Source organism: Daphnia magna, unplaced genomic scaffold, assembly GCF_020631705.1.
Source record: "Daphnia magna isolate NIES unplaced genomic scaffold, ASM2063170v1.1 Dm_contigs137, whole genome shotgun sequence".
Classification (NCBI taxonomy): Eukaryota; Metazoa; Arthropoda; class Branchiopoda; order Diplostraca; family Daphniidae; genus Daphnia; species Daphnia magna.
The window spans coordinates 35,663-107,751 of record NW_025533137.1 but is presented as its reverse complement, the minus strand read 5'-3'; the positions used below and the strand labels follow the sequence as shown (position 1 = coordinate 107,751).

The following is a 72,089-nucleotide window of genomic DNA, read 5'->3' as shown; positions in this document are numbered from 1 at the left end:
TGTGCCACCAGTAGCCACTAAGCTATTACAAACACCACCTATTGAAAATGTATAGCATGTCATGTTATATGTAGCCTGCTGTCCAGAATTAGCAGCGTAGGAGCTTATGTAAAAAAAAAGGGAGAATACAATCATGAATTAGATGAAGATTTTCCATCAAACAAGGTAAAAAAAAAATCAACTTCCTTGTAAAGGCCATTTTAGGGAATCCAACCAAATAAATATTAGTAACGATTATATAAAATTAAGACTTATTAAGCGACTTAAAATTTTTTCCAAATATACGCAAAAAAACAAAAAATTTAAAATATAATTCTTACATCCTCTGCGAGTTTTAAACCACCGATCTTTTGGTTGGCAGCGCAGCACCTTTCCGCTAAGGTATTACAGATATCTGATGCCTGAAAGAAAAAGCATTCTATTTTATGTCGTCTGCTGCTGTTTGCTGTCCGGAATTAGCAACACGGGAGATTATGTAAAAAAAAAGAGAATATACAATGAAAAATTTGATGAAGATTTTTCATCAAACATAGTAAAGCATTCAGTTTTCTTGTAAAGGACATTCCAGAGAATCTAATGATATGGACATTAGTTAGAGTAATATAAGTTTAACACATAAAAAGCGACTTAATAATGTATTCAGAAATTCGCTAAAAAACCATAAATTGCAAAAAGATTAATGTCCTTGTTGAGTTTAAGACCATAGACCTTATTGTTGGTAGCCCAACACCTTTCCATTGGGCTATATGAGAGATATTTCAATTAAAAATAAAAAGCATCTAATTTTGTGTTTTCTGTAGCAGTCTACTGTCCGGAATGAGGAACACGGTAGCTTATGTAAAAAAAGGAAAATGCAATCATGAATTAGATCAACATTATTCATCAAACATATACAGCAAATTGAACTGTCTTGTGAAGGCAGTTACAGGTAATATACCCTATAAATTTTAGTTAGCATAATTTAAGTTTAAGACAGATTGAGCAACTTAAAAATTTAACAAAAAATACGAATAAAAAGGAAAAAAAAACAAAATTATTTTTGCATCTCAAAGAGTATCGAACAATTAAACTTATTGTCATGAGCCCAACACCGTACTGCTGAGCTATCACATAGATTTACAAATAGTAATATAAGCATGTCATTTTGTGTCATCTGCTGTAGTCAACTGTCCGGAATTAGCAATACGGGAGCTTATGAAAAAAAAAATGGAATGCAATAACGAATTAGATGAATTTTATGCAACAAATGTACCACCGAATGGAATAGTTTTATAAAAGACACTTCAGGTAATGTAACCGTATCAATATTGGCTAGGGTAATTTAAGTTTAAGACGTATTGAGCGACTTTAGAATTTAACAAAAAATAAGCATAAAAAAAAATGATAATTTTTGCGTCTCAATGCGAATTGAACCAATGTAGTTAGTGTTATAAGCCCAGCACCGTACCGCTGGGTAATGACAGATATCTGTCAACAACAATAAAAGCATGTCATTTTGTGACATCTGCTGTAGGCTACTGTCCAGAATTAGCAACATGGGAGCTTATGTAAAAAAATGAAAATGCAATAACGAATTAGATGAATTTTATGCAACAAATGTACTACAGAAGGGAATAGTTTTATAAAAGACACTTCTGAGAATCTAACCATATCAATATTGGGTAGGATAATGTAAGTTATAGACATATAAAGCGACTTTAAAAATTTAAAAAAAATTTAAAACGAAATACAATGAAATTTGAAGAATTTTTTTTTAATTCCGCAGGGGTATTGAACCATTTTTTTTTTATTGTAAAATTTTCTTTTATTTTCTGTTAATTTTCAATTTTACATGGTATCGAAACACGTCCCCCCCCCATAAAAAAACAAAAGAAAACAAAAACAAACAAATAATTTCGCCCCTCGGATGCAGACGTTATTAGGACAGAGAAAAAAAAATTGGCAGTGGTGGTCTTAGTGCAAAACAGAAACAAAAACAAGCAAATGCAAGGGATCATAGGTTGTGCTAAACAAAAACAAACAAAAGTAAACAATAGCAGATGACATTGGGGTAGGATATTACAATAAACAAAAATAAACAAAGATTTTACATATGTAGGTATGAAATAAAACACAAACAAACTAAATTAACAAAATGAAAGTAAAATATGGGATAAGATAAAAAAAAAAGATCGTGGATTTTACTATGGGGGTAAAGTGTTTTCCATAAGCTCTCTATTTCTTCTTGATTTGGAGTACGTTGATATGGCACAGGAAAAAAGAACGGTAAAAGAGGTGTGTGTTGACCATTCCCAGTCCCCCTTGTTTGACAGTACGGTATATTACAGTTTTTCTCGGCCTTCCTACTTTTCCCATCCATAGGAACTTCATGACAGTCTTTGAAACCTGGTCAGCTATATTTGGATTACAAGGTAATACCTGTGCAATATACACAGTTCCGGAGAGAGCCTTCACCTTGAGGAAAATCACCCTTTGGTAAATATTAAAACGTCGACAGGCATTCTCTCGCAGAATACCATTTAGAGAGCCGAATGCATCATTCCAAACCCTACCAACTGTCTCGACTATGGAGTGAGAGAATTTAATTCCTAACAGCGACAATGTTGGTGCTGACACAAACCACTCAAGAGGCCAAATTAATCTAGAGCTCCAAGTTCCGAATCCCAGGGCTTTTGTTTTCTCCTTATTCATCCTTGCCTTTGTCCACTGACAGAACAAGTCAAGGACTTGTCCTGCCCTGTTAAAATCTTCGTCACATGAAACGAAAATGGTGACGTCATCAACAAAGGCTCTGACAGTGAGTTTTTCATTAAACAATGATATACCCTTGAGAACTCGAGATAAACGCACAAGTAATGGCTCAATGTATAGAACGAAGGGGGGGCATCACTGACGAATTGACTGAACATCATAAATCACCCCAGCCACCTCTGATCCGTAAAGGATTGACATTCCGGTTACAGAATACATAGTCTGTAACCATCGGACAGAATCCTCCAGAGGACTTCCCTGTTAACCAGGCCGTAGGTCTTTTCAAAGTAAACTCCAACAATGGCAGCACCCATACCCCGAATCGAAGAGTTGGAAGAGTCATGACATCCCCGGTCATCAACGAATTGAATGACATCTCTATAAAGATTTAAATTATCAAAAATCAATCTACCAGGTACCCCACCTTTTTGATGAGGCCCTATGGTAGATGACAGTGTCTGCCTCAATCGTCTCGCTAAGACAGATGCCATGACTTTGTAGTCACAATTCAAAAGAGAAATTGGCCGAAAATTAGAAATTCCACAAAGTCCTGAAGACTTGGGAATTAGCCTGGCCGCCGCTTGGCCCTGCGAAGACGTCAGAAATTCCCTTTCTGGGATATGATTAAACATATCCAAGAAGGGTGCGATCACGTCCCAAAATTCTACGTACAACTCGTAAGGAATGCCATCGGTTCCAGGAGACTTGTTTGACTTCATTGCTATTAGAGCAGCTCTAATCTCAAGAAGGGAAATAGGTGTTGTTAGGTTTCGGGATGGCTTAAAGCAATCTCTCACTCCCTCAAGGAAATCAGTCCCTGCCAGTGTGTCAGGAAAAGGTTGAGTTTTAAAAATCTTTTTGAAATGGTCAACAATTTCTGCTGAAATATCCTCTTTGGCTGACAAGCATGTGCCATTGGTGGGCAATGATCTTATCAATGCGACACTTACGGTTCTTATTTCTGGCTCTATTTACGTGAAAAATATTTGTTTCCCGCTGCTTCGATGGGCCAGAGGTTGATCTGGCCCATCGAAGCAGCGGGAACGAATCCCATATCCTTTAAGTGTGCTCTCCTCCCAAGACTTTGAGAATTTCCTCAACTGGTGAAAGGCAACCCAATCAAAGGTATCTGCTTCGGCCATCTCCTGAATACAAGACTGATAGAAAAACTTGGTTTCTCTTATAAGTCTTGCTCTTTGCCTAGAATAATCGACCGAAATGCGCTTGATACCCGGTTTCAGGACACTCTCCCACCAATTTGCTACATTACTTTCCCTAAGAGGATGACTAACAGATTCCTGAATGAAATTTGTTACGTATTTATGATAACCTTCTTCTAACAATATTTAAGTATTTAGTTTCCACAACCCGGCAGGGGATCTGCTACAATTTTGGAAATCAAGATTGCAAGTAAGTGTTGACTGTACTGACTGATGATCACTAATCGATAAAGACTGCAAAGAAATGTTTAAAAATTTATCTGCAAAAGATCGACTAGCATATATCCTATCAAGCCTAGAAGAACCGGAATGGTAATGGAAAGTATGACCCGGTTCACCATGATTTAGCTTTTTCCAGATGTCTACCAGATCGAGACCAGTAACCACTTCTTTTAAAGCATAGCTAACAACACCACATGGGACAGGGAGGGATGGGATATTTGCCCTATATTGGATGTCGCCAACACAGTTAAAATCGCCCCTCAACACGAAAGGCAGTCGAGTGGTAACTGAGTACGCAGGAATGGTTTGACGAAGGAAATTGTTTCTCTCGTTCTTAGCCTGCTTACCTGACGGGGCATAGATATTAATAAACGTAAAACATTTTACGTCTATAGAGATAAGCCTTCCGTCAGGTTCAAGAAGCAATCAGGAATATTCTAGACCATGTATAATGAGAATGGCTGGGACCGACATTTGCTAGCAAGTGGTAACAGCTTTCAATAATTGGACAAGAATGAAGGCTACCTCTTGAAGTCTCACTATATCTAGATTACCGTCCCTGCAGAAATTTTAAAGAATTTGACGTCGCTCGACTGACCTAATACCTCCAATGTTGATCCAAAGCGATTTTTAGTCTTGAAGTAATTTGTTAGGTTTTATGAGTTGGGGAATGCCTGAGGTAGGTTTAGAATTCTGGGCCGTCAAAGTAGGTTTGAAGCGTTTATTTCGTGGTACCGTGGGAATTCTCAGGGGGTTCTTTGTTTTCTCAGGTTCCATGGACTCAATTTCCCCCAGGTCGGGTTCCATCGATTCCATGATAATTGTCATTGGTTCTTGGTCTGGTGTCTCTGTGTCAGGGGCTGTCATTTGGGATTTCTTAATTGGTTTCGAAGGGTTGTCTTTAGAAGGTACAGTCAAGGAACTGGTAAGAGTGTCACATTCCATGGTTTCAGTTTCCAAATTTTTAGTCCCTCCTGAGGGTGAATCTTGCAATTCACCCTCCAGATGTACCTTGGAAACCATGGAATGTTTAGCTAAGGGAATTACTACGGGATTCTGTTTAATCGTCTCTGTCTTTTTAGTCATTTTGGAAACAGGTTTTTGGACAATGGTGGGTTCTTGGTTTCGTTTTAATGTCGGACAGTTGTAGCTAAAGTGGGTCTCATCGTCACAAAGTCTGCAAGTAGGCTTTTGTCCGTCATACTTTACCATGGTACGATAACTGCCAATTGTAATGTATGAGGGAATGTTTTTCGTCACCGTCATTCGTACGATCATCCAAGTGGCAAGGACAGGGTATAAAACTTCATCCTCTGCCACCCGATAGCGTTCCCACCGAGCTTCAATTACATTCCCAAATTCCTTTAGACATGTCTGAACTACTCCCAAGTCTAGATTCTGTGGAATCCCTGCAATACGAACAAATTTCTCTTGGACATTGCTATCCCTTGTGACTACGCCAACTTCTTTCCCCTCCAATTCGGTCCTGACGATACCACTGTGTTGGGACAAAAAACTTGAGGTGTATGCCTCTGATGTAAACGTAGTTCTAGCGACCTGGTTTTTCGTAGCTACCACAGTACGCATACTCAATCTCGGGAATTGAACCCCAAAATCAATATCTACACTAATGAGCCACTTGGCAGCCATTGTCTCCTAGACAATATAAACAAACTGCCAAAAGGGGGGAAGTCCCCACACACGTAAACAAACAAACAAATAAAACAATTTGGGGCAAAACACAACAAAAACAGCTAAACTATACAAAATAAACACCCAAGAACACGAATATAACAACAGAAAGTAATAAAAATTAAAAGAAAACTCACAAAATGATGGGAAACGGGGAGAACACAAAAAAACGTCTGCATTCGGGAGCTGACGAGACCAGTTTTTGTTGCCAGCGAAACACCTTACCACTAAGCTGCTGTATTCATCTGCTAGTATGAATAGCAGTGTAATTTTACGTCGTCTGCCTCAGTGTACTGTCCGGAATTAGCAACACGGGAGCTTATGTAAAGAAAATAAGAATGCAATCGCGAATTGGATGAACATTTTCCATCCAAAATGGAATAATAATTAATATGTCTTGTAAAGGATACTTCAGGTAATCTAATTATACAAATATCAGTAAGGTTAATGTAAGTTTAAGAGATATTACGTGATTAAAAAAATGTTCCAATATTACACAAAAAACGAAAATTTGAAAAAAAAGTTTTAAAATATACTACACGAGTATTGAACAACCAAATGTTTCAAATTGCAGCCAAATACCTTACCACTAAGCTAGCATGGATATATTAGTTCTCAAATGAAAAGCAGGCGTTGCTGTGCCTTCTTCTGCAGTGTTCTGTCCGGAATTAGCCACACGAGAGCTTATGTAAAAAAATTGAGAATACAATCGCGAATTAGATGAACATTAAACATTGACAACAAATCAAACTGTTTTGTAAGGGCAATTTCAGGGAACCTAACCATATGAATATTAGTAAGGTTAACGTAAGTTTAATACATATTTAGTGATTTCAAAGATTCCCCAAAGTACACAAAATATAAGGAAATAAAAAAGAAAATTATCTGTCCCCCGTCAGTATTGAACCAACTAACCCATTCTTGGAAGCGATATACTCTATCGCTGAGCTATTATTGTATACTTAATTTTAAAATAAAAAACATGTCATTTTGTGTCATCTTCTGAAGTCTGCTGTCCGGAATTAGCAACACGGTGGCTTAGGTGAAAAAGGAGAAACGCAATCACTCATTTTATAAATATACCAAGACTTTAAACATTACAATTTTCACAGTTTAACGAAGGCCATCCCTAACAATGTAGTGATATCAAAAATGGTCGATGAAATGTCAATTTAGGAGACATTTTAAGGATTTGTAATATCGGACATTAAGCCAAACTTGCCGTATTTGTATTCAATGTGAATACACTGTAATACGATGAGTTTTCCCTTCTATATGTATATAGGATAAAATATACCTGTGTAAAAAGTGAATACACTGTGAATTTATACTGCTACATGTTAACAGGATCAAATATTGTATTCAATGTGAAAAATCTGTGATATTATGAGTTTATACTTCTACATGTAATCAGAATCAAATATACTTGAATTCAATGTGAATACACTGTGATACCATGAGTTTTTACTTCTATATGTCAACAGAATCAAATATGCTTGTATTCAATGTGAATACATTGTTATACCATGAGTTTTTATTTCTATGTGTAAACAGAATCAAACATACCTGTTTTCAATGTGAATACACTGTGATATTATGGGTTTATACTTCAACATGTAAACAGAATCAAATATTCTTGTATTCTATGTCAATGCACTGTGATACCACGAGTTTATACTTCTAACATGCAAACAGAATAATATATACTTGTATTCCATGTGAATACACTGTGATACCATGAGTTTTAACTTCTATATGTAAACAGAATCAAATATACCTGTTTTCAATGTGAATACCTCTTGATATTATGAGTTTACACTTTACATGTAAACAAAATCAAATATACTTGTATTCAATGTGAATACACTGTGATACCATGAGTTTATACTTCTACATGTGAACAGCATAAAAAATACTTGTATTCAAAGTGAACACACTGTGATACCATGAGTTTTTACTTCTATATGGAAACAGCATCAAATATACTTGTATTCAATGTGAATACACTGTGATATTATTACTTTATACTTCTACATGTAAACAGCATCAAATGTACTTGTGTTCAATGTGAATACACTGTAATATTATGAGTTTATACTTCTACATGTAAACAGCATCAAATATACTTGTATTCAATGTGATTACACTGTTATACCATGAGTTTTTACTTCTATATGTAAACAGCATCAAATATACTTGTATTCAATGTGAATACTCTGTGATACAATGAGTATTTACTTCTATATGTAAACAGGATCCAATATACTTGTATTCAATGTAAATGCACTGTGATATTATGAGTTTATACTTCTACATGTAAACAGAATCAAATATACTTGTATTCAATGTGAATACACTGTGATATTATGAGTTTCAACTTCTACATGTAAACAGAATCAAATATAATTATATTCAATGTGAATACACTGTGATACCATGAGTTTATATTTCTATATGTAAACAGGATCAAATATACTTATATTCAATGTGAATACACTGTAATATTATGAGTTTAAACTTCTGCATGTAAATATAATCAAATATCCTTGTATTCAATGTGAATACACAGTGATATTATGAGATTACACTTCTACATGAAAACAGAATCAAATATACCTGTTTTGAATGTGAATACACTTTGATATGATGAGTTTATACTTCTACTTGTAAACAGAAACAAATATACTTGAATTCAATGTGAATACACTGTGATACCATAAGTTTTTATTGCTTTATGTAAACAGAATTAAATATACCATTTTTCAATGTGAATACACTTTGTTACAATAAATTTTTATTTGTATATGCAAACAGGATCAAATATCCCCGTTGTCAATGTAAATACACTGTCATATTATGAATTTATTCTTCTACATTCAAATAAAATCAAATATACTTGTATTCAATTTGAATGCATTGTGATATTATGAGATTACACTTCTACATGTAAACAGAATCAAATATACTAGAATTGATTGTGAATACACTGTGATGCAATGAGTCTTTACTTCTATAATTAAACAGGATCAAGTATAACTGTTTTCAATGTGAATACAATGTGATATTATGAGTTTATACTTCTAAATATAAACAGAATTAAATATACTTGTATTCAATGTGAAAACACTGCGATACGATAAGTTTTTTTTTCTACATGTAACACAATCAAATATACCTGTTTCCAATGTGAATACGCTGTGATACCATGAGTTTTTACTTCTATATGTAAACAGGATCAAATGTACCTGTTTTCAATATGAATATACTGTTATATTATGAGTTTATACTTCTACATGTAAACAGAATCAAATATACCTGTTTTCAATGTGAATATACTGTGGTAACATGAGTTTTAACTTCTACATGAAAACATAATTAAATATACTTGCATTCAATGTGAATACACTGTGATACCACCAGTTTTTATTTCTACATGTAAACAGGATCAAATATACTTGAATTAAATGTGAATACACTGTGACACCATTAGTTTTTATTTCTATATGTAAACAGCATCAAATACACCTGTTTTCAATGGCAATACACTGTGATATTATGAGTTAATACTTCTACATGAAAACATAATTAAATATACTTGCATTTAATGTGAATACACTGTTATTCCATGAGTTTTGACTTCTACATGTAAACAGGATCAAATACACCTGTATTCAATGTGAATACACTGTGATATTATGATTTTATACTTCTATATGTTATCATAATCAGATATACTGGTATTCAATGTAAATATACTGTGATATTATGATATTACACTTCTACATGTAAACAGAATCCGATATACTAGTATTCAATTTGAATACACTGTGATACCATGAGTTTTTACTTGGATATGTAAACAGAATCAAATTTACTTGTACTCAATGTGAATTCACTGTGAAATTAGGAGTTTATACTTCTAAATGTATTCATGATGAAATATACTTCTATTCAATGTTAATACAATATGATACTGTGAGTTTTTACTTCTATTTGTAAACAGGATCAAATATACCTGTTTTCAATGTGAATACAGTGTGGTTTTATACTTCTACATGTAAATAGGATCAAATATACTTGTATTTAATGTGAATACACTGTCATATTAGGAGTTTATAGTCCTAAATGTAAACAAAACCAAATTTACTTGAATTCAATGTGAATACACTGTGATACCATGAGTTTTTACTTCTATCTGTAAACAGGATCAAACATACCTGTTTTCAATGTTATTAAACTGTGATATTACTTAAAACAAAAATCCTAATATATTTTACTCCTAATAAAAATAACGGGACATGACACACTTGATTCTAGAACGTCACTGATAAAAATGGGCGTCTGCCGGGCGTTATCTGGCGTTGTATCCACTCCAGCGTTGCCAAACTTATTTTTTTCTCATAATTAACTGAATTACTTAAATACCCGCGAAACCTTTATATTACGAAACCCTTCCTATTCAACATCATAAATTAATTTCTAAATGTATTACTCCATTCATAAATCAATAAGGAAGATGTCTAAGACTAGTGAAGAACAACCACCAGAGCAAATTAAAAGGCCGACAACCCTTTTACAGGTAGATATTGAAATTAAAATTTATTTTAAATATATATATTAATATATTTATATTGTGTATTCAGGGTGACTTCATTATACCATGTCTCCCAATAGAGAATTCTACTCCAATGGATACAAGACCCAATGAAACCGATGAAAAAAGTGATTCCAGTCCATCATCAGACGTTACTGAATTCAGCTGGTCTGATGTTAGCCCCCCAACCGGGTGGGATAACACAGACCAGGAAATGAAAACAATCGAAATCAGCTCGACAGTTGATGTAAGTTCAACCATAGAACTGGATTAGTTTGATATTCTTTGAAATATATAATACATACTTTGAAACACATACAACTGAGATTAAAATTCTTACAGAACATTCATCAATTTTTCATTAAATGAGCAATATAAATCACTTTATATACAATGCATTAATGCAAGAAAATAAAAAATCGGAGTTAAAACAAAATTTTTTTAGCTGTTTCAATGTATGCATAAACGCCAACGCTGTTCTGTCGGCTGAAAACTATATAACCCGTGCCCATACGAAGACGGGGTAGGACCTACGGAGGGGAGAAATAGGACCCATCTAGCGGAGAAATAGGACCCTAAAAAGAAAGTTTGAAAAAGGGTTCCTATTTCACCGGGGCCTATTTCTCCATGGCTTTTTTTTGGGTCGTTTATCTCCGGGTCCTATTTGTCGGGGTCCTATTTCTCCGGCTAACTTCTGCATGTAAACAGAATCAAATATACTTGTATTCAATGTGAATACAATATGATACTATGAGTTTTTACTTCTACATGTTAACAGGATCAAATATACCTGATTTCAATGTGAATACACTGTGATTTTATACTTCTACATGAAAACAGGATCAAATATACTTGTATTCAATGTGCATACACTGTTATGCGATGAGTTTTCACTTCTACATGTAAACAGAATCAAATATACTTTTATTCAATGTAAATGTGATGCCATGAATTTTTACTTCTATATGTAAACAGGATCAAATAAACCTGTTTTCAATTTGAATACACTGTGATATTATGAGTTTATACTTCTACATGTAAACAGGATCAAATATACTTGAATTCAATGTGAATACAGTGTTACGCGTTGAGTTTTCACTTCTACATGTAAACAGAATCAAATATACTTGCATTCAACATTGACGAGTTTTAGCTGACTTGGCCCCGTCACCGCCAGCAGATCCGTCGGAATCACTGCGTCTCTCCCATACACCATCATGAAAGTTGTATGGTTGGTACTTTCTTGTCGCTCAATGTTGTAGGCAAATGTCACGAACCCAAGGTATTCGTCCCAATCCTCGTGACTTTCGTCCACGTACATCGCGAGCATTGTTGCTAGCGTCTTGTTTTGCCTTTCCACAAGCCCGTTCGCTTGCTGATGGTAGGGCACCGTCATGCGATGTGACAGTCGCAGCAGTGCCAACACTTCACGGGTTACTTCGGTGGTGAAACACTTCCCCTGGTCCGAGGTCAGTTACCGGGGAAATCCGTGTCGAAGCACAACATCTTCGACGAAGAAGTTCGCTATTTTCCGGGCCGTGGCATCCGGCAACGCCATGGCCTCCACCCATTTTGTAAGGTAGTCAACCACCACCACAATGTTTGTATTACCACTACGGGATCGTTGGAACGGGCCAAGGACATCAATGCCAATCCGCTCGAATGGTCCTCCCACCTATGTGATCTCCATCAGCCCTTCGGTTTTCCTTGATCCGGCTTCCGCGTCTGGCAACTTTTGCCGCTTTGGACATAACGGGTAACCGCTATGTCCATTTTGGGCCAATAAAATCTTTGTCTTGCTTTCTCCAGGGTCTTTCCTTGCCCCAGATGTCTTGCCGTGGGTTCATCATGAACCCATGACAACGCTTCCTTCCACCGCTCCTGGTGGCACACATAAGCGATCAAATTCTTGACCGAACCTGATTGTCCTCAGGTACAGTAAGCCCTCCTTCATCATGAAATTCCCGTACTGCGTGGTGCCGTTCTTGCCCATCACCTGCTTGATCCATCGCCACTGCTTCACCCGGTCTTGACCCTCAACCCAAGACCGCGTATCCAGGCCTATGGCAGCGACTGGGACGGCCACCGCTTGTGCCCCCTCACCCCCTTCTTGTATAGGGTAACGCGATAGGGCATCTGCGTCTTCCTGTAAACTTCCTTTCTTGTAGCAGATGGCAATGTCGTACTCTTGCAACGACAAACTCCTCCTCTCCAATCGCCCACTTAGCTCTTGCTTGGTCATCAGCCAACATATGGCATGGTGATCGGTTTTCACCACGATTTTTGTACCCCAAATGTACGGCCGAAACTTCTTTACAGCCCATACAATGGCAAGGCACTCTTTTTCCGTTATGATGTAATTTCTCTCCGACTTGTTCAACACTCTACTGACGAAACAAGTCAGCATGGGGTTCCCGTTTCTTTCCTGCATCAGCACCGCCCCTATACCGTAATCATAGGCGTCAGGATGCACTTCGAAATTCTTGGAATAGTCCGGATGAGCAAGCTTTGCTGCCTTCACCAGTGCAGCTTTCAACCCGGCGAAACTGTTCCGTTCCGGCTCCCTCCAACGAAAAACACCCTTCCCCTCCATTGCCGTGAGCGGGTACGCCTAATGGGCGAAATTTGGAACAAAGTTGTGGTAAAATGAGCAAAGTCCTACAAAGCTCTTCACCCACTTCCTCTTTGCCTTTTCATTGGCATTAAGGTTCAGCCCAGGAAACATCTCGATAGCCTTACAGTGATCCGGATCAGGCTCTTTTCCGGCTTTGCTTACCACGTGTCCCAACATCCTCACACGCTCGTTTCCAAAGGCACATTTTTCCATCTTCAGCAGCAAATTAACCTTCCGGAAGCACGACAAGACTTTTCCCAGTCTTTCCAAATGCTCTTCCGCATCCCTCCCAAAGATGACTACATCATCCATGTAGACAAGGCAATCGGTCCACTTCAATCCTGCCAATACCATGTCCATCAGCCGCTGGAATGTGCTCGGAGATGAGCCTAATCCAAACGGCATCATGCGGAACTGGTAAACCCATCCGGTGTGATAAAAGCTGTCTTTGGCCTATCCGCTTCCGCAACTGGCACCTGCCAGTATCCACTCTGAAGGTGTACAACACTAAACAGAGCGTTCCCTCCAGCTTAGATAGTGCATCGTATATGGGCTGGTTTGGGTAAACATCTTTTGTTGTCACCTCGTTCAGCCGTATGTAGTCAATGCAGAACCGCCACTTCCCGTCCTTTTTTTTCACCAGGACAATGGGCGATTACCATGGGCTTTGAGCAGGCTCTATAACTCCCTGCTTAAGCATTTTGTTGACTTCATCCTTAATCAGTTCCCGCTCCTTCCAAGCACTAATCGGTGCTGCCGTACGAGTTAGGATAGCATGTTCAAGAACATTGCACTGTCCCAAACAATCCCCATTGTCCGTAAACACATCTTGTATTTAATGTGAATACACTGTCATATTATGAATTTATACTTCTGCATGTAAAGAGAATCAAATATACTTATATTCAATGTGAATAAATGGTGATACCACGAGTTTTTAATTATATATGTGAACAGGATCAAATATACTTTTTTAACAGTGTGAATATACTGTGATATTATAGTTTATTCTACATGTAAGCAGGATCAAAAATACTGGTATTTAATGTGGATACACTGTAATATTATGAGTTATACTTCTACATGTAAACAGAATCAAATATAATCTTGTTTAATGTGAATACACTGTGATACGATGAGTTATCACTTCTACATGTAAACAAAATCAAATATACTTGTATTCAATCTGAATACACTGTTATACCATGCGTTTTTAATTATATATGTAAACATGATCAAATATACCTTTTTACAGTGTGAATATACTGTGATTATATGACTTTATACTTCTACATGTAAACAGGTTAAAATATACTTGTATTCAATATGAATACACTGTTATATTATGAGATTACCCTTCTACATGTAAATAGAAACATATATACTTGTATTCAATGTGAATAAACTGTTATACCATGTGTTTTTTCATCTATATGTAAACAGGATAAAATATGCCTGTTTTCAATGTGAATACACAGTGATACGATAAGTTTTCTCTTCTACATGTAAACAGAACCAAATTTACTTGTATTCAATGTGAATACACTCTTATACCATGAGTTTTTACTTTTATATGTAAACAAGATAAAATATACTTGTTTTCAATGTGAATGCACTGTGATATTATGAGTTTATACTTCTACATGTAAACAAAATCAATTATATTGGTATTCAATGTGAATACACTTTGATCCCATGAGTGTTTACTTATACATGTAAACAGGATCAAATATACCTGTTTTCAATGTAAATACACTGTGATACCATGAGTTTTTACTTCGAAATGTAAACAGGATACAATATACCTGTTTTCAATGTGAATACGCTGTGATATTTTGAGTTTTTACTTCTACATTTAAACAGATTCAAATATACTTGTATTCAATGTGAATACACTGTTATACCACGAGTTTTTGATTATATATTTAAATAGGATCAAATATATCTTTTTACAGTGTGAATATACTGTTATTATATGAGTTTTTACTTCTACATGTAAACAGGATAAAATATACTTGTATTCAATATGAATACAATGGTTTATTATGAGATTACACTTCTACATGTAAACAGAAACAAATATACTTGTATTCAATGCGAATACACTGTGATACAAAGAGTTTTTACTTCTATATGTAAACAAGATCAAATATATTTATATCCAATGTGAATACACTGTGATACCATGAGTTTATACTTCTACATGTAAACAGGATCAAATATACTTGTATTCAATGTGTAAACACTGTCATATTATGAGTTTATACTTCTACATGTAAACAGAATCAAATATAACTGTTTTCAAAGTGAATACACTGTGATACCATGAGTTTTTACTTCTATATGTAAGATAGGATCAAATATACCTGTTTTCAATGTAAATACACTATGATTTTATGAATTTATACTTATCCATGTCAACAGGATCAAATATACTTGTATGCAATGTAAATACACTGTGATATTATGAATTTATACTTCTACATGTAAACAGAATCAAATGTACCTTTTTTCAAGGTGAATACACTGTGATACCATGAGTTTTTTTTTAAATATGTAAACAGGATCAAAAAGACATGTTTTCATGTGAATACCATGTGATATTATGAGTTTATACTTGTACATGTAAACAGGATCAAATATACTTGTATTCAATGTGAATACAATGTGATATTATGAAATCATAATTCTACATGTAAACACAATCAAATATACTTGTATTCAATGTGAATACACTGTGATACCATGAGTTTTTACTACTATATGTAAACAGGATTAAATATACCTGTTTTTAATATAAATACATTGTGATTTTATATGTTTATACTTCTACATGTAAACAGGATCAAATATACTTGTATTCAATGTGAATACACTGTGATACCATGAGTTTTGACTTCTATATGTAAACAGGATCAAATATTCCTGTTTTCAATGTAAATACACTGTGATATTATGAGTTTATACTTCTACATGTAAACAAATTCAAATATACTTGTATTCAATTTGAATTCATTGTAATACCATGAGTTTTTACTTCAGCTAATGGCTCTTTCCTAGTTTCAACCTGAAAATTTATATTTTTAGGAAATGCTCAAATATTCGATCAAGATATATAATAACGCTACGAAAAGTATTTAAGTAACCATAAGTCTTTTTACAATTTCGGGAAAATGTTTTGATTTAATTATGTAACTGGAAGAACAGACAACGGCAGTATGTGCTGCACCCGTGAAAGGACGAGCACGTATCTTTCAACTCTTTTTAAATTAGTTTGTAAGCGCGGAAGAAAATCTAAAAACCACATTCTCTGAAGCGCAAATATACAGCGAACCTAATAATGTATTCAAATGGAAAATTGAAGCAGAAAAACGTTTTTGATTGATCACGATGCGAACCTTTGACATTGGTGATCGCCAGGACGGATATCATGTTTCAATTCACCGGATGCTATTGTTAGTTATTAATAAAATAATTATGTCTTATTGCTAATTTTACATTTTGCTTTTTTGTTGTTTTATTAAATTTTTCACATGTTGTTCATTTGGCAAAGTTGATATTCGTCCGTAGACTCGCACCCCAAGTTCAGGTTCCATGTACATAGCTTCTATCCATCTAAGCCTCATCTAGGGTCATTAATAATCAACAGACGCTATAACCCCTAGGCTATGAGCGCCCAACTTAATTTGATTTCGACAGACTTTTAAAGTTCCTTCCACAACGGTGTTAATGTTGCAAAACCTGTTTATACATTGTCAGATCCATTTCTTTGGGTCCCACGTGAGTTTTATTTGCCAGTTTGTAAAACCATTTGTTTTTTAATCATCTTAATCTTATTAACCATCTTGATCTTATTAATGTTGTGGATTTTAGACTTGGTGCTGGCAGCACATTCTTTCTGCTTATTGAACATTTTTCAGGATGATGGAAGTTCGAAAAATGCGGGGTTCTCGCGATTACCCCGAAAACCCGAAAACCCGAAAACCCGACCCGTTTGAAAAGCAAGTGTGTTTGCTGTTTTCACCCCAAAACAACGAGTTTTTTGCGCTGCCCCGTGGACCAAACTCGAAAATTACATTGCCCCGAGAGTAAAATAAAAAATAACAATAATAATTGGAAATAAAATGAAGTTATCATTATTCTGGGATTTATTGTAGCGCCAATGTACTTTGTCGCTTAGCACCGGATGATAAGAGATGCAAATGTGCGATGTCATTGGACTTTGCCATTCTGGCATACATACATCCCTTAAACCCAGTGAATCTGTTACATTATTATTAATTCCGCGAAAGTTTATTGATTTATTTATATAACTGACAGAACAGACAACGGCAGTATGTGTTCAGTAAGTTCATTCGTTGTTTACTTTCATAACAAGTTAGAGTCAGCTGCCTGAAGCCCCGACATTGCCAGAAACACAAACAACGAAAAAACTTTCTCTCATTTTTCAGATCAATGCGGGTTTCAGGTTCCATTAATTTTAATTCACATTACCTAACCTGTTACATTTCAATGAACATGAATTACCTCACCCTTCATTTCAAATTGAGATGTTGGAAAATTTCCTCCTTGAAATAGAATAAGCTTAAAGTATTCACGGTTGAGCGCCTTCGGGAACTGCCCCCGAGGCCCAGCCCCTGCTTTTTTTGGTCCGTAGACTGAGGTGGAAGTTAGTTCCTCATTGAATGGAATTATGGTACTTGTGTTTCACTTTTCTTTTTTTCCATTACCATACTTAGGAAGTCTCTCGTTCGGCTGGATCCTTATCCATTATCTTCTTGTAAGAGCAGATAGAGACTAAGCTACTCCTTCAGGGAGCCGTCCGCCCCCTTTAGATGGAAAAGCAGTCTTGAAGTTTCAATAATCATTGGTCAGTGCGCAATCTTGCCACCAGGTGGTATGGTGACCGTCATCGTTTCGTATAGATGGCAGGTATTAATTTTTTTTGTTTTATTCTTTTGGTTTACCTTGTTTTATTTTTAAATTACAGCAGTCATCTGGCTGCTATTCATGTTTTAGATCTTAAAAATGTTCACGGTTGAGCGCCGTAGGGAACTGCCCCCTAGGCCATGCCCGTGCTCCTTTTTGGCCCGTAGGCCGAGGCGGAAGTTAGTTCCTCAAGTGATCAAGTCACTTAGTATCCTACTACTTTATTTTTTATTATTATTTTATATTTAAAAACTTATTTTGTTATTTATTTATAATTTTTTATCTCCCTTTAATACTAGCATTGTCAGGACGGTGGTTCGCTGGGGTGAGAATCAAACGAGCCCGAAGTACAGTCACAGTATTGGAGGAGCGACCGTGTGCTTGGCTCGTGGTTTGGAATCAAAAGTCGTAGGTGGATGCTGACGTAATCTTATTACTTCAGGGTTTGTTGAGCGGTGCGTTAAAAGAGGTCTACCGCCAACCCCAGTGTTACTGAATTTTTTTTGTAACTGCACATGCACATGCTACCACTTTAACCACTGCACCAACCCGACAATGAGTTCTTACTCCTAATGCTTACCTAGCATTCGTCGACTGTACTCTCCTCGCAATGAAGCAGTTTTCATAAGGCGATCCAGTAGCGGCCATGGCGTGAGGGGTTTACTGATTTGTTTGTTGTTGTTGTTTTTTTTTAAACGTAGGCCACGTTACCTGATTCCGCATATTATGCGTACTGCCGTGCGTTTGGGGACTTACCACAGGCAGCTCGGGACCAATCAACGCATATGCTACGTCAGACATCTTACCTTACTTGGGTAAACGAAATGCTTATAGTTACCTTCAAACCTGTATCCCACTCGCCTGCTTCCTTTTCTGCTTTACAACAGTTCTTCTGTAGGAGGAGTATCACTATATTAAAGCAAGTGACGTCTTGAAGTTACAATAATAATTCCCACTTGGTTTACCAAGAGGGTCTAGACACCCTTTATTTCCCAACCTCCTCTTCCGTTTTTTCGTTTTTTTTAGTTGCAATTTACGTCTGAAATACTTGACATAAATTCACGCTCTAAACAGGGAAAGGTGGGCAATCCAATTCTTAAAAGGCCAATATTTTTTGCCATTTTCAAAATCCCTAAATAGCGTTCATGGTAGTAGTTTTTGTGGGAAAGGGGTTTGACCTTGGCGAGTCTTTTTTGAGTATTCGGGATGATGCCATCCAAACAGCTAAAAAAACCGTGACCGTGCAACCCCAGGTGATGACCGCCTATAAAATCTCTATCTAAATTATTTATCAAAATATTTTTTTGTCCCGGAAAGAATGCGCGTTTTGAAAAAAAGGCGAAAAAGAGGCGTGTTTCATGGGCGGTGAGCGGAAAGCGTCAATCGTCTTCATCGATACGATTTTTAACATCTGCCGCACATCAAGGTCTCTGAGACAGCGTCTTAACGAGCAGATGATAAATACGCCAATGCTAAAGGATAGGGCCTTCCAAAGAATCGATTCTTTTCCGGTCTTTTAACGATTCAATACTTCACCATCTAACCAACAAATACTTCACATTTAATCCGTAAACAGTTTACGTGTTACTACGTATTATTACTAGAAAATATATAACACGTATTATTCCTATATATTAAGTTCTATAAATTATATATATCCTTATATATTTACATCCTATTGTAACGAGCCAACTACATTATTTACGCTTTACAGAAGATGGCAAATCTGCACGGACATTGAGTGTACGCAAGGTGTACACCAAGGAAACGCCCACATGACCAAGTGACCACACGCCACCGCCATCTAAGCCACACCCAATGTGCCACTTGCAATTCTGTATAAAAGGCAATGTTATTCGCAACAATAGTTAGAGTAGTGTCATGCTTCTTGGTTTGATTGTATTTCTATTGTAGAAGTCAATAAATACACGCCTGGAAAATCTTACACTGCCATGATTATTATTATTTATAATAAATATTTTTTTCACCTGTTATTGCTGTACCGGGAAAGGAAAATTTTTTTCTTCCCTTGGAACGAGGAAACCCTAGTAGCTTTCTGCCGTCATATCTGCCGTACGATCTGGATACCCTAGTCGAAGTGTAATATACATCTAAAGGACATCCTAATGTCCAGTTTTTGGGACTTAATTGCGGATCATCCATTGGACATTCAATAGATTTCCTTTTCTAGACATCCAACGAAAAAAAAAAGGAAAGAATTCATCTTAGAGCGTACCTTAGCTTTCTAAAACATTGTAATGGGAATCTGACACTCTTACTACTCGGATGTGAAATAATAGTTGCATTCAGTCTAGTCCTTCAGTGCAATTTTAACTTAAAAAAAGGTCTCTGAGTGCGGGTGGATAATTATAGTGTTTTTTTAATTGATAGAGACAATAAAGTTATTGTACACGATGATTTTAAAGTCTACTTTTATCTATGAGTATACTTACTTTGATTTATATTATGCTATATTATGTTATATTATAAATAAGAGCAAGACTCATAGTATTTTATAATGTTTCCAATACTCTATTTTTATACAAGTGTAAAGGAGTACACGACCTTGTCATGGCTTGCAAGAGTTGCGGTAGAGGTCTCGGCGGGAGAGCGGCGGGGGCCTAAGTTGGCATACGGAACATGCAGAGCAGATCTGACTGTTCTTTGGGAGTTTGCGGTGGCTTTTTATATGTTAGTCATCATCCCGTGGGGGGCATACGGGACGATGTTAGGGTATAGGCGGATAAATTTGGGCGGTATCGGGCGATTTTGGACGTCACGAAGAGGTATAGACGGACAAATTCGTGCGGTATCGGACGAATTTGGACGATTGTAAAAAATAGGCCGGGCAGTTTCGGGCAATTCCCAAAAGACAAATATATATCAATTTTTAACGACGGTAGGTTAAGGCCGTTTTGGGCGGCTTTTGACAAATAGTAAAAGTGTCTATAGCGGGAGGGCCGAGACTTGTTCTCTCCGCTTGTTATATTTTCTAGAAAGTCAAAGAACTAGGTCAACTAGTGGGGTATAAAGTTAAAGAGAGTTTAAGGAATAAGGTCTTATTCTAATTAAGCAAAAAAGGGGCAAAAAGAGGCTTCGCTTGGCGTTTTGTTACACATGCCATTCTGTTTATTATCGTTTGTTAAAAGGAATACTTACACGTTTTTTTTCGTGATTGGCAAATGAAGTTTTACCCGACGTCCTATGGTTGTAAAAGCGATGTATCTCGCCCCTAAAGACCAATTTCCGTCCCCACGGAACAACACCTGTGGATATGCGTGATTGAAATTTCGAGAGAAGTAATTCTACGCCGACCCACTTGTTTTGTTGTTTCTGGGGACAGAAGGGTTACAATGAAGTCTATTCTTGGACTACACATACATGCGCGCGTTTTGGAATATTAACGTACCGACTAACAACATAATAATGAGGGACCTCAGACTGGTGTAAATAGTTCAGAGATTCCTAGACTTGACAAGTATATCAGATCAGCTAATAACTATCTGAATAGGTTGAGACTTTTCAGGTGACACAATCTACAATTACTGTCGGACCACGCTATGAGACAGTGATGAGGCAGACGACTTAAGGTGCGTTTTCACGTTAATCGTTTGTTGAACTTTTTTGTTCAACTTCAACTTGTAGCTTCACGAAAAAATGGTTTTCTATAAATTGTAAAACTAATTAGTTGAACTAGTAGTTGAAGTTGAACCTCAACCGATATTAACGCCAAAATGAAAGTACATAGATAGCGTTTTTCCCGCCAATACCCCTCTTAATTTCACAGACGAACTATTTTCATGATCTTGCTTTTTTCTGTGCCCTATTGTTGTGTCGCAAATAATAACATGACCGTCCGACCAAACTTTCAAACTATGTTCTCCAAAGTCTCAGTGAAGTTTAAACGTTGTAATTTTATTCATTGTTATTTTGTGAATATTTCGTGTAAATTTTTGTTATTTTAGGTGCAATGGCCACTAATGAAAGGATTATTTGCTTGTTTCTGTCCCAATATGCAATGGAAATGTTGGACTCAAGCACAGAAAGAGGTGATTCTGTTGATGAAGAAGAAAATGAGACATCTTTGGCTGTTATTACTTCAATTGAAATAGAAAGACACCCAAGGCAAGTTAGTTATCTGAATGATATCTCATTATATTCAAATAATGACTTCTTCAGGCGCTTCAGGATTACTCGTACAACATTCCTTTATGTGTTATCTCATTTACAAGATGAAAAAATTTGATCTGAAATTGCTTTTCATGGGGGATGTGATCCAATGACAATTGATGAGGTAATGTTTATAAATTTACAGTACTTGGGCAATCAAGGTGGCATACGATTGCTGGCAGATAAGTTCAATCAAACTGAATCTTCCATTTGGAAATCAATTGGTGAATTTTGTCATTACATGTATGAAAAACAAAGTGATTCTATTGAATGGCCAACAAGACAGGAAATTATGGCTATTTCCTGACAATTTCGCCAAAAAGCATTGTTTCCTGGTGTTGTGTGTGCTTTAGATGGTTCTCATATTCCATTTCCCCCCACCAATACCCTAAAAAGACACCTTATCTCAACTACAAAAAGTTTCACAGTTTTAATGTGATGGCACAGCTCTTCCAAACCGATCGTTTTGCTACGTATTTTGCGGTTTTCCTGGAAGCGTCCATGATTCGACAGTTTTCAAAAACTGTTCGCTATTCCAAAAATTAGGCATTCGATGTAATGATTTTTAAAATCCCAAAACCAATCATATTATAGCAGATTCTGCATTCACTTAAAAAAAAAGGCTAATAACATCATTTTAAAAATCAAGTAGTCAACCTCTCTCAAGCAAAAAAAATATTTAACACGAAATTGTCAAGCACTCGGATGGTAATTGAATTAATTTTTGGATACTTAAAAAACCGATTTAAGAGATGTACGGACGTAAACACTAGTGTTGAACGAGGAGTAGAGATTGTAAAAACGTTTTGCGTTATGCATAATATATGCATTCAACAAGGGGACTTGTTTTATGGGGGGAATAAAAATCCAAATGAACTTCATTGCAATGTTAATCCCAATTCCCAAAATGTTGTAAAAGATAACCAAGCTGCAGAAAGAAAACGCCAATTAATATGTGATTCCCTACAAACAAGAAGACCTGTTGTAGCATTTCACAGACGTCGTGTAGTGTATGACTTAAAAACATGCAATAGGTATTCATTATAAATAAACATGTATCAATTAAAAAATTGTTTAAAAAACTGTTTCTGTATTCAATAGTTAAAAAACGACTTTGCAACATTACAAACAGATATACATTTCCGAATGAAATGTATAAGTATTTCAGTACTTTATAAATTAACGAGTAAAACGAAAGTTCAATCATATGAAACAACAAACGTCACATTTCATCTTTAGCCCTTTGGATTAACCAAAAACCCTCGAATTACTACGAGAACTGGAGGTGTGAGGAGGAACGTTTATGAGTTGGTGAAGAGATCTTCGACTGTAATTAACCGATTTATTTGAATAGTTGGAATACGAATCTCTTGGGCTTGCACTATTGACACCTACTTTTGAAATATTCTGCGAGCTACCGGACGATGATCGTTTGTCATATTGGCGTCTCGGTGAACGGGAAGTGGACCTCGTTCTCGTTGATTAACATACTGATGTAATTGATTTTAGTGCGTCGATCAACTGTTGCGTTTTTTTTCATACGTTCAGTGTGTTTCTGTTCGATTTCTTTTTTCTCTTTTATATGTCTTACTTTTCATTCCTCTCTCATTTCTTTAAAAGCCTTAAGCACTTTGTTAGATTTCGTTGCTTTGCTTGGTTTTTTATTTTTTATTTTTGAAGAGACATTTTCTTCGTAACACTCATCGACATGAACATCATCATCATTGATTTCCCTTTTAAGGTTTCTTTTGCGACTTTTTTTAACATTTCTCTTTTTCCTGCTTAGAAATATCACTACCATCTTCCTGAGGAGTCTTCTTTCATAAACTGCTTCTTCTTTGGGAAATTCTAAATCTGTAGTAACACAATGAAATCAGTTAATCGTACGTAATCGTAGTTTAAAATTAAAAGGGGAAATTCAAATATCTTTTTCGAGACCTTCCTCATCACGTTTGCACTCTTTGTTATTGGCAGTGTCTTTGAATTTTGTTGGATTTAGTTTTTATTTAAAATATCACTAATGAATGGGGGACGATAGGAATGGTTCTTCTCCCCTAATAAAGTGATTGATGTAATTAGAAGAATACTTTAAATTAAATACATTTAGTAAAACACAAACCAAAAATTTCTTTTATCTGGTCAAACTATTTTGGCTTCTTATTAGTGTGAAGTTTGACTCTCCAGGTGAGAGTCGGCTTCCAGAATAAAACGAGATAGAGATGGGGATTTAGGTTAACTTACAGTGCTAGCATAGTGACGACTAGTGGCGGTAGACTTGAACGCGGTGGGTCGGGGTACCAAACAGTTTATTCAACACAAACACTTACACTTACAAAAATTAAAAAGGACTTGTCGAGTTGAGCACTAGAAAATGATTGAATTCGATAGGATTTTGGAGGGACATTTGATACGGGAAAACAAAGTCAGGTTAATTTAACATACGGGGAAAGGTAGAGAATATTTTAATGTAAATTTAACACTTAAGTGTGAAAAGGTAACGGGTGAGGGTTTTCGGGTTAGGGTTCTCCGTGGGAACCAAGGTCGTGCATCGGAGGTGTGAAATCGGTGGTGGAAAAAGGTTCGCTGCTTGCCGTTCCTTACATCATATCACTGGTCGTATCCCTAGTATCACTGGCACCACTACCAGTCTGGCTTAATTTTGAGATGTAACATCTGTTAAGTTTCAAAGACCATGTATTTGTGCCAGGTATAGTCTTCTCAGCACCCTGAGACGACTCCTAGACAACTCAAAATAAGATGTTACAATCATGCACTTATATACCGAAGATTGAAGGTTAAGAAGGTAGGGGTTAACAATAACTTTTGTTCTGCGATAAACAGTTAGCCTAAGGGAAGGTTGCATACGTGACGACCTTCTTGCTGGGTGGGGTTGCTGTTGCTGGGAGGGGTTACTGTTGTTTATTACACATCGATCATCTCTGCGAAGGTTTTCATATTTGGTTTTACAAGTGACACCTTTATCTTCACCTCGTACTAGAAATACCTCTTCATCAAGGCCAATAACAGTATCATCCCACACTTGATTTTATTTGTTTTACTATCGTTCAAGACAGACCACTTCTCTTTCACGAAATCAAAATAAACAAAAGTCATTTAGAATTATAATGAAAACTTGTAGAAAATTGAAAGTGATGTTCTAGACATACGCAGCAACAACTCCGTGGCTTCAAAATCAATTAATAATTGGGAAGCCTAGGCTGTTTCATTTTAAACTTTTTTTTGAATTTTGCGGGGGACATTTAATATATCTTGCGCCTAGGTAAAAAATACATTCCGTGAAAAAAATAAAAAAAAAATAGTTTTAGCACCCGCGCCGACGAAAAAACTGAAAAAACTGAACAAAATTTGCCTTTTTTTTACAAAATCTTGGGTTCAATCAAATATTTTCAACCCGACGCTTTATATGTGATTGATTATCATGTAATGAATAGAAGTATCAAATTTCGCTATAAAATAATCACATTAAAGACTTGCGCCATGAAAAATATGACATCTGGCACCTAAGCGCTATAGAACATATGAAAGTATTGTCAAAGCTGAGTTTGTTTTTTTACGTCAGTTGGTTATCATGGCTTCTTCATTAAGAAACAAGGATTGCCTCATTGGTTACAGTCATCGTAAAAGTTTAGCTACTGCTTCAAAGTTGCCTACAAAAGGCGTTGTTTTGGCTTGCTTCAAGGGTATTCAGGGCGAAAAAAAAGGTCAGCATATTGATATTTGTCGTGAAGTCTTTGCAGAACTTAAAGTTGTTTGGGAAAGAGTTTGTATCCCAATTAAGGCGGATAATACCTGTGTGAATGACATTAAAAATTTACACCACAGTTGGAAAGCAATTTTAAAGATACCAGTAGAAAACAAAAAAAAAGATTTCGCCCAAGATAAAATTGTTTCCTTTAAAACGAGTCTCAACGAATCATTGGATTTGTCTCCAAAAGATGTCGAACAAAAGTTAAAAGCTTCTCACAACCCAAACGCTGCAGTTGATTTCAAATTTTTACTCGCACAAAGAGAAGTTCCACAACGGGGATTCATGGACAGAGTAGACGAAGAATATATTGAAAGAGCTTCTAGAAAGCGAAAGAATTCTTCGACTCCAACCAATGTAGAGAGAGCCAATGAATCATCGTCTTTGAGTGAAGAATCTGAAATTGTAGAGTCCTCTTCATCAGGAGAAACATTTAGTGATCTATCTCGTACTCCACGACCTGATTCCGTTACTCTTGAACTTCCCGCAAAGTCACTGTTGAAAGCAACCGGTCAAGCAGCTGATGCTCGAAATCTAAGTGTTAGAGATCACGTCGCTATCGTCGCTTCAACTATTACAGCTGGAGGTGAAGATCTTCAACAAGTAACTCTATCTGTGGCAAGTGCGTCCCGCCAAAGAAGAGCAAACAGGCGTGAAATTTGTTCGCGGATAACTGAACAATTCGAAAAGCCTAAATTTGTCGTAGCACATTGGGATTCCAAATTAATCAAGTTCGTATAAAATTTTATGTATAAAAATTGTGCAGATGTAGCCTAACAATGCTCGTATGTTTTACTTTTGATTCAGGTATCTTAGTGGATTACTTGATGACAGAATTGCGATTTTGGTTAGCGGATTCCTGCAACTTGAAAGTCCTAAACTGCTTGGAGTTCCAAAAATAACCAATTCAACTGGTAGACAGCAGCACGATGCTGTAGTTAGATTGCTGGAGAAATGGGGTGTGTTAAAAGAAGTTGTTGCTCTCGTGTTTGACACTACCAGTAGTAATACTGGGCGCTTCCAAGGAGCTGCAACGTTCATTGAGAAAACTTTAGGTCATGCGGTGTTGTGGTTCGCTTGTCGCCATCATGTATTTGAAATTCATATACAACCCGTAGCAGAATCAATATGCGGAAAACGTAACATTCCGTCTGAATCTATCTTCAAGCGGTTTCAAAAGGATTTTCCTGAATTGAACCAAGATATACAGGTGAAGGAATTAAATAACCTCGTCTTCCCTATAACTTTCAATTAACACGCATTGCATTATCATCAGGACTTGATTCTTTTTGATTCGGAAGGCGACAGTGAAATGCAACAACTTGCCGATGAAGTGATTGAATAGGGCAGTAAATTAATAGAAAATGATACATTCCATCGATCAGATTACCTCGAGGTACTCCAGTTAACAGTTATTTTTCTCGGAGGTTCGGTATTCCCATTTAGCATACAAAAACCAGATACGAAAACCAGATACGAAAACAGATACGAGAACAACATAATAGGATTTGTAAAATAATGAAATAATCATCATTAGGTGCGCATCATCACGCAAGATTCATGGCGTATGCAATTTATTTTTTAAAAATCCAGCTGATGTCGGAACGTTTTGAAATGACATTAGAAGAAACCAGCAATGTCCATAAAATGGCGAATTTCATTGCACTTTTCCATACTCGTCCATTTATCCAATCAAGACTTGCATCGTTAGCTCCCGCAGTAGACCTGAGGTATCTTTCACAGATGAGTTGGTTTAAAAAAATAGATGAAACAGTGGGAAATGTCGCAATCAAATCTATTTGTAACCACTTATGGTACCTTACGGAGGAGTTAATTGTATTTAGTTTTTTTATGAAAGTCTTCCGAATGCATTGAGGGAGAGTATGGTCAAACAACTGCTAACTTTCAATCGTTCCAAAGATATTCTTCCCGGAAAAGGAAGGAGGATATTGAAAAGCTGAGCGGTGCAGTCGAGCAATCCAGTTTCTTCAAACAAGAGGCCATTGATTAGCAATTCCAACCAGCCGGTACTCCCCTTTTCGGAGGAGCTCATAAAGCTCTAGTAAAGACCGCCAAGTGGGATCTCTATGCCACCTTAGAAACAAAAAAAAAGGACTTTCGCCATCCTACTGTTGAAGTGTTGCGCACAATCCTGTTTGAAGTACAGGGCCGATCCAGCTATAGAACCGGCCTGTGCGCGGTTCTATAACTGAATGGTTCTATAGCCAAGCACTAGATCTTAGTTCCGCCTGTATTCGATTCTTTCATCCCTCAAACTTTGGCGTTCTCAGAATGTAAAGGTATATAGCGCAGTGGTAATGCTGTTCGCTATGAGTCTAGAGTCCCGTGTTCAAATCGCTGCCATGATTAACTTAAAAAGATTTTAAATCTATGTGTAACATAGTCTATGGATATAAATGGTGAGATACAAGTGAATCTTCATTGCTCTGGGACCATCCACAGTCAAAGCTTTCCCATTTCATGACAGACACAGAAAAATTAACACAGTAACAAATTTATTTTCTATTGTTTCCGGTATGAATCACTTTGCCGCCTATTATAATTAGTTGGGTCATTGAACCTACTTACAACATTGCCTAAAAAGATAAAACCCATTGCAATAATATTTTCTGCATGTTTTAAAAGGCAAAACCCGTTGATTTTTTCCATGGAAAAATAGGTCTAGTTCATAATACGGCCAGCGGTGGCGCTGAAACACGGCAAAGAAAAATCGGTTCGATAACCGAGGTGGTTCCACAGCTAGGCGGTTCTATAAGTGGACCGGTACTGTAACTGGGTTTATCAACTCAAGACCACTAAATTATGTCAGCAGCGACCACAAAGATTTTTGCGCGCCCACTCCAAATGACTTCTCAAACCGCCCGTCGATGGCGGACATTACAGCAGAGAACTTGAATACAGTCCTTCTTCGAGATTAATATCGCCACCCAAGGCAAGTCCTTTGGCCAGCAATTCTCGGGTATTTTGAGAAAGTCTGACCCATCCAACCAGACATAGAGAATAGTTTTTGGCTCCTACTGCGAGCGAGTGGCGGTATCCGCGGGATTCTGCTTGCCAGGAAAGAAGCACCATTCATGTGTCTCGGTTAGTGTCTGTATTTCGCCTATCCGATGGCTGACAACAGTTTGGTAAAATGCGGCTGTGGCGTAGACCCAATTCCGCACCTACTGCTATCGGATTAAAAGTAGAGTCTTGCTTTGTTTCGGGCGAAAGTGGTCTGAACAGCCCTGGGTATTCTAGCTCCAAGAAGGGCAGCGTTCAGCTCCAATTTTGGTACTGAAAGAGTCTTCAGGGAGGTTCAACTTCGTTCCACCTTTTACGTGTCGGACTAAGACACTGCTGTCCCGAAAAATGATTCGGACGTAGGCAAGAGTTGCGTATGCCTCTTCGGAGGTGTCACAAAACGTATATAGCTCGATGGCGCTGATTCGGCTCTCTCCCGGGAACACCCAACGCGGAAAATCCAAATACTTAAGACGGTTGAGGCTGAGAGAACCACCTTTGCCACCAATTCTTTACTGGTGGGTGAATTGCGTCGCTCCAACCAAGTCCACGGGTTCCAAGCTCTCGAAGCCATATTTTCCCTTTCACCGTAAGTGGGGCTGCAGATCCTTGGGGATCGTAGATACTTGCAAGCTTACTGAGAAGGCTAACAAGGGTGAAATCGCTATCGTTGATGTGGCAAATGTTGAATCCAAGGTTGTCAGAGAGAGGGTGCCAGACTATTCCAAGAATATTTGTGGTTTCCTCCCCACTGATCTCCCAACTTCTACTGTGTTTTTCCGGGGTGTAGTTTGGCTAAGAGTGCAGGTGAGTTAGAAGTGAATCCTTGCAGATGAAAATTCCCTTCTGCCAGCACCTCGGCCACTTCCATCGTTCTCTTCGTGCACTCTTCAACGGTGGAAGCAGAGTACAGGACGTCATCCACGTAAATGTTGTTACAGATGATAGCAGCAGCCTCCTATTTAAGGCGAGCAACAAACACTGAAAGTTACGGATGTCATCTCGCATACGACAACAGATCCATCCTTCTCTGGCCAAAGGAAGCGGTGGTAGCATCTGTCCTTGCGTGGTAAGTGGATACAGTTGAACATGGCCTGTATGTCTGCAACCCATGCGAATTCTCCTTCATGAAAGCGGATGATGACGTCGGGTACTGAATTCTGCAAAGCTGCGCCACTCATAATGGCGTCGTTGAGGCAATTTCCTTTAAATTTTCTGTTCTCTTTCGACAATACTGGGGCCTCATAGCCAACGCCAAGTTTTCGAATGCCGGCTTCTATCCCGTAGATATTTTTTGGCTTGGCCGCCAGCGTTTTGTCTTAGCGCAAGCAGTTTTCAAGCTTCATGCTTGAAACCAGCTTGCACCAAGTATTTTCCAAGCAATAATATTTTTATCCATGTTTGTCATGCTTGCACAAAGCTACTCCCAAGCATGAATCTCTATGCATAGTTCTCTGCCTTTTAACGTATGCTGGCGTCAAGGTGATTCCAAACCAGTAGTTTTTTACCTTGATTTGCTTCTCTGAAATACCTTGGAGCTGGCACAAAAAAAGGGAAAAACTATGCATGTAAATAAATTGGTTGAAATAGCTGTATTAAAAGGTAAGTTAATATATGCTTGGATGCAACGCGCGCGACGCTATAATATATAAAATATGAATATAATTTATTACAACAGATACATCAGAATTTTCAATTTAAAAATTATCGAAAATAAGCACAACTGTATAGTAATTGTTTAAATATATTGAATGAATATACCCTTGTTTATTTGACGATAATAAATATTGAGAATTTTCAGCGGCTTGCAGCAGAGAACATTTATTATTATACTATGAAGTTACATCACAGCACTTTATCTAGTCAGTTTCTACTGTGTTAGGCATCACAGTTACAACATATGTATCTGTTAAATCCTTGTGAAATCCAACGACACACTTTTTATTTATATGGTCAACGAAATACGCTATTGTATAATCACACACTTCTTTGAGCTTCGTTATCTGACCAGCAAGATTAGAATAGCCAGGGGGAGCCAGTGATTCTTTTGAAAGTGTCCCTAATTCTCGGCCCATGACAACAACACAATATCTACGGATAGGAAGAGATTCAAAAAACATAATTTTTTCTATTTTGAAAAAAGAACCGTCAGGCATATAAGTGTAGTAATTTTCCCGTTTTTGGATCGGGAATACTTTGACGTAGTGAATATTGATTTACTCGCATTCTGCATTTTTGAAACGATAAATACACATCTATAGATTTATCATCAATTGGGATATTTTTTAATGATAATTATGGATATCCATTTTCGGCAAACAAATTGCGCAATGCCACTTCTTCGGACATAGCTAGTTGGTTATTAATTGGTAACCCTATCAAATGAAAATGAATTCCATCCACAGAAACGCAGTTTTTTTTAAATAACCAAACGATTTAAGAATATGAAACAGCTCTTCTAATAACGAAGATACTTTTTTCGGTAAAATGAAATTTGACATCAACTTTTCCGCATCTTCCCTCACGGCGTTCCGTATAAAAAGTTTCCAGCCATTTGATTTATTATTCCTTGAGAACCTTTCGCCAAGGATCTCAACTGCCCATTGAACCACTCAGGAATAAAAGTTGAAGTGGCCCAAAGGCAACCCCAATCCAGAACTCTCTCTGACAGGTGCGTCAATAGATGCAAATTAAAGCGAATATGTTCAACCCCATACAGTGTTTCTGTTTCTCTAACGAAATTTGAAAATAAGAATTCTATCTCTTTAACTTTTTCTACGGAAATCTCGTCTTGAAATAAAACCTGTAGACCATACGAAAGCCAACTAAAATGATAAAAAAAAAATTTAGGAAGCCAATATTTTAAGATGCAAAAATAATACAGTGCAAACGCACGGTACTCCGAAGCCTTCTGTTGCAGACGGTCCGCCCGTCTCAGTACCCTTTGTGATTTCCGTCTCCTCACCCTATCTGTGTATCTGTATGTGTGAACCCTGAGGGCCTGTGTTGTGTTGCCGAGTGAGGGCGTGACGGTCTCGTAAGCTGGCCAGCGATCGAAAAGGGGTGTCAGTCGTCACTTGTCTCTCTTGTCGTCACTTGGGCTGTCTCCTGTCGGAGGCGTACGTATGTGTGTGTGTAACACACTGTAAGACTCTTACGTTCGTTTGAGTCGTCTAAGGAAGGGTTGAGGCGTTTGCCTGGCCACTTCCGCGTAGTGTTTAATATATGTGAGTACCCTATCTATTGTGTTTCCTCTTTTTATTATTTATTTATTTATTAAGTTCAAGTGCTTGGCCGAATCCGCTCGCCGGCCGAACACATTGCAACACTTCCAATCCGATAAGCGAGTTAAAGGGGAAGGAACTCGAGTTATCTCATGGGAGGGGCTTGATCTTTTTAATGCGCACATCAAAAATAGCTCATTTTTCCTTATTAAGATACCACGGGTTTTTGTGGTACTTGGTTTTAGTCCACAATTCAATAAAACACTTAATGGCACCCTGACACACAGCATGTAGGTAATCCGGAATTTCTGCCTTTACATGATAAAAGTCTTAAAACTGCATAAGCGAATTCGTTCCGCAAATGCCATGATAAGGTTTTTTCGTTTCTAGCAAAACCTTTAAAAAAATGTAAGCTTTAAGTCAATCTATAACAGAGTTTTCACACTAAATTATTTATACTTGAAGATCGGCATCATGTTGCTCCATACTGCGTACGGGGAAAGTAGGAAACATCCCTGGTTTTGGGTAAACACGAGAATGTCCCATTTTCATTGTTATAGTTTGTCCTGGATATTGTGTGCACACATCGACATTATTACTTTGATTGTATAGCCTATTATTATTTTTCATAAAATAAATTTACTGTCTTACCAGGATGCAGACACCAGTCACAACCAAATTCTCCGTTAAATTGTATGGAATTGCGCACTATTGGACGGGCAATCGTATCAACTGATACGATGAGAGGTCGAAAGATATATTGGATTCCATTGAATTCGATCGGATTTTATTCGAAAGACTTTAATTCTTTGAGTGCAAAATCAAGAAAAGAAGTATGGGGAGTTTTTTTGTTTCCGTGCCATAGTGCAAACAAAACCATATTTGATCGTTTCTTTTTATACAGAATTTCGTTGATTACTGCCATGCACGGCCAAAAGAAAAATTTGCTGGACTTAAAGAACTCAGCATCGTCAATATTTATAGTTCCAGTCATGGTTTCCCGGGTAATAATTCCATCCTTTACTAGGGCCCGACAACAACCACCAGAAGCGATGTCTCCTCGCATTTCTTTATCCGGTACCATAGCTGAGACAATATCATCATTTTCTAGTATGGCTCTTTCTTGCAGATATTGCAATAGTTGCTGTCTGATTGGTAGCTTAATCATGAAACAAGCCTTGTCTTCTTTTAGGAATTGATGGCCACAAGGCTGTCTGGTTCTGGGACACCCTTATCATTGATTTCAAGAATTTCATTAGTCTTTTGAAAAGCGTATGTACTGTTTCTCAATGTTGGCTGTCAAGTGTGAGTATTGAATCAAACACAACACGGGATTCCTTAATTGTTGTTTATTATCTTGTATAGCAATCTGCATCAACTTCGACGTTTGGTGAAAAGCCTTCTTTGAAATGTTATCCTTGAAATAAAATCCTAAGATTAGCAGAGGTAAATATTGAGATTCTGGTCACCAATGTAAAGTTCAGACTAAAAAAATAAGTTTATGAGTGTCGATATAAACAGTTTCACATGTTAGAGAATAATACCTCAGATTCTGAATCACTTTTTTTCAGATGAATAGCTAGAGCTTTCGTTTTCACTAATTCCCCTTGTCTCTCAAACCTAGAAATTGAAAAATAAGAGAAATATTTGTCAAATATTGTTAGTGATTACAAGCAAAGGAAATCAATTTAAAAACAATTTACTTCCTCATCAGTAAACGTGATTTGCAAGTCGTTGTCGATGTCTTCTGTTTCATAAGGGGGCATAAAAATGTTGCTGGTATTTTCTGCTTTGGAATTTAAACTGAATTCTTTCGTAGCCTCTGACGCGTTTGCTTCACTATCTCTATTCAGTATGTCATCTATTTCTTCGTTCGAATTTTTAATTGCCTATCTCCTTTTTACAAACCTACTAAGCACTCCGGCGTATGCACTCCTCACCCCATCTGATTCAAGAAAAGATTTATACCGAAGAAGTACACTCGAGAAGGCAAAAGTTTTTTGGTTTGTTAGTAGTAAAAAAAATATCAACCCCGAGTCCATTCCCCGAGTGTTAGTCTTTTTTGTTTACTCCCGACCCCGAGTTCATTCCCCGAGTTTTAGTCTTTTTTTTTGTTTACTCCCGACCCCCGAGTCCATTCCCCGAGTTTTAGTCTTATTTGTTTACCCCGACCCCCGAGTCCATTCCCCGAGTTTTAGTCTTTTTTTGTTTACCCCGTTCCCCGTTTGAGGGCACTAAAACTCGGGGAAAATGACGACCCCCGAGTCCATACCCCGAGTTTTAGTTCCCCGACCCCCGAACCCCGAGTTTTAGTGGTGCCCATATTAATAAAAAGCTACTGGTAACCAAGCAAAATTATTCCGCGCAAAGCGCTTACACTAATATGTCGGAATTGAAGTGATATAGGTCAGCAGCGCAGTTTTTCTCAATTTTCCTTACGTTTGATTTCGTAAGTAACGTAAGCTAACATTTTGTGATTTCTTCTGTTGAATAGAACTCTAACATTTTAGTTTGATCATTAGGCAACAAGTGAGATGGAAGGTCAGGAAACCTTCATCCTGCTTAAATTTAAAAACGGGGAATTAGGAATGGGTATGTTAGAGTTTATTAAGAAACCCCTCCTACATGTTGGTTTGTTCTCAATAGTTGCCCAAGTGCAGAAACTTATTAGTGACCAAACAGAAATTGCTGTAATATGAGTACATTCTATTTTTCATGCCTGTTATATTTAATGTTCACACTACTGCGTTACATGTTTAGATGGCCAAAGAATCACAAATCTTCTTTTATCATACCTGTTCTTGAACCAAATTGCAAGTGGCCAATGAAGTCTGCTACGCTTCTTGAATGTTCAAGTAAGTAACATAGCCTATTGACTTACGTTACTATTGTCTTACATATTGTTATCACTATTGTCTTATCTTTTGTTTAGGTTACTAATATTTTCTTGCATATGGTTATTACTATAGTCTTAACTTATTGATATCTGAAATCATTTAGGAATAATCAGTTCGAACATTTTCCTATTTATTCATATGAGAAACGTGTTATCATAGAGAAAAGAAATTCAGATGGGACCACTGAAATTCAAGAACTTTCAGCAGGTACGGGAAGCTGTCACAGCTGACGAAGAAGAAATGTTTGTTAGAGAGGACAGCTTTGATTCAGATAGTGAAAGTTTCAACGAATCTCGGGATGATGAAACGAGGAAAACACCATCTGCACCGATATCAATTGGGAATGATTCACAGGTCTGGCCGGCAAGTAGCAACGTGTGTCGTCGATCGTAACGATTTCAATTTACCAGTACGTGATTTTTCACGTAAAAACAAAGCTGCTTTGACTCCGCTATCAAATGTGCCTTGTACGCCCCCATCTACTCCAGCACACACCAGCTACTGGAAAACGATCAATTGGTCAAGTAATATAACTTTACGATACTACTTTTTCTGTGACTTTTTTGTTACCTTACTTGCTCTTTAAAAAAAAAAAATTTGTACAGTTGAAGAAAAAAATTGCAAAATTAGAAGAAGTCATTAAAAACGATGGAAGAAGTCATTAAAATAAAAGGGGAAGAAATTCAAGTGCTAGAAGACGAAGTGGCGGCATCGAAAGCGAATTTGTTGGACAATCCAGTTAATTTGTTCAATTGTAAGTACTTCGATGGTAATATTTATTAGAAAGATATGTCAAAATTAACCTTATTATATTTTCAAAATAAGGTTACAAGAAAAATTTTCAATTATTGAAAGAAATTACAGTACCCACCTAAAGTATCCGCACACCCGAGAGAACCTTATGGGAAAACGCTGTTTTTGCTTTGTTCCCCCGGCTATAGTTTTCATTCAATGCGAATGAAAATTTTTTGCCAGGTTCTCTAGGGTAGTGCAAATTATAGTAATTTTTTGAAGATTTTTTTGTTTGCGGGAAGGGTTGGTTTTTGTCCAAGGCAAAAGTATCCGGACAGCCGAGAGGGCTATATGTAACTGAGGCTACTTTAAGTGGCTCGTGTTACTAAAGGGAATGGGCTAGGGAAACTTAAACGGTCTTAAAAAAAAGATGTGCGTTACCTCTATTACACATTAAAATATTTATGCTGTAGGATTTTTTTTGTCAATTTAAAACCTACCCTTAAACTTATTTCCGTAAAACTACTCGTTTTTCGGCATCAAACACGGTTGCCAGTTTACGATTATTATTAATTTTCCCCCTTTTTTGAGAAACACCAAAGGACCAATTCGGTTGCATCTTCTCTCACCAGAGGCGCTTTCAGGTTGTGATGGAGGGGGGGCGCGCAAACAGAAAATTTTTCAAAAAATCTTTTTGGTTCTAATTTAAATATTTTTCTCATAGTTGAAAAAGAATACAAAAGGATTATGAAATTTTTGCCAGTCTACTTTATTATTTCTACCCGCGAACACTGAAACTATGACTGGTGGAAAAAAAAAAGAATTGTCAGCTGAAGAAAGATGGGAAATCATTGGTTACCATAAGGTAAAACACTCAATTCGCCAAATTAGTAAACTAACTGGCTTCAAATGCTCCACAGTGTTTGATACGATCGCTCGTTTTAAAAAAACAAATAGTGTTTCAAGTCTACCAAGAAGTGGTCGTCCGCCAGCGTTATCTCCATCTGACAGTCGTTATTTAAGGTTGTGCTCAATAAGAGATCGTCGAAAATGTGTACCCATTTTAACGGAAGAATTCAACGCTGGTCGTCAATTCCCTGTTTCAAATACCGTGTGTAGAAGATCATTGCTATCGTGGAGTCTTCATGGAAGAGTAGCCGCCAGGAAACCTTTACTTAGCCTTCGCAACGTCAAGAAAAGACTAGCATTTGCTAGAAAACATGTGAAGTGGTCCAAAAGTAAATGGGCGAAGGTTCTCTTTACGGATGAATCTAAGTTTGAATTGTTCGGAAGTAAAAGACGAGTATTCGTTCGTAGGATGCCAGGGGAAAGATTCATCAAAGAGTGTCTAACGCCTACAGTAAAACACGGTGGTGGAAGTATTATGGTTTGGGGAGGGATTTCTACTAGTGGTGTCACGCGTTTGAAGCGTATAGTAGGAATTATGGATCAAAAGGTTTATCATAACATCTTAGTCCGTACTGCACTACCGGAGGGAAAACGCCTAATTGGGAAGGGATTCGTTTTTCAAGAAGACAACGACCCCAAACATGCTTCCAAATTCTGCAGAAATTATTTGGAAAAGAAAGAAAAATCGGGTATAATTTTGGGTATAGTACGTTCGTTACATCTCTTATTATTATGGTTTAATTTTTGTTACAAGTGATGTTATAAGAATGATTTGGCCGCCACAAAGCCCTGATCTTAACCCTATCGAAGCTATGTGGGACTACTTAGATTCAAAAATAATGAAAAGTACCAGGACGTCACCAGATAAGATGTGGGAGAAGGTTCAAGAGGCATGGAATGGCATACCCCAAATAATTCTCAAAAAGTATATCTTTTCGATGAATAAGAGATGTAAAGCTGTCATTGCCGCGAAAGGTGGTCACACCCACTACTGAAAGAAATAAATTTGAATCCGAACTGATTAAGTTAATTGTATTCATGTGAGTTTGCTCATACAACTAAGAATCATTCGACCAGCCTCCTTCGGCTTTTACAACTTTAACTAATCGTTTAGGAAGAGTAAAAATTGTTTCAATCAGGTAAGCTTCACGATCCATAACATTCCAACATTTATGCAGTTCACACCACAAATCATGTTCATTAAAAACTAAAGTTCCAGAAAGTTTCTTGATCATTTGCCTATATACAGTCTCCAAAGGCATAAGATCTCCAGATTTTCTGGGCCAATCTTCCATCACTTTCATACCACTACGAGTGATAAACTCACTTACTGACTTAGCAGTGTGAACGGGGAAATAATCATGGACAACTGTTCTGTCATTGCAGTACGGGAGCACATGAAGGCCTAGCAATTCTTTATACTGGCTGGTATCGAGCCTAGAGTTCAGTTTCTTCATAACATTGGGCCCACGATCAACCATAATGCAACTCCATACAGCAACTGAGTTCTTGACACTTTTTCCGTGGCTACCAGAGTGCAAACTAATCTCTCCTGTACTGCTGAAGCTATAAACGCAAAGAATGTTTCAGGAATCGTTCTAACATACATATTAAAGTAAAAAATTCAACATACCAGAAGCGTTGTTCGTCAACAAATATAGAATGGATCAATATTTCTTCAAAACTTAAATACTTATGTGCAAACTGCTTCCTCCTAATCATCGTTTCAATGTCCAGTATTGGAATAAAATCTGACATTTCGATTTCACATGAAAATCAAAAAATTTTCATTCGCATTGAATGAAAACTATAGCCGGGGGAACAAAGCAAAAACAGCGTTTTCCCATAAGGTTCTCTCGGGTGTGCGGATACTTTAGGTGGGTACTGTATTTCAACAGCTGAACGACGTAATACGCAGCAGGACAGGCCGAGGGATAATACAGCCGGTGGTATTCAGAAAGTAACTTTTTAAATGTCATATATTATTCCCCTACTTAAAAAAATCGTTATTTTTTTTATTATAGGTCAAATTGAGTCGTTCATGTGAAACACTTATCAATCCAAATGCGCTAAAGAACGCAGTGAGTTACGGCAAGGGAGGTAAAAAGGTTGCTGACATGAATGCCATGACCAACGTTCTCATGGAGGATTTATGGGATAGGACGTTCATGGCCCAGCATTCTCTTAGCGGTAAAAAGGCGAAGAATGACAAGTCAGATGGTCCGCCAAAACCCGCTCTTCCTGCTTATCCCGTTCAGGCTATTAAAAGTATCATTTTTTGTTAATGTTTAAAGATGGCATCAAGTCACCACCAGTCACCACCTACCCTTTCAAATTTGCAGATTATGTCACCGAGTTTTGGGGAAAACACTACAAAATTCAGGTGGAAACACAACAAATCAGAAGGTCTATCAGCACAAAACTGTCAATGGAATACTCAGCATACAAGAAGAGGGCTTCAACCATTCTGGCAAGGGGTGATGGTGCTACATCTGCTGCCGCCTTTCATCATCCAGGACATAGCGAAGATGATGAAGCGCTATTAATTTTATGGAAGTTTTCCTTGTGCATCACTGTGCAATTTTTAATTCAGAATTATGTAACTGCTGCTTACGAGCAGATATTATATGTATCGTTCCCTGGGATGTATAACATGTACTTGCGTGTTTTCACAATGAAACGGATTTTTAAAAATTGAATGAAAATTTGTATTTTGATTTTATATTCCTGTATATAATGGAATCATAATAGGGGTATTAATAGTGTGTAGCAAACTTAGAAAATGTAGCCATAAAACATTAAAACAAATTTAAACCTATTGCAAGATTTAAAAAAAATGCTTGGAGCAACCTAGCATTATCAGGCTTCGTTGAAGCTTAGAAACTGTTATATCAAGAGTTAAAATTTCTAAGCTTACCAATTGTAAGCTTAGAAATTCCGCCAGCACAAGCTCAGGGATTGTAACTTACAATCCCTACAGCGTTACCCAAGAATAAGTTCGCTCCAAGCATTTCTTTTTCTACAGGTAATACGGTAATAGCACATTGATTCTCCGGGGATACGCAGCTATCTTTTTGTTCACTACCAAATGTATCCGTGTCACAAAAATGCTTTATTGCTCTATCAAGGTCAGGATAAATCTTGCTTTCAGCATGCGTGACGAATGCGGTATGTGTTCCTGCGCTTGAACCTACATTGATGCCGATAACACCTTGTACGATCCATCGTGGTCGAGTTCTGGATGCTATGGGTTCGAAATCTCCCCCACTTCTCGACTCGATTGCCGCCATCAGATGTGCATCTTCCAGTCCTAGCAGTACATCCACTTGGCCCCACTGCTGGACCAATGGAAGGTCCGATGAGTGCTGCCAACGCTTTTTAACTGGTTCTTTTCCGTACGGGGCTCAGGTCTAGTGACGATCGGAATGGTTGACCCAGTAAGGCTGATATCCTCTCCCGTTGAGGCTCTTAAAACGAGCTGCACTACACGTGATTCGGTGACGCGGGTAGTGGACGCAGCAACTCCGTCGTATCTGCTCTACTACTGTAAGACCTAAGCGTCGTGCTAGGCAAGCTCGGATGAGTGTGTCAGTACTGCACTCATCGTAGAGGATATTGATGGGTATGGGACGGCTCTTTCCATTGTAGGCTTCAGCATGCACCGTTCCGAGTGCTATCTCGCTGCCTTTCGGTAAGGGTTGTGTTGATGTTCGACTTACGGGTGGTTTGGTGTAACAACATGTGGTGACGGAGGTTGGATCCGTATTCGCCACAGCTTTCCCTGCGGCTGCACAGACTGGAAGAATGCTGAGTTCCAAGGCAGAGAAAGCATAGTTTGTGTCGCAGTGCGAAGATTATTCTCTTCTCCGTATTAAACTTTTGCATGTCTTGGCAGTTGCAAAGACGGTGGCCGCTGGTGTTGCAACTAAAGCAAATGTACGTGGTTGCCATCAAATCCTCTTTGTTCCCCTGATCTAGTAAATGGCGGTGAACTCCTAGGATGCGTTGAGCAATGGTTCGTTCTTAAGTGGTGTTTGTCCTTGCCTGGTTGAATTCCAGGGCGGTGGTTGGTTACGGCGACTCAGTCTCTCTTGCATAACTTTTCGGCCGCTATGGAATGTGGATTTTGATAAGCTACGGCTCGAGCTCACACCGAGTTACCGATTTCATTAAGGGTCCGGTGTTCTAGGTCGGTTCTTCTCCCATCGTTTCAGGCCAGACGTCGCTTTGGTTGGACTCCCCGATCCGACTAAGATCAATGAAATGGCCTCGTACCCTCTGCAAACCGTTTGAATTCAGCAGGGTTACCTCGTGGTACTTCCAACCTGTCCAGGGCCTGAAGATGGACAGCACGCATGACATCTTGACGGCCGTAGGCCTACTTTAGGCTTCGCAACGCCGATCTGTAGACTTCTTCGTCTCCTCCGCTCCCGTACACGGCCCTTCGGCACTTTTCAGACAGGTGGGTAGTAGGGATGGCCACTTTCTCCGCTGGAATCTTGTTTGTTTGATGGACCAAAGAGTGAAAAATGCTAATCGACTCAAACCAGAGCAGTGCCTCCCCCGGTTACACCTTCAACGTTACTCTGATAGTGGACTGCTGGCCTGCCTGAATACTGTAACGATCCACCGACAAAATCAAAATTCAAACTGTAAAATTTATTTTTGTGTTGCTTTTATTGCCAGTATCTTCTAGCCGTTGCCCTTATTTGCCCCAAATTTGTTGCCCTGAATGACCCATTTTGTATTTTTATTACTCTAACGGTAAAGCCAGGACGAACCCGCCGACCGAAGCCTTGGCCGTTATTGACGCGTTACCAAAACCCTACAACAGCAGCTCTTCGCTAAAGATGGCACAAATTGAAGAAAAATATTCTGTCACCGACATCAGAGAGAAACCTTTAAAGAAGAAAATAAAGGCGTTGAGGTTGGAAAAATTCAAGAAACTAAAAAAATTTGTAAGTAAAACACTAAAAATTAAAATATCTCGACCTGTTTTTTTCGGCTGCTATAGTCGCAAGCCGAATCACCATTGAGAAAGCCTCTTCTCACCCGGAAAAACACGAAGACAAGGAAAATCACCAATATGGAAACAGAATATTCGTGGTTGGATCTGTCATACCAGCATCAGTGTCCGAACATCAAACGACTGTAAGTTGCAAGTGAGGAAACAAAGGAACAAAAATTCGTGGTGATTTCTGACCACCTTGGTAGCCACGAAGACCAACCCGGGCTGAAAAATCTGGATCAGTTTTAGCTTTTACACTCGATCCTACACGATGCCCACTTGACGCCAGACGACGATCAACGCGCTTCAAACACCGCACACCAAGCCGAAAAACTCAGAGACTCTGATCGCCTATGGCAGACGGCCAAAATTAAGGAACGAAGTAGAGGCTGCACGAAAGAGCCGTTGCTTTTTTCGCAAAGTCACAAAGTCGAATACACTCCCTTAAACCCAGTTGTATCTGTTACAACAGCAATAATAATATAATATAATGTAACAATAATAATTGCAGTTACCATAATTAGTTACGGACGGCCACAATTATAGTAATCCATGTAATTGGAATGCGGTAGCCGGTGAAATAAAACCGAAATTAAATAGGACTGGAGAAATAGGACTAGGAGAATTAGGACTGCTTTTTTAAATATTTAGGACAGCTCTATTTCTCTTTGCATTTAGGCCCATTTTATTCATCCTACTTTTAAATCAACAAGGACAATTATCCTTTAAACTGGTAGGCAAGTTGGGATGAAAAGTTCAGAATAATTACGTTGGGTTCTATCGGTAAGCCCCTGATATTTAAAGTTGACAAAATTTTAGCGTTTAATTCACTTGCAAGTTAAGAATTCTTCATCCTTTTGAATTTTTTCAGAATATTAACCGAAACTCTTTACCTTATATAGTTAATTTAATAAATAATTTATAATTTAATAAATGTCGGCGTCATTTTACTTTGTTTATTATTTATCCTTCATACCACATGCATTACAAAGGGGGTGCGATGGGTGTGGTCTTCACCGGGTGATACCATTCTGGGAAGGGGTATGGTTTACCAAATGGAATGGGATTTCAAGCCGAGTAATCCCCCGCAATCCCCTCTGTGATGCAACAGGTAGGAATAAATTACAATAAAAAAGTTAAACCACGTCAAGATTTATGAAATTATTAACTATTTGTTAAATGAACTGTGTTGAGTAGAAAATGTTGGGTAATATTCTGCAATAAAATTTAAAGCAATAAAATTAAAATTCTGCAAGCGAATTAAGCGCTGAAATTCTACCAACTATAAATTTCAAGGGTGTAAGTATATAAGCCAACGCAAATCTTCTAAACTTTTCTCCATCTCGCCTACCGGTTTGGAGGCTCATTGTCCTCTAAGATCTTAGAGAGGGATCAAGAAAAATAGCTTAATTTCAAGAAGAAATAGGAATAGTAAAAAGAGAAATAGGACTGTTCTAAACGTTTTAAAAAACAGTTTCCGTCAAAAAATATAACAATTGACCTCTTCTAACAGAAGGGCTCTGTGCCGTGTCTAATGGCTAGGTATTTTGGAAGAATTTTGAAAAAACTAAAAAAAACGGAACAAAATTTGCCTTTTTTTTACAAAATCTCGGGTTCAATCAAATATTTTTAAACCGACGCTTAATATGTGATTGATTATCATGTAATGAATAGGGGTATCAAATTTCGCAAAAAAATAATTACATTAAAGACTTGCGCCATGAAAATAATTATTAGTGATTGTATTTTACGGCAGTGCAGGAGGTACAACTTTATGCTTTACCTAGACTAGATTTACTATTGACATCAAATCTTTTTCTATATTCTTCTACTACCTGTAAAAGAAACTCCTGCTCCTCCACATTAGTAGTAGCATCCTTGAAATCGGTTATCATTTTGATCGCTCTTTCTGCGCAGTCATTTACGACCTCGAATGCGCTCACGATTTCCTTTAATTTGCGGTATCCGCTCATTTTTTCCCAATAAACTACTGGTACTTGCATCCAGTCAAGCATCTCACCGTCAATGTTGAGAAGATTAAAGAGAAGCCAACTTTTGGCACCAACAAATAAATTTAGTTGGTTTGGGTAATCAATCTCATCAGGGTTAATTAATGGGAATTTCGGTTTTCCGGGAGGAATATTGTCACACGAGTTGTATTGGGACAAGAACAAACGAATACAACAAGTGATGACTTAAATTCTAGACAATTATTCACTTTTAACTAATAACAATAAGGGAGGACCATACCAAACTCGGAGAGCGTCTGAAGACTCCAGGGAACCCAGGGAACTTCTCCTACGGAGCCCAGCTCCGGGAGCTCACCCGATGGAGACTCATCTAACGCAGATTTGGGGCAGCGTTTTATACCGTCGCGCGAATTACTCCCCTTCCGGACTGCATATCTGCGTATCTTTCTTAGAGCGGACTTCTCCCGATAATTTCTTCACCACGATCGCAGCGTTGTCCAAGGAGCGGATGACTCATCTCTGCGAAGAGATAACCAATCTCCCTTTTCACCCGCGACAGGTCCCCCTTCTTCAAGACAGGCGACCCGACTGTACTAATCTTCTGCGATCCACGAAGGTTGATGAGACTAAAAATCAGCTTGCGTCCTCTTGGCAAATAAGGGACTTTTACTCCTTCGTTTTTCTTCTTTCCAGTTGCGCTTACTTGTTTAAATGTTTCTTGTATTTCCCGGATAGTCTTAAGGATTTTCCCTTTTTTTTTTTTTTTTTTTTTCTTTAAACCGCCTTCCTTCGGCCACGGAAGAGGCGCTGCAATTGCATATCTTCCGGCCGTTTGAGATTTACCATCCACTCGTTCGGGAGCCTTGTACACTTGAACCATCTCCTGGCGGCGTCATCAAAATACTTTTCAAAAATATTTATTTTTTTTTCCAATATCACCCCATCTGTTGCGGGTAGAATGTTATTCAAAGCGCTCCATCCATTGGTGCGCATCTTCTTCTGAATTTTTTCAGAAGATTGGCGGGCTAATAAATTTTCTGACAGCTTCCATAGCTTGTCTTTGCGGCTGCTCAATATGCCTTGATGGCACTATAAATTGTTGTCCCCCGACCGGAACAACTGGACTCATCGCCACTCTCAATTCGACCTCGGTTTCTGTATCCGAGTATAAGCCTCTTGAAGTCTCGACTGATTCACCCTGACTGTCAGCTTCTTTGGTCAAATGGTCCTTTGGAATAGGACCTTCAAAATTTAGGGCTTCACCAACAAAGGAAGTTCCACTCTCCAACGATGAGGCTGGGATAGGTGAAGTTTCTACCGGAACGCTTGACAGTTCTCGAAGCGGATGTAATCGTCGGCTGGGGTCTCTTAGGCAACTAGGTAGCCGTTGGTTTGTCCTCTTCGGCATCGGCAAACAATGACTGCAGCACGACTTCGTTTACTCTCAGGAAACGAGCTGCGTCTTCAACAATTGCCACACCGCAGCACAAATTCGTTACTTACTGGTAACGAGCTGCGTCTCAAAAATTAAAACTCTGCAGCACTAATTCGTCACTTACGGGTAACGAGCTGCGTCTCCACCAATTGTCACACGAGTTGTATTGGAACAAGAACAAACGAATACAACAAGTGATGACTTAAATTCTAGACAATTATTCACTTTTAACTAATAACAATAAGGGAGGACCATACCAAACTCGGAGAGCGTCTGAAGACTCCAGGGAACTACTCCTACGGAGCCCAGCTCCGGAAGCTCACCCGATGGAGACTCCTCTAACGCAGATTCGGGGCAGCGTTTTATATCGTCGCGCGAATTACTCCCCTTCCGGACTGCGTATCTGCGTATCTTTCTTAGAGCGGACTTCTCCCGATAATTTCTTCACCACGATCGCAGCGTTGTCCAAGGAGCGGATGACTCATCTCTGCGAAGAGATAACCAATCTCCCTTTTCACCCGAGACAATATCTTTGGAACCATTGAAAGTTAGCAGTTGTTTGACCATACTTTCCCTCAATGCATTCGGAAGACTTTCATAAAAAAACTAAATACAATTAACTCCTCTGTAAGGTACCATAAGTGGTTACAAATAGATTTGATTGCGACATTTCCCACTGTTTCATCTTTTTTTTAAAACCAACTCATCTGTGAAAGATACCTCAGGTCTACTGCGGGAGCTAACGATGCAAGTCTTGATTGGATAAATGGACGAGTATGGAAAAGTGCAATGAAATTCGCCTTTTTATGGACATTGCTGGTTTCTTCTAATGTCATTTCAAAACGTTCCGACATCAGCTGGATTTTTAAAAAATAAATTGCATACGCCATGAATCTTGCGTGATGATGCGCACCTAATGATGATTATTTCATTATTTTACAAATCCTATTATGTTGTTCTCTTATCTGTTTTCGTATCTGGTTTTCGTATCTGGTTTTCGTATGCTAACCCTGCTAGCACGCTTACATCTCAACAACGTACCCCTGCTATCCGTATTGGACGATTGGATATACATTTTGGTCATCCATGGTACGTTGAATGTCTGTCCTAATGTCACATCTTTCTACGTAATTTTTTTACGTCTATAGGATATTCAAATGGACAAGATGTGGACGTGTTTGAAATTTTACCCTTGGCCACATATGGATGTAGGTTATACACTGTTTGCCCATGTTTTGGACTCTCCACCCTACATCAAATTAAGCCGAAATATGTACAGCCGAAACACATTTAAATTAAATAAAGTTTGCCATGAATTAAATTTAATACTCGTTGTATTTTCCACTTACAAATATAGCGATAAGTGTAAGACAATTGCAGATTATTTAGTGTGTTGAGACGAGTTTGATGACAACAAGGGAGGTCAATCAACACAAATGAAAAAAACGGACAAAGAACATCAAAAGAATCAACAATTCTTCGATTGAACCGGCAATATACGAGAAGACAAACTACATGTATTTTTTCAAGAATATCCTGTTGTCGATGTGTTTTCTTCTGAAGATCGCAGTTTTGTCTTGATGCAAAAATTTGGCTGACCATTCAAGCTGATTCTCTTGAAAGGCATATAGAACTATAAGGATACACAAACACACGATAAAGGTTAGAATTTACAGAAGCAATTATCAAATCTGGCACACCTTGTGTTTATCCAAGTGGTTCGTCTTCTTCAGCAACGGCAGCAGCGGCGTTCTGTTTCCTTTGTTTCCCGGGCGCGTGCTTCACTGCAAGTTTCGTAAAATTTGTCAATTCGTTTTTGTCCGAACCGGAAAACTTATCCAGAACGGCTTCTGAAAAATACATTTTTGTGTTGTAAATATTACGAACTAGAGGAGAGATAACTAACAAAATACTCACTGAATACTGCTGCAGTAACTGTGGAATTTTCTAGGCCATACTTTTGATCAGTTCCCTTACGCTTTGCACCTTTCCAATTGCAACTTGCTTTAGCATTTACACTAAGAATTTCGTCCCAGGCTCGATCGACAAAATTGGCCGCTCCATTTCCACCAATACGACTGACCATCAATACCTGCATATCATAATAAAATAAAATCCAAGTTACACGAGATAGATATATTGCCAGCAATTACTCACAAATTCTTTGAAAGTAGCTGGATCCAACAGCTTTATCTCCAACAATCGTAGCGATTCGATATCTTTAACAGGTAGGCCGTCGAATTCCATCGTTGGCAATGCGATTGAAGATTGTCCTTTCTCAATCGCGATACTAATTACTTGTAAGGCTTTTGAAAGTTTCTCAATCCCTTGAGAAATTTGGGCAAAGGACTTAAAAACTGACAATTCAAAAGATTCCTGCTCGGGGTGCCGATGTCGTTTCTTCGTTTGTTGCGTAGACTCTTTAAAATAACAACGAGAAATTATAAATTCTACAAATGCATGGTGGTTATATCTTTTACCCAGACTAGGAAGATCTCTTCGAGGCAGAACTGAAACTGTATCAGGAGTGTTGTTTGGAAGATTTTGAGTCAATAAAGGAGTCTCGGGAACAGTGTTCACTACACGACCGATTTCAGTTAAGTATCTGTTCTCTGAAATCCTGGATTGTTGCTGATAACCATTGATGTGATAGTTCACACCAGAAGTTCTAGGCTGTGCAGAGTTCCAATAATCTGATGGGGCCCTTGTAGAGTATTGGTCATCTGGAAAAAGTACAATTATTTAGTCACGATACTGAAGTAATAAAATGCAAGAAATAATTACTCTGAACAGTTTCGTTTGATACTGCAGTGTGTGTTTGCTGCTGCATGGCACTATTATGTGCCCATGAATCAGAAGTTGGGTAGAACTGCTGTTGATAACGCGGTGGAGCGTGATAACTTTCACGATGATAACTACTTGATGGTTCTCCGTTAGATACATGTTCTGGAATAAAAGATTGCTGAAAAGGTGGAGGCATTATTGCTGGCTGGTCCAACTGATTAATTAATCCGGCTGTTGGTTGCTGGCTGCTTCTTACATCATTGACAGTAAGAGGAACAGTAAAGACCTGTCTATCAGGTGCCGTAGAAGATTGTGAGGGTAAATAACATGTGGCAGATTTATCTAAATGAAACAAAAATACATTTAAGATTATACATGAAACATTTTGAGAGAATGCACATACTTTTTTCAGCACATAAGCCAGCTGGGACAGCAGGTTGAACATCTTCATCGTCACACTCTTCCAAATCAGAATCACTACTATCTGAATTTCTGCTGATTCATCTGCACTCAATTGTCTCGTAGGTTTCCTCTTCTTACGTTTGGATCTACCCTCCTCATTCACAGCAGCACATGCATCATGTTGAGAATCTGTAGTTTCGATGTCAGAATTAATTCCAGCCAACTTGATTCTAGCTTCTGTGTAGGTATCTGAAATATTAACGGATTCTTTGTTTCACATTGAGAAACTAAATGTATAGAGTTTAGTTACCAATCGTTGACTTGATGGTTGATGGATATGTTTTCCAATTTTTTCCAACGGGGGATCTTCTCATGACATAAGGCAGGGAATTCTTGGAATTAGGGTAGTAGCAGATTCCATCTGACACCCAAATATCCGGTACAACTGCCAATTGTACTTGTTTCACTTTCTTGTTCAGAATCACGACATCCACGTCTAAATTTACGATGTGAAACTTGTTTTGCTTGCTTCCCTGTTCCAAAAGTGAAACAGGTATTGATAAATATACAAGAAAACATACACGGCATTACTTTAATTACTTACACTACTTTGAATTTGAGAATCCATCATTCGAAATATATAGTGCAATCAAGAATGGTATTAACCAGTTCAAGCATGTGGTATGTGTTGTACGAAAAGCAAATCTAAAACAAAAAACCAACCACGCGACTACTTTTTCTCGTCTGCTACCGGATGCTGGGCGGTGGGCGCAAACAAGCGACTGTGGTGAAAGCAAGAATCTTATTTAAATTTTACATTCTATTTTGAACTATAAAATGAAGTATATATTTAAATATCTGAAATTTAAAAAATTGGCTTAATTCGTTAATAATAATTTAACGTATTATGCCGAAACATTAGGTAAAACAAAAACTGTAATCAAAGAAGTTAGACAATCTTTGACTGGTTGTGGTTAGAGCAGCCACTATGTCGATGGCATTACACTCGTTCATCTTTTTGAGTTGAGGCGAACAGACTAAAAATTAAAAATGTCTATCTAATTTTCCATGCTGCCTGGTGTTAAAATAATGGCTGATGGAAAACAGGATGACCCTAATGCTGTTCGGACCAAGAAAATAGAAGTGGGATACCGCCAAACACTAAGACGGAAAAAAGAATACACAAACAAATACATTGATGGATTGCTTTGTAAGTAAATTTGATTGAAAACTCCGTTCTAGTAAACCATGTTTAGTAAATGCAATGTTGAATGTTACTCCATGGCTGGGGTGTGTTGTAATCTTCATTAATTTTATGACTTTCATTATAGGGAGTCAGAATTTACTAACAGATGATGTTGGAACTCATTGTGAGGCAACTGACGGGACTGTGAACATCAGCAATGACTTGCCTCCATCACCAACAAGTGTTACACCAGCATTGAGGAAAGAGTTGATTGGTAATACTACTTCTATAGAATAATAATGTGGTGTATATTGACATCCTAATATATTTCTGTGTAATGTTAGGTGATGAAAATGTACTCGCAGCTGAAGTTGTCAACAGCGAAACTACATCAAGCAAGAGTGTCAACACCGATGAACACTTACATCTTCCTCTAGCAAGTGTTGGGACAACATCAATGAGCAATGAGTTTAATGGTAACACAGTAACATTATGAATCACAATCCTTATTCATTTATGTTTATTCCCAGGCCATCCCAATTTTCTTGAAGGTGACAGTCAGGCTTCAGGTGCTTCAGGTTATACCACAGATTACCAACATTTCATGAACGATGAAAAAATTGACTGGGAGGAACCTTTGGAGGAAGATGATTCTTACCACAAATCTGTTAGTGAATCATCCATCCCAGATGACTACGTCAATGATTGGCTGGTCAATTTAAATGATGAGAACATTGATGTTTCTCATGAAGAAGCTGTGAGACGGAGTCTTGCTGAATGGGTACTGGATTGCAACATACGAAGAGCTCATGTCTCGAACCTATTGAAGCGTTTAAACAGAGAAGCTGGTCTGGCGTATCTTCCTTTGGACTCGAGAACACTGCTCAAGTCACTGAGATCAAGAATTCAATATAGAGTTGTTCAGCCTGGTTCCTTCTTAAATTTTGGCATAGCTTCGACTCTTGCTGTTGTTTTGGCTCTTTTGAACTCAAAGGACATTCCAAATGTTTTGCAATTTATATGGAATATCGATGGGCTCCCTTTAGTTAAAAGTAGTGGGAACAGTTTTTGGCCCATTGTGGGGAAGTTATACGACGTAGAATATGCCGAACTAATTGTAGTTGGAGTATTTTGTGGCATCAAGAAACCAAACTGCATCAACGATTTTTTACTAGAATTTGTGACTGAACTGTCCGATCTACAAAAAAATAGTTTTGAGTTTCGTAATTGACAGTAATTACTTTTACTGATAATACCTGATAAGTAATTATTGATTTGAAAACACTTGACTCAGGTAAATTGTTGCTGATTCTCTAGCTTTTATTCAGATTCTGACACAACTTATTATGGCGTCTGCTCTACCTTGTTGAACAATTGCGAAGAAGGAACATTAACCGAGATCGGCCACCAAGAAGACGCTGAACACAGCACCCCTGGCGGCCTTACACATACTATAAATCAAAAATAGTGGGCTTGCGAACTAGTCGGCCCGACCTAGTTAATTGTCCGTCAGGTGGCGGGTCGTGATCCGCAACATCCTCCCCACCGGAATCGCGAGTCCTCCTCGGCGATTCCTTTTTCTTCTTGCGGGGGGGTTTCTTCTTAGGCGCGGATGCACCTCCTTCTTCTTGGCCAGCCTCGGCTTCTCTAGATCCGTCTACGGAAACATTGACGGGCGGATCCACGTCATGTTGAATTTCCAATGGATAAATGGTCTGGAGACCTCGTGTTGTTTCCTTTTCTGAACGAAGACGTAACTTTACAGCTCGTATCTTGCCGTCATAGCCGGGAATCAATTCCGTTATAATGGCCGTAGGCCACGAAACACGCTTGATATTTGGCTCCTTTAGCAGGACGATTTCGCCAACGCGGGGGATTCTAGTACCCTTTCCCTTGCGACAATGGAATCTTTTTAAGTCGGACAAGTAAGATTTTTGCCATAGCCTCCACCAAGTTAGAGCGTGTTCGCTTCGTTGCTTATCTAAGTCGATCACGTTGCGGCTCATTGTGGTCAGCTCGGAAGCCTCCGTCGTGGCGCCAGGCTGTCTTCCAGTCAAAAGTCTTTGTGGAGATAGCACTTCATACGCTTGTGCGTCTCCGGAAACATATGTGAGAGGTCGTGAGTTCACGATTGCTTCAATTTTCACCAGGATGGTGAGAAGTTGATCGTAGCTCACCTTCATTTTCCCTAATACCTTGCGTAACGGCTCCTTTACCGAACGCACCATTCTCTCCCAAAACCCGCCCCACCAGGGTGCCAAGCTCGGAGAGAATTTCCACTCAATTCCCTTACTTGATAGCCAATTTGCTTAAGTAGGGTCTTCTGTTACAAGTTTAGCGGCGCATGTGAATGTTGCTGCGTTATCGCTATAGATTGTCTTACAATCTTCTCTTCTGGACATCATTCTGCGTAGAGCGAGCATGAACGTTTTCGTGGTAAGGTCTGTCACGAGCTCAAGATGTACAGCTCTTGTGACGGCACAAGTGAATAAACACGCGTGCACCTTTTTTTCACCAACCCGAGTTTTCTCGACATCGTTCCCTTCCTTGTCTTTCTCAATCAAAAGGACCTCTTCCAAAACGTACATCGGCCCGAAATAATCAATTCCAATGATTTCGAATGGCTGTGCCTTCTTGGTACGATCCAAATGCATGGAAGCGGCTTCTTCGTCGAAAGGGCGCGATTGAGCTCGTTGGCATTTTCCACAATGCTTGATGACACTCTTGATGCGTTGTCGAGCACAAATAATCCAGAACCGATTACGGAGATAGGTTAATGTTGATTGAACACCGGTGGGTTTCCGTTTGACATGATGATGGTGGATCAGCAAGTCGACTATTCTCTCATTTGCAGGGAGAAGTATCGGCGGTTCAATAAGTAGGTCTCTTAAGGCTGGACCTACTCTACCTGTCACTCGTATCAGTTGTTGTTTTTCGTCCCAAATTGGTCGTAATGTGTCGAGATCGTGTAGCAGTTTCTTTTTGGATTTTCCTTCTTTAAGGGATCCATAAATTTCTGGGAATGCTTTCTGTTGAATAGTTCTTAGAATGAAGTTCTCGGCGGTGCTGATTTCGCAGACAGAGAGGCAATGAATTTCTGCTACTCCGACTGTTTCTATTGCCTTACCGGACGGTAACTTCTTCATGAGTCTGTACATCCAGGCTATTGTTCTCAGTAATCGCAGATAACTGCTTACTCTCAAAACCAGTGAATCCAACCAATCTGGCATGTTGAAAACTGCTAGAATTTGCATTCTCTGTTTGGATTTCATTTCGACTTCCATTAATTGTAGGTCATCCGAAGTTGGGTTGTCTTGCTGAGGCCATTCAGACGATTCTTGTTTCAGCCAGGAGGGACCTCCCCACCAGGAAAAAGCCTCTGTCAACTTCTTGACGGAGCAACTTCGAGATGCGAAATCCGCTGGGTTGTCTTTTCCAGGACAGTGTTTCCAGTGTTCTGGTTTGACTCTCTTCTGAATTGTTTCTACTCTATTCCGTACGAATAGTTTCCATCGCCCTGGATCTCCTTTGATCCAACCTAATGCTGCCATAGAGTCAGTCCATAGTGTCACTTCCCACTTCACTTTGTCAATTGCGTTTACGATTCGTTCAGCTAAGACACTGCCGAGTTCGGCGCTAAGCAGTTCTAGCCTTGGTAGTGAAACTTCGTTTTTCGGGAGTGGTGCTGCCCTAGTTTTACAGCAAACAAGTCGGATGAATCCAGGATTTCTTGACTTGGCGTATGCTACAGCTCCGTACGCTTTTGTTGAAGCGTCGCAGAATACATGTAATTCTTGAATTACATCTGTCGGTGCTGTTGAGATCATGCGAGGTATTTGGATTCTGTCTATACCTTTCAAATCTTCCACTATAGCTCTGAATCGACTCTCCGTTTGTGAATTCACATTGTCATCCCATCCGATTTTTTCTTCCCACAATTCCTGGAAGAGTAGCTTGAACTGTAGTGTTATGGGTCCAATGAATCCAAGGGGGTCGAAAAGCTTGGTCGAGATTTTAGCAAACGATCTTTTTGTTAGCACTTTTACTTTTGCGGCTGCATCTACGATTACGTCAGACTTGAAATAGAAGCAATCTGTGCTGGTATTCCACCTCACTCCTAGTACCTTTTGTGGGTCTAAATTAAGACACGAGTACGAATCGGATGAGTCGTCTGTCAAATTGCTCTGTTGTAGATACTCTCGCAGCTGCGGGTCGTTAGTTACCCATTTTTTCAATTCCATCTTTGCGTCTGAAAAAGTTTGAGTACCGTACCGATTACGGTCTTTGCTGCTTCTAATGTAGGCGCATTTGACAAGTAGTCGTCTACATATAGATGCCGTAACATTTGGCGACTGCTTACTGCTAGTTCGCCTTTGTATGACTCGAGGTGTTTCTTTAGGACGGTCCTGAGCACTGCCGGGCTACATGTTAGCCCAAATGGTAGTCTATTCCATTTGTAGGTCTGCAGCGTTCCTGGGACGTTTTCGTCTTCTAAAAGGAACCTTAACGCTTCCGCGTCCTCGTTTAGCAATTTTACCATTAAAAATGCTTGTCGGATATCAGCTGTCCAGGCAATTGGATTTAGCCTAAACGTCAGGATAACATCAAGCATGTCAGGATTCAGATTGGGTCCTTCTTCGAGACAGTCGTTGGCGCTGAATCCTGTTTTCGGCTTCGCAGAACCATTGAAAACAGGTCTCACTTTGCTGGTGATTTTGTCTTTACGGAGAACTGGGTGATGGGGTAGAATCGTGTAGATACCCTTAAAATTGGTGTCTGCTTTAGAGATGAATCTAAGTTCTTTCAGTTTTCTGAACTCAGCTTCGTATGAAGTCTTCATCTCGTTATCCTTCTCCATCCTTTTCATCAGCGCTCTTGCCTGACCTTCTGCCATGGCGTCATTCTTGCTCACTCCTTGTTTGTTTTCATTCCATGGGAGCGGTGCGACATAATGTCCATCTTCGTCTTGTTTGATGGAGTCTGTATAAGATTTCCAGCGATCCGAAAGTGGCACATTTTCTAGTGGATCTAGACTTTCTAATTTCCACCACTTCGCAAATTCAATTTCATCGTTTCTGTTCGAATTCGGGCCTTGCATTGGGTATTGTGGTGTTCCTTCTTTTGCCTTTAGGAGGAAGCCGATCGCCGTAGTGGTTGAAATCGCAACTGTCTCATCCTGCCCAAGTAGTAACCAACCCAATTTGCTTTCGATGGCTCTAATTCCAGTCTTCGAAACGATCTGTTTTGAGCCTAGTACCTTCCAGACTTGATTGGCTCCAATCAAAATGTCTATTTGGCAAGGTCCTGCTGTCCCGCTCAAAATTCTATCATCAGCCAACTTGTAACCTTGGTTCCAGAGTTCACTGACGAATTCGGTCTTTGTCGATCCAGCAACCTTTCCTATTTCGGGTTGCTCAATCGCCTCTAAATCAATTGATTCGGCATCCGGAATTATCCCGCGTAGTCGTAACTTTCTTACACTTCGTTCCTTTTCTGGGTGTAGATGACCCACTGCCTGAAGTTTCAATTTGATTTTTCCCACTTCCTGAAGTCCTAGAGTTTGAGCGAGTTCGCTTCGAATCAGTGTTGCATTCGATCCTTGATCAATGTACGCTATAGCTTTGTGCCAACCGTTTGGCCCTTCCACTATAACAGTTGCTGTTTGGACGTACACGCCACCGAATAGGCGTGCTTCTATTGAGAGTGGAGCGTCATCTGCTGCCTTTAACATTGGGGACGCTGCTACCGTAGCTGTCACTGTTTTCGCCCGAACTGTCTGATTACAGATGGCTGTATGGTGACCCTTGCCACATTTGGCGCAATTGCTTGTCTTCCAACAGGCTCTCACTTGGTGACTCTGTCCGAGGCACCTCCAACACCTTTTCTCCTTCCGAACTTGCTCTAGTTTCTTCTCTATTGCGACTTCGCATTTGTACGTGGGGTGTTTGTCTTTGCAGAACAAACATGGTCTTTTTATTGTTGTTGAGGTCTTCTCTTTTCGATCTTTCGGATGTATTGTTGCAGTTCCTGTCACTGCTAATTCCGCTGCCGTTGGTGTGGATGCAAATGTAACTCGATTTGCTTTTTCAGTAGCCTCTTGCTTAGGTTTTTTCTTCTCGTTCTTTTCAGTCGAGAACGCATATTCCCAATCTTCTGCTACACTGTCGATGAAGGTAAAGAGATCTTTTAACGTTTTACGGGATCTTCTTGTTTCCCCATGCCATCTTGAAACTAATTCAAGAGGTAGTTTTCTTGTAATTATCTCTGAAATTGCTTCATTTTGTGCAGAATTCTTTTCTAAGTCGCCAAGATTCAAGGCGTGACCCATTGCTCTGTCGTGCAACTTCCTCATTGCCTTGTAGTCTTCTACTCGATCTACCCTAGGCAATTCCGTAATTGCGATGTAGTGGTCTGCTCTTGCTGATCTCGGCCTGTTGTATTTCCCATTTAAAATGTCGATTGCCTTGGTGTAATTTTCTTCTGTTAAGTCCAGGTATGAAATTGCACCAGCAGCGTCTTCGCTCATGTGCATCTTCAATCTGCTGAATTTTTCGATGGGTCGTAGTGATGGATTTTCGTGGATAAGTGTTCGAAAAATCGCCCACCAATCTCTCCATTTGTTTGAATCCCCTTCAAATTTGGCTAATTCAATTCTTGGTAGCAGATGAGCAATGCTCATGATGTTTTGCTGTTGTTGCAGTGCAACTGTATTGGCTGCTTGTACACCTGTTGCTTGCGCAACGTTTCCTGCTGTTGCCGGAGTTGTCTCCTCTCCATCCGAATTTTCCGAATGTTCAGAGGGGTCTGCTTCCGTAGGTGCAGTTGGCCTCCTTCTTTTCCAATCGATAACCATTCTATGATGACGGTCTACAAACTCTTCGTGTTTGTCGACATATTTTGCTTGCATCTCGGCGTCTAGTTGGGGTATGACATTTCTATAATGCTTAAGAAGCCTTAGCGCTCTGTCATCAGCTAGTTCGTAAGCTGTTTCTGCTTCTTCCAACAAATTGTCTCCTCAAGCTTCATCATAACTTTTCAAATTCTTGTGTAATTCCCTTTCCAATGTCTCTATTGTTAAGAGTGTTAAAGTCTGCGCCTGTTGCTTTTTGTTTGCGGTCGCCATTGTTTGGAATTACACTGATTTCAGTAATCTACGAATTTGAGAATCGATCTTGAGGAAAAGGAAATTAAAGTTGTTCAAGGCAGTATTTTAAATTTTGAGAAAGCAACAAGAAAATATGCTTGTTGAAAACCAGTCTATTGACGTATTCGTCGAGTTACAAACGTAAAAATTTGTTTGTTACCACTAGATGGCTAAGATCTTAGTTTAACATAACACGAAGGGAACTTAAAACAAAAAAATTAAGCCTCTTCTTGAGCGAATTCGCGGAGGGTTTTCAAAATTCTCGTTCGTTGATGGACAAGATGAATTCCTCAGATGTGGTCGAACCGCTTTCTTCACTTTCTCCTTTCACTGTTTCCTCTACTTCACTTTCTTCTTGAATGACAGTCTCAGAATCGTTTGTTCTGATCGAAAAATTCGTCTCCACTTCAGTGATGTCTTCTGTACCTTCTGCACCGACTTCTTGTTCAATAACCTCAGCCTCTCTTCTTCTTTTGTTTTCGAGAAGGCTGCGAACGACCACGTTCCTGGTTGCTACAGATGTTGACTGCTCTGCAACGGTAGATTGACCACGCGACCTCGGATGGCTTCTAGGTCCTTGGTACCCGTAAAATCTTGCAATCGGAGTGCTTCCGTAGTCTGGTGCACGTGGTGTTGGGTGCTGGAGCACAGCTGGCAAGGGAATCTCTGGATGAATTTGTTCTCTTGGCGTTGGCTCACAAGTCGGTAATCCTCTCAGGAAGTTTAGGTATCTTGCATAATCAGCGTTCACTCTGATGTTGGTGATGGCAACAGCTTCGTCACGGGGAAGATACTTGATTGCAATGCTATAGAAACCTTCTTCGTAGGCACCTAGTTTTGCATCAATTGTTACACCGTGGGGCAATGGCCTGTATTCAGGTTCTACAGGTTCGGTGAGACTTGGGCCAAATTCACCAAATTTGATGCGAGCATGATATACCCCAAGTCTTTTGATTCTGTTGAGATACTGTTTGCAGAAGGATTAACACACTAACTTAGAACTATCTTGTAACTTAGATTACAGTGATACGCTGAGATGCTTCATGACTAATTGGAGTTCTTCTCGGGTACATCCCCGGAGTGGCTGAATTCAGCTTTTAGACTAACTTCTTTCAAAAAGGGAGTGATAGTTAGGACGACAATACTTAAATAAGTGTAAATTATCAAGTATATTAAAACTAATGCTTACGCAAAGTGCTCAACACTCTTTCTTTGACACGACTGTAGCGTGGCTTGACCTATTAGCAGTGTTACTTAATCGAGTTGTACAGAATTCTGTTTAAAAACTAGTTAGTTTCGAAGGACCATTGACAGCAATTACTTTTACTGATAATACCTGATAAGTAATTATTGATTTGAAGACACTTGACTCAGGTAAATTGTTGCTGATTCTCTAGCTTTTATTCAGATTCTGACACAACTTATAATGGCGTCTGCTCTACCTTGTTGAACAATTGCGAAGAAGGAACATTAACCGAGATCGGCCACCAAGAAGACGCTGAACACAGCACCCCTGGCGGCCTTACACATAATATAAATCAAAAATAGTGGGCTTGCGAACTAGTCGGCCCGACCTAGTTAATTGTCCGTCAGGTGGCGGGTCGTGATCCGCAACAGTAATAGACTATTAAAGATTGAAACTATTGCCATGTTGTTTGATACCCCAGCACGCAGTTTTGCTACAAGTGTCGTCCCTCATAATAGCTATAATTGTTGCCACAAATGCACCACCAAAGGAGATTGGGTTAGAAACACAGGCAAACACGGTGGGCGGGTAACGTATCCCGATCTTAATGCTCCTGCAAGAACAGATGCTTTTTTTCGGCAGAGACCAGTGGCATATTTGAATCATTTTGATAAAAAAAAAAAAAAGATCAATAGTAGAAAAAGTGTTAACAGATATGGTAAAAAATATCCCGTTAGATTATATGCATTTGGTCTGTTTGGGGGTCCAAAAAGTCTATGAGTGAATGGGTTCGTGGAAAGTATGATCGTGTCCGTCTACGTCCTGAGCTGGTGAAAAAGGTATCCCAATACCTGGTTGCCATACAGGGATATATTCCTTCTGAATTTCCGCGAAAGACACGAACACTAGACGATTTTCCTCACATGAAAGCCACGGAACATCGTTTGCATCTCCTGTACATAGACCCTGTGGCATTTATGGAAATCCTCCCTCCCCGAGTCTACAAACATTTTCTCTTATGACACGTAGCAATCAAGCTTTTAGTACACCCAGTTAAATGCATTCTTTTTACCGAGTATGCAAGAGGACTTTCAGCCAAAAAGTATGTAGTTGTCTAGAAAATTATCTATGCTTTTACCCGTTATTCCTATTAACCTGATTTTTTCAAAACTTGTCTCATACGCCAAGAGGTAGATTTCTTTTTCAATTTGCTTTGAGATTCAATTGGCCTCACGCTCCCCTACATAGTCTGTACAAAACTAAAAGTGAAATGCGTGATTCACACCATGATCGTTATATGTTAGGAAGAACGGTGACGATTATCAAATCTCTCTAAAATTTCCATTTATATGATGTAGGTAGAGGGCAGACTTGCCATTCCAATAATTTTTTTTATCTTGATCGGCGATGCGATCATTTGATTAAGATTGATCGGATCGGGCGATCCGATCAGTCTGTGAAGATTATACTCACCTTGTCATTTAGCTGATATGAAGTAAGGTTGTTATAGAAATTCTTAGCTAAATTGACACCAGAATGATCACCCAGCACATATTTGAATTCAACAATGACATCAATTGGTTGGAACGTTTCATTCCACATTGCAATAGTTATACCCAAGAAGGAAAAGTTATTGGGGGACGTCCACAGATCAGTGGTGAGGGCCACATCTATTTTCCCGAGTTGTTCGATAACTTTCTGCTTCATTTTTGCATAGGTACGCATTAACCTATCCTTTACATCACTCGCTTCAAGGAATTTGTATAGTGGCTGTAATTTTGACGTAAATTTCCGAAACGCTGCTTCTTCCCCGAGTGCAAAACCGTGGTTGTTATAATATTTAGCGTAGTTATTTATTATAGCATTTATTTTATTGCAACTATTAGTTGCAATAAACTCAATAAATGCGTCGTGAGCACTACCTTCACTTTACTAGAATTTGAATCAAAATAATTCATTGGTTTTATTTTTAAACTATAGGTCTAAAGATGTTACTTGTAAATAATGGGTATTACCTTGAACGGCTTGACAACTTTTCCCTTACTATTCAAACCGCTTTGATCGATCTTCGTCAACATAGTAGAGTGCTTAGTATGTAACTGCTTAGACATAGTGCCAGTTCCACTGATCACAAAAGTTCTCGGGCAATACTTGCACTTGCTCGAATTTGTGTTCCTAATTTGATCAAAGTGTGACCAAACCCAAGACTTTTTATTCTTAACCCTAGTTGCAGAATAGAGCAGTAAAACATCCAGGGGTGCGTGTTCTCCATTTATGCGAAAATCTCGTTTGTGTCCAAGTTGGCCTGCTGTGGCTGCAAGGTCTTATGGAAAACCAACTCTTTCACGTTAAATAATAAGTTTTAGTAACTGTAATTTAGATCTTCCCCCTTTTCTTTTTTACAGTGGGTACGTTATTCATTCCTTCATTTCCTAAATTATTTACTAGCCCAAATTCAATCTAGTTTTTTTTTATTTAATTTTTTATTGTGGTTCGTTCTTCTAGCAGAAAAATGTTGTTTTCTGCAAGAAATTCGTCTGCTACAAAGGAACGAGCCAAGGGCAAAATACAGCCACTCACAAACACGTGATAATCTTTTAAACTCGTTTTTTGAGAGGAATTCACGTGATGACTTGGCTATTCCTTAAATATTCATGCACATTTGTTTGAAATAATGGATTCATTTGTTTTTGGTCGTCCTTGGTGTGTTGTTGCTGCTGCTCTCCCTTGTAAAACTAGTGTTTTTCCCCCAATTGTTAAATCTAATTCTTTTGGAAACGCAGATATTGTAAACCCATGTCCTACACGTAAAGCAAACAAATACAAGTTCTTACAAAGGTCTGTAAAAGACTTTCAATGATCGTTTGTTAGCTTGTAAGCGTTATATTTGGGAGTCCATGTTACCTCTAAAACGCCGGAAGCTAGCCTTTTTTTAATTATCATGACGTGCAATTACTTTGACGTCTCTTATAATTCACGAAACGAGTTATATTATTACCACATAAGAACGCTGGCCTAGAATAAAGGAAGAATATCGAACGGAACAATCACAAAAATTAAGTTTTTTCATAATCATAGATATGATAACAACTTAAAAAATAGGGAGAAAAAGGCCCACTTGGACGGAGAAAAAGAACCAATTTAATTGTATGGTCCTGGTTGATAGGGTCCTTTTTCATTGGGTACTTTTTTCCGGTCCTTTTTTGTTGGGTCCTTTTTCGTTGGGTCCCTTTTCTCCGGCTACCCAAACATCGAGCTAAATTAGATGAAATAATATTAAGCCTGCAATTGGAGACTGTCGAAGACGACGACAGAATTTTACTAAACGAAAAGAGAAAAAAATAATTTCGTCGGCTTCGTTTTACCTAGCTTATTGAAAATAAAGCACAACATTGGGACGAATGCTAGTTAAAAAATCCATACAAATGGATTAGGGTATTTCATCAGAAAAGGAATTCTGAACCATATTGAAAAAAGCTTTCTCATATACTATACATCTTAAAACATGATGTGTACCTAATCATAATTTAAATAATTCCTTATAACTATATGTCTAAACCTAATAAATTTTACATAAATAGATAGCTCTTAATGAGGGCTATTCATTTCTGTAAAGTAATTAAATTAATTAACATAAACAAAAAAGTTTTTTACAGAAACGTTGTAGTTTTTGCGCTCTATGCATATACTAGACTCAATAGACAATAGACAAATATTTGTTGCGACAAACATCGCACGGAAATGGTCCCATTTTTAATGTTTGAATACATAGAAATCCGATATCACATGGAAGCGAAACGGTTAAAAAATGAGGTTAGCCAGAAATCAAAAGAAGAGCAGCATAAGCTGCGCAAACTGTCTAATATGGTTAATTAATGTGTATTAATGTATATTAATGTTTATAATACAAAGAGGAATTGATTCAGGTTTCCTTTATTTGTATAGTAAATTTTTTTTATTTTTAATACAGAAGAAAACAGCGCGAAAAACCGTCACAAACGACTACTTTCCCCATTGTTGACAACGTTATGGAGGGAATGTTATGACTGATCCGGGTAGTCAGTGCCCCTAGCGAGTGCCCCAAAATTTGTCCGCGGAAATAGCAGACGAAACACCTAGCAGACGACAGTTGTGGGACCTCTTATGTTAGACCATGCCAATAGAGCAGTAAAACATCCTACGTTGCACGTTCTCCACAAATGCGAAAATCTCATTTGTGTCCAAGTTGGTCTGCTGCGGCTGCAGCGTCTTATGGAGAAACCAACTTCTTCATGTTAAAAAATAAGTTTTCATAAATATAATTAAGATTTTCCCCCTTTTCTTCCTAGCAGAGGGTACCCTATTCATTTTTTCATTTCCCAATTTTTTTTCTAGCCCTAGTTCTATCTGGTTTATTTTTATTTAGCTATTGTTTGTGAATGGTTTGTTGTTCATCCCCTTGTAGCAGACGAATTTCTGGCAGCAAACGAAATTCTTCGGCTAAAAGAGACGAGCAACTTACAAGCAAAAATAAAATAAAAATAAAGTAGATAGAACTGGAGCTAGAAAAAAATATTTCTTTTTCAAAGAGGTGATTTTTTACACTTACTGGAATTCTTTAACTAAAAGTTAAGGATTCTAAGATACTCTTAATTAAAAAATAAAAGGAAACCCTGTTTTTGCTTAATTTTGTATTTAGGTTTTCGAAGCAGTAGCAGTAGCGAGTGCCAGATGGTGTCGTCGTAGCCCTTGTTTTTCCTCTGATAAGTTGTTGCCACTGGCCAGTTGCCAGGTAACGCGTCACCGCCATAGGAGGTATTCGAGTTTACAGGCCTTAAGCATAAAGTAGGCCTTGGAACAATCTGCCTCAAGCCTCAGTCCTCACCATCTCGGCATCGTCTGCAGAAATCACCTAAAGTAAAAAAAAAAAAAAAAAACTTAAGAAGTGCGTAGATTTCTTTGGTTCAAATTCGACAAAAAGTTTTACGTTTGTTCTCGTAATGGCTTCTACGCCAAGTTTACCAGTTTCTTTGCTCATTGCAAGCAAATCTCAGGCAATTGGTAATGAGCCCCAAAAGAAGACTAGGGAAGACTGGAGAAAAGCAAAAGAACTTGAAGAAGCTAGGAAAGCAGGAACTGCGCCAGCTGCAGTAGATGAAGAAGGTAACTAGCCTTTATGTTACATTTTTCAACTTGTATTACATATTATTACCTCCAACAGGCAAAGACATAAACCCACATATTCCTCAGTATATATCTTCTGCACCATGGTATTATAATACCATAGGGCCAACATTAAAACATCAAAGACCACAAGAAGATGAGAAACAGAAACATTTGGCTAGAGTTGGTGATTGGTTTCAGCGTGGGGTTAACCTTGATTCCTTGACAACCAAATTTAGGAAAGGAGCTTGTGAAAACTGTGGGGCAATGACTCACAAAAAAAAAGATTGCATGGAAAGACCTAGAAAAGTTTTGGCAAAATACTCAGGAGCTGAAATTGCCCCAGATGAGTTTATTCAACCAGAACTAAAATTGGACTTTGATGGGAAACGAGATCGTTGGAATGGTTATAATCCAACCGAACATTTGGGCATCATAGAAGAATTTGAAAAAGTTGAGGACACTAAAAGGCAGCTTAAAGCTCAAAGGCTGAACACTGGAGATGAAGAAGATGGAGGTGAAGAAGAAATGGATGGTGATGAAGATAAATATGTTGATGAAGTTGATATGCCGGGAACGAAGGTGGACTCTAAGCAAAGAATCACTGTTCGTAATTTAAGGATTCGTGAAGACACCGCAAAATATCTGCGAAATCTGGATCCAAATTCTGCTTATTACGATCCTAAGACCCGTTCTATGAGGGAAAACCCCTATAAAGGTAAAATCAGTATCAGTTTTAGATTCAGTGGTGTTTGCTACAATTTCTTTTGATTTTTTCAGATACGGGAAAAGAAGCAGAACAGGTTGATTATGCAGGGGAAAATTTCATTCGTTTCAGTGGAGACACGTCAAAGCATGCTCAGGCCCAGTTGTTTGCATGGGAAGCACAGCATGCAGGTGTTGACGTTCACTTGTTAGCTGAACCAACCAAGGCTGAAAAACTCAAAATTGAATATGTTGGTAAAAAGGAAGAAATTAAAAGCTCTATTCAGGAGGGTATTCTTGAACGCTATGGAGGTAAAGAACATTTACTAGTTCCACCTAAAGCTCTTTTACTTGCCCAAACTGAGCAATATGTTGAGTATTCTCGAGCTGGAAAAATCATCAAAGGTGCTGAAAAACCTGTAGTAAGCTCTCGCTATGAAGAAGATATATATATTAATAACCATCAATCGGTAAGTATTTAATATAAATACATCTGATAAGCCTGTTTAAAGGTTTCAATCGCTAATTTAGGTTTGGGGTTCATATTGGAAAGACGGTCAATGGGGATTCCAGTGTTGTCATTCGACGATGAGAAACTCCTACTGCACGGGAGAGAGAGCAAAGATATAGAAGAAGAAAAAAAAACTGGTTCTTCGGTTGCTATAACTGCAATAAAAGTCGGGTACCCAGCTTCGGAAAACGAAAATACAGACAGCCAAGTAGAGGAGCAAGTTGAAGAAGAGCGTGAACCCGAATTACTGTCATCCAAGAAGGAAAAAGAATGTGAGGCCTCATTAAAATCTGAGGCTCGAAGGATGAAGAAGAGGGAAAAGAAGAAGAAAAAGAAATCGCAAAAAAAAGCAAAAGGAGTAAAGGAATCCGCACACGAAAGCAGCAGCTCCGGTACTGACGAAGAAAATGAAAAGAAGAAAAGATTGCTTGAAGCTTTAAAAGTGGAAGAAAAGCGTATTAAGCAAGTGGAACTTCTTATGGGCTTAGACGAAAGGAAACGCCCTTACAATAGTATGGTAGAAAGCAAAGCACCCAATGAAGAGGAACTAGAAGCCTATTACATTAAACGTAAACGTGATGAGGATCCCATGGCATACTTTTAGAATTCATGTCGAATAAATATGCATCTTCTGATCTGCTGTTCCTTTTTTTTTTCCTGTTTTCTTTAATGAGATTTTACCAAGTCTCTTGTATTAACCATTTTGAATTCAAATAACTCAAAAACCATTGTATTTCGTCAAAAAAATAAATGTGTGTGATTATCGTTAGATTTTAATCAAACTCGTGTATTTCCAAGGCCAACTTAATGGTTGAGGCATCGAGGACACCAGGAGCAGAAGTACCATCCTCAGCAAAATAGCTTTGAGGACGTTTGAGGATACCAAGAGATGGTAGCCAAAATCAATAGGTCTTAACTGATTCTCTCCAGCTATTTTGAAGTGGACATTTCGATCGCTATCTGTCCTTTTATCTCGCTCCATGTCTTTAATGGATGGCGACGTGACGCGATCGAAGATCAAGTGAATTGTCTTGGCTCGGAATGCACATATACGTTGAAGAATATGACGAGACGATTTTCCTACTGATTTTATTACAGCTCTAAGAAATAATAATTTAAAGCGAGAACTCGTTCCTTTCCTTGTGAAAAGCTGAACCGATGATTCCCTTGCATGTTTTCTTTGCGAAAAAGTGTTGTATGTTACTGAAGGCCTGTCATGTTTTTCATTCCGTGCAGTTAATGGGCAAGTTCTCGTGAAAGAAGAAAAATGCATGTGGAGTATTAATGAAGAGGCAGATTCTCGAATTATTGCCCATCTTAATTCCATCTCTTTCCCGGCCAATGTTACAATTTATACTTCAGACACGGACGTGTTGGCTATCTTAATCGGGAATATGTCAAAAATCCGAGATGGTGTACACACCTGGCTAGAAGTTGGCACACAGAGCAAGAACAACCATCGTTATGTAGACGTTAATGCTATATGCAAGAGCTTAGGAAAATCACTGTCAAACGCAATTCCTGCTTTTCATGCCTTCACTGGATGCGACTACACCCCAGCTTTTTCAACAAAAGCCAAAACTCGTCTTTTCTCCATTCTTGAACAGAATATTAAATTTCAAGATTTTTTTCCTAACTGGGTCATAATGAAATTATAAAAGAAGACACGACAAGGATTATCGAGGAATACGTTTGTGCCATGTATGGAAAAAACATGTCAAAACCGTCAACTCATGCAGAATGGATATGTTCTTGAGCATATATCAACCAAAAAGAGGTAAAAATCCTATGGCCAACGTCAAAGGAATTGATGGAAGTTCCCTCCCTCCATGCCACTCTGTATTATTGGAGCAAATCAAAAGAACAAATGCTATTTGTTCTGTTTGGCGAAACGGAACCGTTTTTAATCCTCAAGTCATTTTACCTAGCGGAAACGGGTGGCAGCTAGTTGAAGAAAAATACTCCCCTGTCTGGTTTCAGGGTGACATGGTCCCGACGACAATTGAAGATATGATTTTGGATTTCTCTAACGAAGAAGAAATGGACGAGGATGCCACTAATGTGTCAAGCGATGATGAGTCCGATTGCTCTTTGTCCGACGTCGATTAAATTGTTATTTTCCAATAACTTTTTAACTTTAAGATTTTTAACTCTGTAACCAACGTCTTCAAAGAAGGCGTTTCATAACAAAATCCAGAATACATTCTTGAAGCTTATAAAATTGTCTGGTATACCTGTTTTATCATTTTGCCCCTGAAAGAATTTGAATTTGCGCCACGAATGCTGCATTGCCATTTACGGCAAAGTAAAAAAAATCAGCCGTCGGGCTACAAATCGCTGTCTGATTACATGAAAGCAGTGATCTGCCGAATCAATTTTGATTCCAATCAAAATTTGATTCGAATCAACGATTCGAATCAATTTTGCCTGATTTTCCGATTTGTTATTCTTACCAAAATTTGATTCTGATTTTTGATTCTGATTTTAGTGTTTTTCAATAAAATTTATTTGAATCAATGATTCTCTTATTTCGAATCAAATTTTCACATTATGTGACATCTGTCATCTGATCTGAAAATTAATCGTCACAACGTTGTTCTGACCGGAAGCTGTCCTCGTTATCGATTTCTCATACTTCTAAAATTTCAGACAAAAATTCAAGCGTCCATTACAGCATTACTGATTAGTGTTTAGTGATTACTCCATTCCATTTAATTATCTGAGTAGAATACTAGATACTACGTAAACGTAATTACGTAAATACCGTTTCTCTATTTGAGTATCAGCTAGTAGACTACGTACACGTACGTACGTACCAGAGTGCTGTTCTCATCAATTTCAGAGTAAAATTGAAGCCGTCAAGCGTCCATTAGACCATTAACTTCATGTTATCAGTTTTTTTCAGATTCAGGATACATAGTACGTAGCCCAACTATTATTTACTTAGCTAAAGCTCTGAAATACTAACTATATCATTCTATTTTTCTAGGTTTCAATGACAATTTGATTCAATCCTCACTCCTTTGTCTGTCTTGCCGTTCACTTAAAACTTGAGTGATTGAGACATTTGACTAATACCAGAACGCTGTGGCCTGTGCCCAACTGCCCACTTCTCAATTTCAGACTACAGAGTACGTAGCCCATGCAATTTTTATTTCCTTCATTAAAGATCTGAAATACTAACTATCATTCTATTTGTGTAGTCCTCACTTATCGTTCACTTCACACTTGAGTCACCTACCAGAATAGAAATGGAAGCGAGTTTAGAAAATGCAACATTAGATGAAAGTGAAGTAGGTGCTTCATGGGAAGTGATCGAAGGGGATGCTGTTCATTCAGAAACAGAAGATGGGTTGAATGAATCTATGGATGGGTCTACTGCCAATGCATCTCATTCTCAAAGCAATTTATCTTCACATTCCAAGTCAAAGGAGCCAAAAATGTGGTATGAGCAGCAGGTGTTGACCTACTTCGAATTTCCCAAAACTCTAAAGGAAAAAAAAAAGAGAAGAAATCCCAGAAAACAAAAATATACAAAGAAAATGTTTAAAGTGTGGCAAGAAGTGTTCTGGCCGACCATTCTCAACAAGCAACTGGCAACGGCACCGTAAAGTTAGTTGCATTTCCCTTTTGTAAATAGGTTGACGGCCAACTAAAACGGACATTTTGGTGGGCAGTAAGTGGGTTGACGGGCAGAGAGTGTGAGGAGGATGATAAACAGAGGCAACGATATGGTCGACGGGCCCCCTACAGTGGTTATTTTTGCTGATCGATTGTTGATCGACGGGCAAAGAGGGGGTTGACGGGCAGAGAGGGGGTCGACGGGCAAAGACTGTTAGGGATTAGATAGCCAAAGGCAATATAAAAGTTGACGGGCAACTTCATTGGGCATTTTTGTGGGCAGCGAGTGGGACGACGGGCAGAGACTGAGTGATTCGACGGGCAAATACAGCGGAAATTTTGGCCGGCAGTGATTGGGTCGACGGGCAGAGACTGTGAGTGAGTCGACGGGCAGGTACAGGGATTGGGTTGAGGGGCACAGACTATGAGGGGGCGGATGGGCAAGGAAACGATAGGGTCGACGGGCAACTACAGTGGGCGTTTTGGCGGACAAAGAGTGCGTCGACGGGCAGAGAGGGTGTTGACGGACAGAGGCTGTGAGGGATGTGACGGGTAAAGGCAGCAAGTGGATCGACGGGCAGAAGCAAAGAGAGGGTCGACGGGCACCTACAGCGGTCGTTTTGGCAAGCAAAATAGGTTGACGTGCAGACTATGAGGAGGAGGACGGGCAACTAGGCGGACATCTTTGCGGGTAGAGAGAGTGAATGGGTCGGCGGGCAAAAAATGGGAACGCAGAAAGCTTAAAGAGTAGACGGGCAAAAATTAACCGTTTGGCAGAATTAAATGCGAAAAAAGCGTTAAAAATACGCTAGCGCCACCTATCTCCCGGCCCTGGACGGGCCCAAAGTTACTAGTGTAATACTAAATCAGTAAAAATTTTATTGTATCGGTTCTTTCAGGGCGACAAACATTCGATGCGATTGCCAAGATGATTCAAGAGGTGATGAAAAACTTCAATCTTACGGATAAAGTAAAATTTATCGTGACCGACAACGGTGCGAGCATTTGCAAGGCCGTGAAAACTTAACAAGAAGAAAAAAAAAAGTCAGAACAACAAAAAAGGTTGAATACTTCTTTAGTAAAAGAATCAGATGGAGAGGTTAACATTATTAGTGACGAAGAATCTGACAGTCAAGATCTTGATTTTGTTACATCGAACTGGAAATAGAAAATAATGGAATCATATCAATTGGTGATATGTTGGATCATCTTATTGTTGAATGCGTTGATGATGGCGGTAATACTACCCTTTATAACTCGGCCCATCTCCCAGAACACATCCGCTGCGCCTCCCATCTTTTAAATTTACTGGCGTCGGCCGATTTCGATAAGGTTTTACTTACCAATCGCATATTTCAAGAGAAGTACAACCGCGCCATTGGTAAGTTAACAAAGTTGTGGAATAGATACAACCGAAGTACTTTAGCATCTGATAAAGTTCATTCAATTTTCGGTAAAAGCTATTTGAAATGTTTTGAATTGACTTATCTAACACATTTTCTTTTACATTTAAGGTTTTCAGATAAAAACACCCTGTGAAACGAGATGGAATTCCAAATTTGATGCAGTAGAGGACGTTCTATCAAAGGATCAAGATAATCTAGATGAAGTAATGTGAAGCCTCCAATTAGAGATCCTGGATGACACAGACCGAATTCTATTAAAAGAATTCCTATTGGTCATGAAGCCAATTGCCGTCGCCCTCGACATTCTACAAGGAGAAAAGAATAATTTCCTCGGCTGCGTTCTGCCTTGTGTTTTAAAAATCAAGCAGGAAATTCAAACTATTACTAGCCAAAACATGCAACCTAATGGTTTTGGGGCTTTCATCCGGAGAGGAATTCTGGCTCATATCGAAAACAGGTTTCTCATTTCCTCTAAAATATATTATATATATTGCTTATGTAATAAATATTTATTGTCAATGCAATAGATTTGGCACTTGGTTTCAAGACGAAAAGTTTGTGATTGCCACTAGTTTCCATCTTAAATTCAAACTAGACTGGATAACAGATGAAAAAGAAATGAGATCTCACAGGAAGTTAGTAGCTCGTAAGATTGCGCTTCTTCAAGAAAAGGAAATCAGCGATGAAATGTCAGCATCTATTCGTGATCGTGACCCTCTAGATTTCCCTTCAAAGAATACCGCCACCCTTGACGAACTTGAGTTGTTTTTCATTGATAAAGAAAAAGATTTGGCTATGCTTGACAAATATTCAAAAGTTAAACGCTTGTTCTTAGAGTATAATACAGCACTACCATCAAGTGCGTCTGTCGAGAGGTTGTTCAGTGCAGGGCCACTTGTCCTCACCGCCCGACGCAACCGTCTTGCAGATAGAATTTTTGAGACCTTGTTGCTGCTTAAGGATAATTTTAGTAACGAAAACTAAACTTCCGATTCACTTTTCGTAATATTGAATAACTTATGCCCCAGCTGTCTGTTATAACCAAGATTGAATGTTGCCGCTGCTGCAACCTTACACGTTTTAATAAACTAGACCATTACAACTTATTCATTCTTTGTATTGAGATTTTTCTATTCAAATTGTAAACAGAATCAAAAATTTTGATTCTGATTCTTGATTTTTTTTTTATTCTTGATTCTGAATCAAACATCACTGAATGATTGTGATTTTTGATTCTTTGATTCTTTGATTGATTGATTCTATTCAGGTTTGATTCCGTTCACATTTATGATCGATTCGGCAGATCACTGGATGACGGCCGACGGTTTATTTTTACATGAGGCAATTGTGCTAATTTAGGATCTACAAAAATTGTTTGACGTTATTTCCATTCTGTGTAGTTGATGTGAATAATAGTACCTCTATTTTCAATTGCCAATTTTGAACGCGTAACTGCCCCGGCTCTGTTTGCGAATGATCGATTGGCTTTGACCGTGATTTGATACGATTCAGCCTCAGCAGCAGCCGTCTCGCTTGCCTTGGCAGCCTCAGTCGACATATGCCTTCTTTCCTGTTTCTCTTATAAAAAAGAATTTTAAAAACTAGTATGTTTATTCTTGTATATATTTGTTACCCGTTTTTTCATTTCTTTATCCCATCCTTCCTCGTCTTCTTCTTTGTTTTGTACTGTTTCATTATCTGATTCCCTTCCTTCTTTTTTCTTTTGTAAATAACAATGGTTATAACTTGTATGTTTATTTTGTATATATTTGTTACCTGTTTTCCTATGCCTTTGCTCCTTCTTTCATCGTCGTAAACTTCGTTTTGGGCTGTTTCATTATATAATTTCCTTCCTTCCCTTTCCTGTTATAAATAACAATGTTCAAAATTGAATGTTTATTTTTATATATTTGTTACCTTTTTTCTTATTTCTTTTCTCCTTCCTTCCTCGTCTTCTTCTTCGTTTTGTAAAGTCTCATTATCTTGGAAATAAAATTTTTTAAAACTTGTTTGTGTATTTTGTATATATTTTTTACCTGACTCCCTATTCCTCTGTCCCATCTTCCATCGTATTCTTTTTCGCTTTCTACATTATAAATTTGTCCTATTTTATTTTTTCTAAAAAGAAATTTTTTTAAACTGTTTTTAAACTTGTTTTTTTGTTTTGTATATCTATCTTATTATGATTCCATATTCACCCTGTCCAATCTTTCATTGTTTTCTTCTTCACTTTCTACGCTCTCATTATCGGATTGTCTTTTTTTCTTTCTCTGATGTAAATAACATAAAAATCTTTAAAACTTGTGTGTATATTTTGTAGATATTTGTTACTTGTTCCCCTTTCAATTGTCCCATACTTCCTCGTCTTCTTCTTTCTCTAGTCTCTCAAAATCTGATTGCATACTTTTCTCTTTCTCTGTCCTTTCCACTGTTCTCTCTTTTCTTTTTGTTTTACTGGCTATCCCAAGCCACAGGCCATTCTCCTCACATAACTGTTGTCGTTTCTCTGAAAACCATAATTTAAAATAGTAAATAATAGATATTTTTAATACTAACTGCTAAGTTATATAACTAACTACTAATTTTTTGTTGTTCCAATATCGATGCCAGAGTGGTTCACTTAGAAGACCGTCTCTTGATTTAGAATATTTAATTCCACCTCCGCTTACTAACACATACTTGGTGAGTTGAGGGGTAACAGATTAAGCAAATTACTGAGGCATTGTAATTCGCTGCCATCTCATTAATCTTAGAACCAATACTTATATGGCAGTGAGACTTCTTGCGATCTAGATTGTCCTGTTGTCTTTGGTCGAGGGAGTTCCAATGGTTTTGCCACTCAAGA

General features: G+C 38.5%; 5 protein-coding genes, 2 long non-coding RNA genes and 1 pseudogene across 8 annotated transcripts; 4 read left to right on the top strand and 4 right to left on the bottom strand.

Moving 5' to 3' along the window:
- The first annotated feature begins 25,781 nt into the window (after window positions 1-25,781).
- LOC123467031 lies at window positions 25,782-27,919 on the top strand (annotated as a pseudogene).
- Window positions 27,920-32,075: 4,156 nt separating this feature from the next.
- Window positions 32,076-32,659, top strand: LOC123467034. The gene is made up of 2 exons (XR_006641593.1): window positions 32,076-32,209; window positions 32,264-32,659. It is a non-coding gene; the product is annotated as an uncharacterized LOC123467034 (long non-coding RNA).
- Window positions 32,660-46,504: 13,845 nt separating this feature from the next.
- Window positions 46,505-49,074, bottom strand: LOC116935607. The gene is given in 10 exon segments (XM_045167094.1): window positions 46,505-46,790; window positions 46,858-47,007; window positions 47,075-47,249; window positions 47,315-47,577; window positions 47,638-47,880; window positions 47,942-48,283; window positions 48,345-48,431; window positions 48,434-48,592; window positions 48,654-48,876; window positions 48,948-49,074. Coding segments are annotated over 9 exon segments (1,662 nt in total). The 5' UTR covers window positions 48,975-49,074; the 3' UTR covers window positions 46,505-46,790; window positions 46,858-46,864.
- Window positions 49,075-49,347: 273 nt separating this feature from the next.
- Window positions 49,348-50,775, top strand: LOC116922368. Its single transcript, XM_045167090.1, has 4 exons — window positions 49,348-49,553; window positions 49,675-49,803; window positions 49,874-50,005; window positions 50,060-50,775. The coding sequence occupies exons 1-4, from the start codon at window positions 49,412-49,414 to the stop codon at window positions 50,758-50,760; spliced, it is 1,104 nt and encodes a 367-aa protein (XP_045023025.1). The 5' UTR covers window positions 49,348-49,411; the 3' UTR covers window positions 50,761-50,775.
- Window positions 50,036-51,450, bottom strand: LOC123467029. The gene is made up of 2 exons (XR_006641592.1): window positions 50,786-51,450; window positions 50,036-50,727 (listed from the first exon to the last, which is right to left on the bottom strand). It is a non-coding gene; the product is annotated as an uncharacterized LOC123467029 (long non-coding RNA).
- A 388-nt stretch (window positions 51,451-51,838) lies between these two features.
- Window positions 51,839-56,436, bottom strand: LOC123467030. Its single transcript, XM_045167095.1, has 2 exons — window positions 53,809-56,436; window positions 51,839-53,734 (listed from the first exon to the last, which is right to left on the bottom strand). The coding sequence occupies exons 1-2, from the start codon at window positions 56,434-56,436 to the stop codon at window positions 51,839-51,841; spliced, it is 4,524 nt and encodes a 1,507-aa protein (XP_045023030.1).
- Window positions 56,437-56,804: 368 nt separating this feature from the next.
- LOC123467028 lies at window positions 56,805-58,286 on the bottom strand. Of its 2 annotated transcripts, XM_045167092.1 has the most exons (4): window positions 58,010-58,286; window positions 57,863-57,948; window positions 57,696-57,779; window positions 56,805-57,640 (listed from the first exon to the last, which is right to left on the bottom strand). In XM_045167092.1, the coding sequence occupies exons 3-4, from the start codon at window positions 57,744-57,746 to the stop codon at window positions 56,927-56,929; spliced, it is 765 nt and encodes a 254-aa protein (XP_045023027.1). In that variant the 5' UTR covers window positions 57,747-57,779; window positions 57,863-57,948; window positions 58,010-58,286; the 3' UTR covers window positions 56,805-56,926. The 2 variants fall into 2 exon arrangements, with proteins under 2 accessions (XP_045023027.1, XP_045023028.1); XM_045167093.1 differs by lacking the exon at window positions 58,010-58,286 and having other exon boundaries at window positions 57,863-57,987.
- A 4,397-nt stretch (window positions 58,287-62,683) lies between these two features.
- LOC116919816 (pre-mRNA-splicing factor SLU7) lies at window positions 62,684-64,986 on the top strand. Its single transcript, XM_032925871.2, is given in 5 exon segments — window positions 62,684-63,001; window positions 63,060-63,719; window positions 63,782-64,176; window positions 64,238-64,322; window positions 64,325-64,986. Coding segments are annotated over 5 exon segments (1,800 nt in total). The 5' UTR covers window positions 62,684-62,838; the 3' UTR covers window positions 64,822-64,986.
- Window positions 64,987-72,089: the final 7,103 nt, after the last annotated feature.

What these genes read in the sequence shown, in the direction of transcription:
- LOC116922368 (XM_045167090.1), top strand. Translation starts at nt 49,412, where the DNA reads ATGCTGCCTGGTGTTAAAATAATGGCTGATGGAAAACAGGATGACCCT. An exon ending in ATACATTGATGGATTGCTTT is followed by an intron (nt 49,554 to 49,674) that starts GTAAGTAAATTT and finishes CTTTCATTATAG; the next exon opens with GGAGTCAGAATTTACTAACA. An exon ending in ATTGAGGAAAGAGTTGATTG is followed by an intron (nt 49,804 to 49,873) that starts GTAATACTACTT and finishes GTGTAATGTTAG; the next exon opens with GTGATGAAAATGTACTCGCA.
- LOC123467030 (XM_045167095.1), bottom strand. Translation starts at nt 56,436, where the DNA reads ATGCAAGCAAAATATGTCGACAAACACGAAGAGTTTGTAGACCGTCAT. An exon ending in CATTAGAAGCAGCAAAGACC is followed by an intron (nt 53,735 to 53,808) that starts GTAATCGGTACG and finishes AACGACCCGCAG; the next exon opens with CTGCGAGAGTATCTACAACA.
- LOC123467028 (XM_045167092.1), bottom strand. Translation starts at nt 57,746, where the DNA reads ATGTACCCGAGAAGAACTCCAATTAGTCATGAAGCATCTCAGCGTATC. An exon ending in AAGCATCTCAGCGTATCACT is followed by an intron (nt 57,641 to 57,695) that starts GTAATCTAAGTT and finishes TTCTGCAAACAG; the next exon opens with TATCTCAACAGAATCAAAAG.